Source organism: Protopterus annectens, chromosome 1.part2 (assembly GCF_019279795.1).
Source record: "Protopterus annectens isolate FY-2018-M chromosome 1.part2, PAN1.0, whole genome shotgun sequence".
Taxonomy (NCBI): Eukaryota; Metazoa; Chordata; order Ceratodontiformes; family Protopteridae; genus Protopterus; species Protopterus annectens.
The window spans coordinates 243430942-243503030 of record NC_056727.1 but is presented as its reverse complement, the minus strand read 5'-3'; positions in this window follow the sequence as shown (position 1 = coordinate 243503030).

The window sequence follows — 72089 nt, the reverse complement described above, 5'->3', positions numbered from 1 at the left end:
CCCCACCCCAAACAAAAGACCATAGTGAAGAACTTCTAAAGCAAACTTCACACTACTCAAGACTGGTCCTTGTGGTATCCTTCAAGCCCCTGAGTCAGAGGAAACCACAACCCAAGCTCGAAGCCCTTACAAATGCCTTCTATGAACACCTCCAGGACTGCATGGATCAGGCAATCCCAAATAAAACCAAGACTCTTTCCACAAAGGGCAGTCTGGTGGACCCCAGCCATTAACAAACTTTACAATAAGAGGAGAAAGCTATTACATGATAGAACAAAATCCATAAGAGGGAAGTCACCCCTGATCATTATTAGTAAAAAATACGAGCACTCATAAAATCAACTAAGGCCAATTTTGAGAGAGAAAAATTGCCATGGATTCAAGGACAATCATAAGGCCTTTTTCAGCTATGTTAGGAACCTGGTTGTAAACTCACAGATATGCTCAGAATTAGTCCAAAATGATACAAAATTACTGAACCCACAGACATTGCCAACATACTGGCAGACAGGTTCAGTGCAAACTTCACCCCCTCTCCCCTAAAGGAGAGATAACTATCCCAGCAGTGTAGCCTCCCGGACATCTCAAATGCGCAGGTGAAAGCTGCTCTCTCTAAAGCTAAAAACACAGCATCAATGGGACGGATGGTGTCCCGGTGTGTGCTACGAGCTAAATGAGGAATTAAACCCTACATAAGACAGCTGTTTAATCTCAGCCTTACCACAGGATACGTGCCCAAGGAGTGGCGTCACGGCAACTGTGGTCCCACTCCTAAAAGGTGGCGCCTCTAGGTAATTACCGCCCCATAAGCAACAAGTCTCTGCAAAGCTATGGAGAGGATCATAATGGAGCTCATAAACAAAGATATAGGGGACTTGCAGACATTGGACCCGACCCAGTTTGGCTTTGTCAAGGGAAGATCATGCCTTTTGAACTTGGTCGACTTCTTGAAATAGTCACCAAGGCCATTGATGAGGAAAGGCAGTCCATACAGCCTACCTTGACCTTGCAAAGGCTTCGACACAATACCCCACTCGGGTATTGTAGAAAAACTTACCAGCTTAAATGTAAACCCATATGTCACAAGATGGGTTGCAAACTGGCTTAAGGACAGAACCCACAGGGTTAGAGTTGCTGGCGCTGTGTCAGACTCCAAGCCGGTCACAAGTGGTGTCCCACAGGGCTCGGTCCTTGGCCCCTATTGTTTGGCATCTACTTCTCAGAAGTACAGGCCAACATGGGAGGACTTTGGCTGACAAAGTTTGCAGATGACTGCAAACTGGGCGCCATAGTGGAAAGTGCATCGGACACGGATATCCTTCAGAAGGGACTCACGGAAACAGATAGCTGGTGCCAGAGCCATGGCCTGAAGTTAAACGCCAAAAATGTATAGTCATACCCTTCGGGAAAAACAAGGTAACCCCAAGCTACCATATAGGTGGCAATCCACTAAGCACAGAAGAGGTTATCAGGGACCTGGGGACCCAGGTTGACAGTGGCCTTTCTTTTGACACTCACATTGCTAAAGTGGTTAGAAAGACCTTCTACATTGCCCACCTGATCATGAAGGGATTCACATCCAGATCTAGTGAGGTCATTGTTCCCCTGTACTCTTCACTTATCAGACCAATGATCGAGTACAATGCCCCATTCGGGATGTATCTCACCCGACATCTGCAGCAATTGGAGAGACCCCAAAAGTTCCTCACCAAAAGGATAAAGGGACTCCAAAATCTGTCATATGCTGCCAGATTGAAGAAACTCCAGCTCTATTCAGTCGCATACCGTCTGCTCAGAGGTGACATGTGCCTGACATACAAGGCCATGTCCAACCCGGAATTAATGGACATGCTCCACCTCAAAAATCCAAATCCACCAAAACCACTAGAGCAAGCGACTTAAACCTTAGCACGGATATAAACAGGGCGTGCTGGAGAGATAGATTTATCACTCAGAGACTCCCTATGCTGTGGAATAAAATCCCGGTCCATGTGAGGCAGAGCACCTCGCTGACTCTGTTCAAGAGAAATCTAGACCTGTGGATGGGAGATCGTAGGTTTACCCCGGGAATCATCTCTGGGTCACTGCTGGACAGAGGCACAACAAACTAATGGGCACAGTATTTTTTCATATAAGGGGTGGCGTAAGCCACAATAATTTGGGCTAGGCTTATAAATGCCTTAGGGCAGATAGCCTAGTATAAACCTATGAACCTATGAACCTATGAACCTATATATATAAAATCTATCAACATATGGGTCTATGGTTGTCTGCATATGTATAGAGTCATATTTGGGTATGTATCTGTATTCTTTCTCTGTATATATACATTTGTACTACAGCAGGGGAGAACCATATCTCTATCTCGCTATGGGTATATATACACACACATAGCTCTACTTATATACGTCTACATCTGGTTATTCCATTCCATGCCATAGAGATTACACTTTGCTTTAGTGGGTCTCGCAGTGGATGTGGCTGCTCATTGGGCGACGCCTCTGCCCAATGAACACATTCGCTTGCATCCCTAGGGCTGTCCATATTGCCCAACATCAGCCAACATCTGCACACCTAGACTCATAAGTAGCTACCCATAATTCCCCCACCCTCGCCTTCTCGACAGCACCCATCCTTACTCTGGGACCTGGTGGGTTCTGGGCACACCACTACACGCTGCCCACTCTCCACTTCATGGGATCCATTTTATGCAATTATCTCGGCCCATGGGTAATCTGGGTTACCCACCCTTTTCTTCCAAGTTTGTATACACCGCGGACAAAACGGACAATCTATCTCATTCCATGGTTTGGCCAATTTTTGGGGTGTCCTGCAAGGGATGCTCCAGTATGTGTTCCATGATTAGAATCCACAGGTTTACTGTGTCCCCCCACCCCAGGTGTATCCTGCTTGTGGTCTGGGAAGCAGTGGACACTTTACATTGCTTGCGTGTATAGTTCCCATGTCCAGCTGTAGGGGGCGGGGGGGTGGAAGGGCATGCTGTGTGTGTCATGTGTCTTGCCTGAGCTCCTCACTTCCATTGCCATAGCTTGTGAACAAATGTCATTCCTGTGTGCTTTTTCCTATCATAGCTGTATATCTCTATATATCTACACACACACACACACACACACACACACACACACACATATATATATATATATATATATATATGTATTTATATATGTACATATATGTGTGTGTGTGTGTGTATGTGTGTGTGTGTGTGTGTGTGTGTGTGTGTGTGTGTGTGTGTGTGTGTGTGTGTGTGTGTATATATATATATATATATATACGTATATGTATGCAACTATATATATATATATATATATATATATATATATATATATATATGTATATATATATATATATATATGTATATATATATATATATCTATATATATGTCTATATATATGTGTATATATATATATGTATATATATATAGATATATATATATATATATGTGTGTGTGTGTGTCTATACACACACACACACACACACACACACACACACACACATATATATATATATATATATATATATATATATATATATATATATATATATATATATATAGGTATATATGTAGGTTCATAGGTTGATACTAGGCTATCTGCCCTAGGGCATTTATAAGCCTAGCCAGAGTGTGTTTGGCTTTCACCACCCTTTTAGATTAGTTGACTGTGCCTCTGTATAGTAGGTCACAGAAGGTAGCACTTTTAAGGTTAGTTTACTGTACCTCTGTCAAGTAGGGACACAGAAGAGATCCCAGGGGTAAACTTACGATCTCCCATCCACTCGTCAAGATTTCTCTTGAAGAGGGTCAGTGAGGGGCTCTGCCTAACATGGATTGGGATTTTGTTCCAGAGTGAGGGGAGCCTCTGGGATATGAATCTGTCCCTCCAGCATGTCCTATTTATTTCTGTGCTGAGGTTCAAGTCCCTGGAGCGTGTAGCTCTAAGGGATTTGGATTTCCTGAGGTGAAGCATGTCCATTCATTCTGGGTTGGACATGGCTTTATACGTAAGACACCTGAGTAGGCGGTATGCAACTGAGTAGAGCTGGAGTTTCTTTAGCCGAACTGCATTGGGCTTCTGTACATATATGTGTGTGTGTTTGTAAACCAATACATTCCCCGCTCATACGCATTTACTCATGCGTAATGGTGCTTATATATGTTTCACCAGCATACTAGTGCCTTATTCATTATGACACCGACACTTCAATCCAGTTATCTTGTAATCGGTATTTAGCACGTTATACAGCTGACAGATGTTGCAATATGTTCATGTATGGATTATCGATGGTAATTGGAATGTGATACAGTGTGATTCGACCCATCCTTCTTATGCACAGCTGATTATTCCATCTACTGTCGATGTTTGTATCTGCACATTCATATTATTTATGTCAACAAATGGAATGCATGTGTTACAGAGAATGTACTTCAACCTATTGTTGTCTGCATGTGTGTATGCATATATACCTATTACGAACTAGCTGACCTCTATGGGGCGGTCCATTAGAACTAGGCCATCCAACCCTGGCACGGCTGGATCCATAATTGCATTCCCATAGTTCCTCCACCACACCCATGTTGAATTTACATGCGTAACATCCATTATCCACTTGTTATCGCAGCAATAACACACCTTTACACATTGCCCTCTCCAGAGCGTTTGGGGCCCAACACACATTTTGTCCCACCTTGTGTATTCACAGGGTCTCCCACCATGTATATTTGCACATACGTGTCTTTCCTGGGGTTATGGATTATGGCCATTTGTGCTTTACAATTTTTGGTGGTCCCAGCATGGACTACATTCCATCTGTGTGTAAAGTAGACTTAGCAATTCAACGATGTTACTCCCACTGGTAAAACTCTGCCTGTGGTGTGAGTAGCGGTGCTCTGCTCACTCCTGGGCAGCTTTTTATGACATACACTGACAGCACTATATAATACCATATTTGCTCTTGATTCCCTTCACATCCCTTCTTGTGTATGCTTTATTGTTACAACGTTAATTCTTTATATATATATATATATATATATATATATATATATATATATATATTTAATGTATGTAGATATATATCTATACACACATATATATATGTGTGTGTGTGTGTGTGTGTGTGTGTGTGTGTGTGTGTATCTATATATATATATATATATATATATATATATATATGCATATATATTACATCTGTACATACAGACATACATTTCCTATGCTGGGAGCTGCTTACACCCACGCAGGTGCACTCGCCTATGCTTACTGTTTGTTACATATGTTTACTGCCGCTTATTTGTGCTTACCTGTACCTTTTTCATTATGACAGTACCACTTTGATTGAAAGAATCTGGTTAATAGTCCCTTGCGATACACACGTTCACCTTTACATGTTTAAATGTCGGCTTTACAGCAGAGCGGCATTCATTCCTCAAGGAAAATGATATGTGCTATTGACGACCTTGAACCATGAATGCCTTTTCATTAGGCGGATGCTCTAACCACTGCACTATTGGTGTTCTGCTTCATTCATATGTATACCCATGGTTCATAGTTACCCGAATACATGCCTCATCACTTCACTCACACAGTAGGCATCCATTTTCTTGTTGGGAAAACTGCACTACTACACATGCGCCATTCCCTGCTGCTCTGGACCCGTGCTGCATGTTGACTCACTCCGAGTATATTCAGACCTCCAAAGCCTATAGTCCTGGCACATATGTGTATTTGATTGTCAGGGTGTTCATGTGGTCATCTGGGTTTAGGCTTGTCTGACTGGGGACTGTGACAGCCTTGTACCCGTTTGAAAGTCAGATTTAGCACGTGGACAAGGTTACTCCCACAGTTAGCATCCTACCTGTCGTTAGAGACACAGGGATTTTGGCCAGCTATATTCCTTTGCATTTGACACATACCCATAGCCAGTACAAAGGACAGGACCTCACTTTTATGCCTAATTGACAGCTTACTCTTGTAGCATTTTAGTTGCTTAATCAGTTTCTTATGACATTTAGGTGTTTCAGATACAGAATAACTGTTTTATGCAACTATTACATAAATATAGGACATATTTTTGCCATTAAATCTCAGGACATCTGCCATTTGACACTAAGTGTACAGGACACAACTGCCAAAAGAGGGACTGTCCCTCACAAATTGGGACAGGTGGTTACCCTATAAATATATATATGTATATATATATATATATATATATATATATATATATATATATATATATATATAATATATACATATATATATATATATATATATATATATATATATATATATATATGTATATATGTGTGTGTGTGTGTGTGTGTGTGTGTATACGTATGCATGCATGCACATCTATATGATTTAATTACTTTGATCATACTGTTGAATGACTGTGCTGTCTGCTATGTTTGTGATAACATCAACATTAGGTATAACTGCTGTGGCTTTGTGGTAAATCGCATTGATTGTGATGTATAGGGTCCTGGTGTCGGGCCTGGCTGACGCTGTATATTGTGTTGCTGGGCGGAACAAGGGCCATTGGACAAAGGGTGAGTACAACACTTTTCAGCTGTGGTTTTCTGTTTAACCACCGATTCATGTCACACAAAATCCGTCGACATTCTTACTGTGATACATCACCCCAGTTCACATTTAATTGGTATCATATCGTTATACAGCATAAAATTAGCAAGATATACTTGTATATGGATTACGCGTCATAAATGGTGTGTGCTGCAGTCAAACCGGCAACGTCTGCTCGATAGTCGGATGCTCTAACCACTACACTATTGGTGTTCTGCTTCATTTATATGTATACCCATGGTTCATAGTTATCCGAACACACGCCTCAACATTTCACTAACACAGCAGGCATCCATTTTCCTGTTGGGAAAACTGCAAAACTACACATGCGCCATTCCCTACTGTTCTGGATACTTGCCGCATGTTGACTCACTCAAAGTATATTCAGACCTCCAAAGCCTATAGTCCTGGCACATACGTGTATTTGATTGTCAGGGTGTTCATTTGGTCATCCAGGATTAGGCTTTTCCGACTAGGGACCGGGACTGCCCTGTACCTAGTTGAAAGTCAGACCTAGCACGGGGACATCGTAAGTTCCACTTTTAGCGTCCTACCTGTGGTTGGGAATGCAGAGGTGTGCTCACCTCTGGCCAACCTGATATAACAGCACTAAATATTATGGGGGGTTCAGCTGCTATTTCCCTTCACATTCATTATGACTGCTATATTGTGGCCATGTTCATTATTCATATCTATCTATATCTATATATATATATATATATATATATATATATATATATATATATATATATATATATATATATATATATATCAGTCTGTACATACACATGCATATACACCTACATGCTTATTTACATTTCCCATACCATTGAATCACCGCCACTTACCATTGCGCATACACGCTTACATACCCGCTTATGAGTGGATCTCAACTGAGTGCAGTGAGATCATATTCTGATTTCAGGCACTCTTACTGTGTACAAAGAGAGCATCTGGGAAACAGAGAAAAAAAAAAAATTTAAGCTTGTTTCCTGCCTTTCCTGTTAAGTGGTATAGACTATTTGTAGGCTTCTGAGCCCCCAAGCCCTTCTGTGTTGGAGGGAAGCCTTCTAGCTTAGTTTTTTCTTTCCTATAACTAGCCAGTTTTCTAGTTTCAGCACTCAAATCTGTTTCTTTGATCTCAGCACTTGTTCAGAAAAAAAAAAAAAAATTTTCATCTGCTTTTACTGTACTTGTGTTTCTACCTACTTTTTTACTTTTGCATCATCTTAAAAGTACTCAATTGTATTTATTACTGCTTGGTGTAACTCATTCTAAGCCTTCTGGTTTAAACACTTGGGCTTTGGACCAGTTGTTTTGCACTGAGAGGGTTTGTGGTCTGCACTGTAGTGAGCTTACATCCTTCTAGGTTGGGAACTGCTGATTGAGGGCTCAGTGTCTGTTATTCTAAAAGTGTATTAATTCTGGTTTAAGCACTTGGGCTTTCAGGCCAGTTATTTTACATTAAGAGGGTTCGTGGTCTGCACTCTTGTGGGAGGAGAGGCTGGACTCTGCCCTTCTGAGCTGGGAATTTCTGATTGAAGGCTTATAGTGCATGCATATCTGAACTGCTTCTTACTGAAGTTGGTGCGTCTTGTTTGCTGTGGCATAGACTGGATTCGGGCCTGCTGGATCTAGCTTTGTTTGTGTAACTTGAGCACTAATCCAGGCATTCTCTAAAGTATTCAATTGTATTTATTACTGCTTGGTAGTAACTTGATTAAAGTTTAGCTGTCATTCTAAGTCTTTTGGATTAAGCACTTGGGCTTCAGACCAGTTGTTTTACATTAGGAAGGTTTGTGGCATGCACTGTGGTGGCAGGACAGGTAGCTTTCATCCTTCTAAGTTGGAAACTGCTGATTGAGAGCCCAGTGTATGTTATTCTTAAAGTGTATTAGTTCTGGTTTAAGCACTTGGGCTTCAGGCCAGTTATTTTACATTAAGAAGGTTTGTGGTCTGCACTCTTGTGGGAGAAGAGGCTGGACTCTGCCCTTCTGAGCTGGGAATTTCTGGTTAAAGGTATATAGTGCCTGAATATTTGAACTGTATCTTACTGAAATTGGTACACCTTGTTTGCTGTAGCATAGACTAGATCCAGGCCTGCTGAATATAGCTTTGTTTATTTGCTTGTTGTTTGTTTGCTTGTTATTTCCCTGGAATGCTAATTCCACCTAATACGCGGCTTCTCAGCACTTCTGTGGATCACTAGTGATATCTACATTGCTTACTGTACTTATTTCCTTGTTTCACTTGAAAGAAAGTTACTGTTTGTCGTTTTTGCATTTAAGTTATCTGTAACACATTGCACTTAAGTTACCTGGCACTTGCTCACTAAAGCAATTATATAAGTCAGCACTAAAAATTAAAAGCACTACACCCTCACTCCCCACTGGCCCTGGTTTTCAATTATTAAGGAATTCCCAATATTATTCTAGCATGTCCAAAGGTCAGTTGTCAATCTCCTCTCTGGTCCAGCTGGTGAATCTGGGAATTTTGAGGCAATGTTGCAACTGCCTCATGTACACAGACAACCCTCTCCTCCTCCCAACAAATTCCAACACATGTGAGAGATGCAATCATATAGCCAAACTGGAGGCCAAGCTCTCTCAACTCAGTACTGGCATAACCAGTCAGGAGGAGAAGGAAACCACACTCACTACAATTCCAGTCTCACATAGACCTACCACGACAGCAAACCAAACACATAATCACACAAAAACATACTCGGAGGCTCTAAATAAAGATCTGCCGAAGCAGCAGAGACCTCCAAAGCAGACACCCAAGCAGCCGCTACCCCAAAACAAAACACGTGCAACACATATCTCACAAAGCCAGTGTGCCAAACAGTCACAGCCCTTAAGACTAAACAACACACCTGATACACTTGTAATAGGTGACTCTATCGTCAGGCACACTGGCGTCCGCTCACCAGGCTGAACAAGGAGAGGGTCACGGTGAGCAGCCTGTCGGGCGCTAGGATCCGCCACATAACACAAGCACTCAGGTCACTCCAAGGCAAGTACAAATATGACTCAGTCATTGTCCATGCTGGTGTGAATGACCTGAGACGTACCTCCCTGGACTACATGAAAAGAGACATAAAGGAGCTCTCTGAGCATGTAGCCCTGGGCCGGTATGACCCTGACCTTGAGTAGCATCTTACCCTCACCAAGAATGATGCCACAATATGAAGACAAGATGATCAATTTCAACAATTGGCTTAAGTACTGGTGTCATTCAAAGGGGATCCAATGCCTGTCAGCTTGGGATGATATGCTCGACAAGCCACGATGCTTTGCTAGGGACGGCTTGCACCTGTCACCCCTGGGCTTTTGGATATTGGCAAAGGCTCTTGCTACCCCCATAGTGCCTTTTTAGGCAAGGCTCAAAAGACAAACCCACCTCCATAGGTAACACAAGGGATAAGAAACTAAGAGTAATGCTACTCAACGCCAGAAGTCTAAACCTCAAGATGCACGCCTCGAAACTCTCCTTAGCATGGAGAACATCGATATCTGTGCAGTAACAGAAACCTGGTTCAGGGCTCCCAAGAGCACCCCAGCACTACCAGGTTATACCTCATACCATGCTTTTTGGCCCCAAAACTTGGACCGAACCACAAAGGAGGAGTATTGATATTCATCAAAGATACCCACACCTCCAGGTTGGTGGCAAAGCACGAAGCATCAGAGACTATCCATGTGCAACTAACAGTGGGTAAAACTGCCTTCCAGTTTATAGCCTGCTACAGACCACCCTCCCAAACCCAGGAACCCCACTCGGCCTTCATGAGAACACTGGAAAATATGAAGGTCTCTCCAAACATCATTATATTGGGCGACTTCAACTACCCAAACATAGACTGGGAGCATTACTCTAGCTCCAACACCCTAGCCCAAAGGTTCCTAGAATTTATAAACTCAAATGCTATGGAACAACTTGTTACCACTCCCACAAGAGGGGAAAGCATACTGGACCTGATCATCACCAACATGGGGACTCTATGCTCCAGACCAGAAGTGTATCCCTCACTGGTAAGATCAGACCATAAACTAATCTCACTGGATATTCACATCCCAACACCACCCCCTGCCCAGAAAACCACAGTGAAAAACTTCTCTAAAGCAAATTTTACACTCCTCAAAACTGAGGTGGAATCCTTCAAAGCCCCCGGGCCTGTGGAAAATACAGCCCAGACCGCAGAATCCTTTATAAATGCATTCTATGAACACCTTCAGGAATGCATGGATCATCGATCCCAAATAAAACCAAGACCCAATCCTCCAAAGGCAGACGTCCTGTCTGGTGGACCCCAGCCATAAACAAACTATACAATAGAAGGAGGAAGCTACTAAATGATAAAGCAAAATCCCAAAATGGAAGGCATCACTGATCAGTATTAGCAAAAACTACGGGCACACATAAAATTGTCTAAGGCCAGCTTGAGAGAAAAATTGCACAGGACACTAAGGATAATCACAAGGCTTTCTTTAGTTATGTTAAGAACCTGGGTGGTAATTCCCAGATATGCTCAGAATTAGTCCAAAATGACAAAAAATACACCAAACCCACAGACATTGCCAACATCCTAGCTGACAGGTTCAGCGCAAACTTCTCCCCCCTCTCCCCACCAAAAGGGCAAATATCTATCCCAGCAGAGTGCTGCCCCCCTGACATCTCAGATGCTCAGGTAAGAGCCACCCTCTCCAAAGCAAAAAACACAGCATCAATGGGACCAGATGGTGTCCCGGGCTGCGTCCTACATGAACTCAAAGAAGTGCTAAACCCAAACATAAAACTACTGTTCAATCTCAGCCTTACTACAGGATATGTGCCCAAAGAGTGGCATACAGCAACAGTGGTCCCTCTCCATAAAGGTGGTGCCTCAACGGATCCTGGAAACTATTGCCCCATAAGCCTGACTAGCTTGGTCTGCAAAGCTATGGAAAGGATCATCATGGACCTCAAAAATAAAGATATTGGGGACCTACAAACACTGGATCCTACCCAGTTCGGCTTTGTTAAGGGCAGATTCTGCCTCTTAAACCTGGTTGATTTCTTTGAAACAGTCACCAAGGCCATTGATGAGGGGAAGGTGGTCCACACAGCCTACCTGGACCTCGCAAAAGCCTTGATACAATACCCCACTCGGGCATTATAGATAAGCTCACCAGCTTAAATATAAACCCCTATGTCACTAGATGGATTGCAAATTGGCTCAAGGACAGAACCCACATGGTTAGAATTGCTGGAGCCATGTCAGACTCCAAACCAGTTACAAGTGGTGTCCCACAAGGCTCAGTCCTGGGACCTCTCTTGTTCGGTATATATTTCTCGGAGGTACAGGCCAACACGGAAGGACTGTGGCTGACCAAGTTCGCAGATGACTGCAAACTGGGCGCCATAATCGACTCTCCAGCCGACACAAGCATCCTCCAAAAGGGCCTCATAGAAACAGACAACTGGTGCCAGAGCCATGGCCTCAAGCTAAATGCCAAAAGTGTATAGTCATCCCTTTGGCAAAACAAAGTGCCCACAAATTACCACATAGGTGGAAATCCATTAAGTACAGAAGAAGTAATTAGGGACCTGGGGACCCAAGTTGATAGTAATCTCTCATTTGACAACCACGTGGCCAAAGTGGTTAGAAAAACAGTTTATATAGCCCACCTAATCATGAAGGGATTCACATCTAGATCAGGGGAGGTCATCGTGCCTCTTTACTCATCCCTCATCAGGCCCATAATTGAGTACAATGCCCTTTTGGGATGTACCTTACCAGACACCTGCAGCAACTGGAAAGACCCCAAAAGTACCTCACCAAGAGGATCAAAGGGCTCAAACGGATGCCATATGCTGCCCGGTTAAAGAAACTCCAGCTCTACTCAGTGGCATACCGCCTGTTCAGAGGCAATCTGTGCCTGACGTATAAAGCCATGTCCAACCCGGAATTAATGGACATGCTGCACCTCAGAAAATCCAAATCCCATCGAGCTACGCTCGAGACTTGAACCTCAGCACTGAAATAAATAGGACATGCTGGAGGGACAGATTCATAACCCAGAGGCTCCCTTCACTCTGGAATAAAATCCCAGTCCAGGTTAGGCAGAGTCCCTCATTGACTCTCTTCAAGAGGAATATTGATGAGTGGATGGGAGATCATAGGTTTACCCCGGGTATCACTTCTGTGTCACTGTTAGACAGAGGCACAGTATACTAACCTCGAAAAAGGGCATAGCAAAATAAATTTAAAATGGGTGGCGAAAGCCAAACACATTCTGGCTAGGCTTATAAATGCCCTAGGGCAGATAGCCTAGTATGAACCTATGAACCTATGAACCTATGAACCTATGAACCTATGTCTAGGGTTGCCACCTTTTCAAAAGGCCAAAGTGGGGCATCTTCCAGACACACATCAGATTTTACAGGCCAACACATACCCATGGTCAGTACAAAGGTTAGAACTTTACATATTTGCCTAAATGAAAGCTTATTCTTGTAGCAGTTTAGTTGCTTATTCTGTTTCTTGTAACATTTAAGTATTTTACATACAGAAATAACTGTTTTATGCAACTGTTACATGATATATGGGACATAATTATTTCCTACAATCACAGGACATTTGCCATTTTATTATTTTTGGTCAGGGCACAACTGCCCAAAAAGGGACTGTCCCTCGCAAAGTGGGACAAGTGGTAACACTACTTACGTCCGCTTTAAAGCACCTTAATCACTCTATATCTGACTGCCACTATGCGAATGTGTAACGTATATATTCCCGATAATGCACGTGGGGAGACATGCATCACGGTCAGGTGTTTAATCCCAGGACGTTGGTTCTGCAGGACCAGCTGGAGGCTAAGCAGTCTTGTGGACAACTACTGCTCATACAACTTGTGTTCAGATGTCTACAGGACTGGGCATCGTGTTGTGACACCAAGTCTAATGTTTAGAACAGATACGTATCCCATGAGGGATATCCAAAAATTGTGGGGACCAATGACCTCGATTCTTTTGGCTTTACAAAAATGAGGTAGGGTTATACATGCAAGGGATACATAGTTTGCAATCCTGAGACTGCCTAGGGTGAGACTGCCTACTAGATATGAGTAGGGGTCACTATGTGCAGATATGGCTGCGCCAAGCTAGCAGCCCGAGTATGTGTGATTTTGGTGGACGTTCAGGAAGGTGGGGGGTGTGCTGTGGAGGGGATGATGGGTATTCAATTATGTATCCAGGTGTGTTGGGGTACATGGCTCAGTTCAGGCCAGACCATTATGTGGGTATGTGCCAGTAACGTTTCTGTACATGTGTATTGCACATTTTAATGTTCATTTGTTTGTGGGATTGTGTTCTACAGTATGGCCTGTCAGGTTGTATTGCAGATGTGAATGTTTGTTCTTTGGTTTTCTTTCTGATTCACCCACTGCTCCCTCGTACACCTCCAGTTCACCTATTGTGCATCCAACCCAGTCTCCCCTTGGCAAATTATTACATTACCCGTCACCCCCCACCCCCTTATTCCACACAAACCATCCATCCCTTCTCTGGTTGATGGCCTATGGCACGGTCAACAGAACACATTGCGTACACTACATATCTCTGGTACCAATATGGTTGTGAGGACTACCCTAGCATTTTTGATCTTCCATATGCTGTACTTCATGCACATAGGTACACGCAAATACTTATCTTTCATGACATGGTAGGTAGACCCGGGTAATACCCGTTCATCTTTGGGCCGTCCTGACAAGGATGACTTGGACTGCAAATGGGCAGATATTGGACGAATGCTCTGACCACTGGTAGGGTTGCCCACCTTTTCATATGACCAAAATGGGACATTTTCGGGACACACATCAGATTTTACAGGCCAACGCATACCCACAGTCAGTACAAAGGATAGTACTTTAGTTTTATGCCTAAATGTAAGCTTATTGTTGTAGCAGTTTAGTTGCTTATTCTGTTTCGTATAGTTGCTTATTCTGTTTCTTGTGACATTTAGGTATTTTACATACGGAAATAAGTACTGTATGGGACTATTACATAAAATATGGGACATAAGTATGTCCTACAACTGCAGGACATTTGACTTTTATAATGGTTTTAGTATGGACAAAACTGCCCAGAGGGGGACTGTCCCTCACAATGTGGGACAGGTGATAACCCTAACCATTGGACTAGGCTTAGCAAATGGCGGTGGCTTGATAACACGCTGAGTTTTGCTTCCACTTGTTATAACTATCAACACTACAATGGAATATGGGCATGGGGATTTAAATGTTATTTGTTCGAGGGACGAGGACTCAATATTCAGCTACATGTCTTTGTGTTTACTTTTTATTTTGGTGCTTGCAAAACTGTCTTGTATACTTGTCATACATTTCAGTGTCCACGGACACTGACAGGAGTGATTATTATTAGGGACAGGCTGTACTAGTCAGCATTTTAGGTTGCGCGTATGCAGCCGACATGTTCACACCTTCATGCAGCGCTTAGACATGCCCCCTGCACTTGCGCACATTTCCTATGCACGTGGCCATTGCGGCAGCGCACCTTCATTAATATGCATGTGGTGCTGCTGTGCCATCTCTACGCCACACTGTCGGCGCAAGGCTAATGCCGTCCTTGCGCCGAGCTTCATGAATCCGGGGGAATAACAATAAACTACTCTAATACTCTTAAATAACATTAAAAAACTCATTCAAAAATGGAATAAATATTTTTTTACAATGGGGGCAGGCATTATATAATTAAAATTATTATTTTTCCAAAAATATTATACTTCTTACAAGCTTTTTCTATACCTCCTCCTAAATCTTACATAAAATTATTTAATAAACTAATGCTAAACTTCTTCTGGTCTCCCAATAAACCCAAAATAGCTCTGAATAATCACGTAAATGACTGAGAAGTGGGAGGACTCAGTGTTCCAGATATAGAAACATATTCACTGTCATCTTGTATAAAAACAATATCATTATGCTTATTAATGTTTGTTCTGCCAGATGGAAACATATATAAAAACTTATGGCTAAAATCAGATCTTGCATTACCATCACAATATACTGAGTTGGTTTCAAACAATCTTTGGATGATGAGAGAACATTTTATAGAAAACAAACAGAAGCACATAAGTTCTAAGTTTATAAAAAAAATCATATTAAAAGGATATAAAACCATTATGAATTGGAATCCCAACATACAGGCTTGGCCATTCTTGCTATATCCTATTGCATGCATGCAAAATAACATAAAAACTTTTGTCATAGATATAATCAGGACTCTTAGAAAGCATGAACTGATTTACTGGCATCAGTTACGAGACTCTGGAAAAGGTTTAACAATGGAACAAATAAGGAACAATTTTGGTTTAGGTAATGATCTGTGGCTAAGCATGCATGATATAAGACAGTACATTTCAAGCAGAACAAAGACAATGCAATTAACAAACAGACAAAAATTTAACTAAATTTAGTGAACACTCAGTCTTCTCAACAACACAAGCTGTTCACTCAAAAACTTACTTATTAAACATCTATAAAATAATTTAGAAAACTAAATTATATCACACAGAGGATCTGTAGGACTACTATAACAATAAATAATCAAATGACAATGACAAGAAATTAATACTTCTGTCCACAAAGCAAACATCTCTTTCATTGCAATGGAAACTGTTCACATGGAATTTCATTCATAGGTCCTTTATAACACCACACAAAATGGAAATAATGTTTAAACAAACTATAGGATGTTGGAGATGTAAAAGGAACTTGAGAACAGATTGGAGACATTTTGGGATAAAGTTATTTTTTTCTTGCAAATAGTTTTTAATGAAAATTTCCATTTGTCTCAATCTTTGATCTTGTTTAATACTCCCATACTTCAATGTGTTGCTAGAACAAAGTTTTCACTGTTATGGACACTACTGGATATAACACTCAAAACCATTACTACAAATTGGAAATGTGAGACTTCACCCACATTTAAAGAATGCGTAAACATTGTATTGATTGTATCACAAATGGAAATGAGAACCATTAGAATGAGAACAGAAAGAACCACATCTTATTAGAACTCATGGAAGAGAGTGAATGAAATCATGGAGAGAGATGACTGTAATATCTAGTGAAATTAAGTTTTAAATGTAAAAACGTGTAGCATCTTTTACACATAGACACCTTTGTAAATATTTTTTGTTTAGATTTTATAGTTTGTTGATTGTATATAGTTGTTAACCTGTATAAATTATCAATTATATTGCAAAGTTATAAAATTACATTCATTTTGTAAAATCGACAAAAACATTTAAGCAAAAAAAATGAGGCATATTAGATAAGTCATCACTCCAATTAAACCCACTTCAGTGGCAGATAGTGATAAGCACTGACTATCAGACAGCTCAGGTTTACATTGTGTCCCAGGCAGTGGAAGAGATGGGAGAAGGTTGGAGTGGCCAGCTATCATTCGCTTTCCCATCCTTGTGGTAGGAATTGGAGTTCCAGTTGGATTCTAACCACCAGCAAGCAGAAGCTTGAAGATGCTGGACATACAGCTAAGCCTGGGATATGGACTTGGTCCTTCCAAACCAATAACAGTAGTTCTGACTGTGCATATAGGTGAGAACATATATATGCAAGGGGTTAGAATTATAGGCCTTTTTTATTGGTGTGAGTATCCATGTCAGCCATCAAGGAGGGATTAGTACATAATTATTAATGTTTCCATAGATACAGGTGAGGGCACAGGCACCTCCATTGTTGCTTGAATAACAACCTCCTGTAGTCAGATCCTATCCTAAGTTAGGGGATTATCCAGTGTGAAGGAGACAGAACTCAAACAAGACTGATAGGATGCTACTTAATGCTTGACAGACGCAGAAAGAAAAAAGATATGGAAAAATACTGTTGCATTAAAGAATCATCAGCATAGTACAGCTTTTGTTTTTCTATTATGGTTATTGACCTACCAGGTTTAATTGTGAATATCTTAGTCTACTGATGCTATTTCACTGAATTCTTGCAATTATAATAGGGATTTATTGAGTGAAAAAAAATATATATATTTATTTTGTTGAATCTTTACCCAAGTAAATATGTGCATGTAGTGTCTGGGAGCAGCAACTTTGAAATGAAGAGAGGCAGACATTCTTGATCTAGATTTGGCTCATTGTATTATAACACACTTTTCTTTAACTGTTTTGTTTAGATTGTCAAAATCTGCAATGTGTTTGTTAACTGGTTTACTGTAATTTAATAACTGAGTAGGGGCTCATACAGTGACCTTTTCAGGCAAAACTCAAACTCCAGATGAGCAGTAAGCACAATAACATTAAATAACAGTGTTATGAAAATTATACAATGTACATAAAGTATTTAGTGTTGACATATAACTGAACATTATGAAGCAATCTGAAAATACATATTGACAACTAAGTATTAGTCAGTATGAGAACAAACAAGGTTAGTAAATTATTTGCAATAAATACATCATTGACTGAATATAATTTACCAGAGTGGATTTGACAAACAGAATAATAGGAAGAAGTGGGAAAAGTCAATGACTTGTTTAAAGATTATCCTGTATATCTGAAACAAATACAGGTGATGTCACTCTTTGGGTTCTCCTTCAGTTTTGCCTTCAAGCCTTGTAAAATGATTTATGATCCTGGCTCTGCTGGGAGGTGATTCCAAGTGTCAGGAGCAATTTTTTGAATGATCTTTCCCTTACAAAGGAGCTAAAATGAGGACAGCCACCAAATACTAGTAGGAACTGATAATTAATTTAACTGAGTGCTTTCATCCTGTAATGTTCGCAAAACCTCATCAGAATGATGATGAAGTTTTGTGGATGTTACAAGACAAAATCACTTAAATTATTACTATTTAGTCATACAGCTGATTGATGATTGCTTTTAGTTTACTTTTCATGTTTTTCTAGCTAAAATGAGGCCTGTAGAGCAGCAGCCCATTGGGTGGAGTGTTGTGAAGAGTATAGAAATGCTTACTTGAACTTTATGTTTCAGAGGAGGGCAGTGACTAAGTGTTTGGGTTTTGAATATGACTCAATTAAACAGTTGCATTTCCTCTTCTGTGTTGGGAGGCAGTCAAAAGGCTTAGCTATTCTCAACTATTAGTGTATTTATGGGCCAAGAGAGCAAATTGGAAAAATGTATTTACTGCTGCTTGAAGTTTCTGGGTGCTTTTACTAGAGTGGAAGATTAGAAAAAGTGGACTGTATTCAAGTTTATAGATCAGCACATTTTGAGCTATGGAGTCTCTAGCTTTTGGGGTAAAAAGGTAAGATATTCATGAACTGAGCTTTAGCTGAACTAGACTTTTGTATACAGTATAGTCTGTGTGCACTAAGAAATAGAGGGAGGAGTCTAGCAGAATACCAAGAAACGTGTGTTCGGTAACAGTTGGTAAGGTATTCTTAGAAATATCCTTTAATAGTAATAGGGAAAACAGAGGTCTTTTTTCTGCATAGTATGTAATTAAGGTCAATTTTCTGGAATTTATTATCAGTTTGTTTCTAATTATCCAATGCAGAGAGAGAGTGAAAAACAGACAGAAACAGGAATTATGTATTGTTTGCTGAAGCTGGGAATATGACTTTTTGGACTCCAAGAGGAGAAAATTGTTAACACCCATGACAAAGTCCATTTGTGGAAGGATCTGAATAAACTCATTTATGAATAGGAAAAATAGAAGGGAGCTGAATACAGAGCCTTGGGGTACACCTATATTTAGGGTCCCAGCATTAGAAAAGGTACTATAGCAGTAGAATAGGAAGCTTCTGTCCTCCAAGTAACTTCTAAACCATTATAATTAATTTGTTCAAAAATTAAGCCTTGCGTGTTTTTGAGAAGGAAGTGGTGTTTAATAGCCTAAAAAGCCTTGGTAATATTGTCAGTGTCTATGGCACAACAGGCAGCACACTCATGTTTGGACATAAAGCTGTGGGCTGTATTCCTACACAAGGTAGATTGATTGCTGTTACTGCAGTGCAGTATATGGGAAAGTGCTATACTCCTAGGTGTGCCTACCTTCAGATGAGAAGTAAAAAACAACGCCCCCATCTGCCTCAGATGGATGTAAAAGATTCCACAGCACCTATCAAAAAGAGTAAGTGTCCTTTAGTTATATACAAAAAAGAACTCTTATTTACAACATATTTAAATATTTACAAATATTTACAAATGTACAAATGTACAGATATACAAATTTATTTCCACATATTCATAATTTTCTCTGCACTCATACTAAATATTTAAACCTACTAGATACCCACTCTATCTGATTTTACTTACTAATGTTGCTAAAATCCATTTACCATTAGACATAATTGTATTTATTTTTTCATTTCATATAACCCATAAGACATAAAATAATGTTTTATCTATTCATTTAACATAATCTTTACATCTGTTCTTATAGTATCCACATTTGATCATATCCATTTTTATTTTATCCACTTCTTTTATATCTTCAAAAAATCTTCTTGATACATAGTTTTCCCCTTAACTTTATTATTCTTTTACATTTAAAAAAGAAAACAAGTTCAGCAGTTATTTTCTTCTTGACAATGTAAACACATACTCTAGCACTTTTCTTTTTATATTGCATATTTTGTGTTACTGGTACTTTATCTGTTACCAGTCACCACAAAAAATCTTAGCATTCTACTTTCTTATTATACCATTTGCTTCTTATTTTTATAACCTTCATTTTTTTCACCTGTTAGATTTTCCCATGGTTTTACATAGTAATGTTTTAGCATTGCATTCTTACACCATACTTTTCTTTCTTTTTTCTATATCATCAATTTTTATTTCACATAAAAATATTTTTTCTTGCTAACATTTTATTTCCTCATTTATACAATCTTTTTTACCATACTCCAATATTTATCATACTTATATTCATACAATTTTATTACTAATCTCTCATCTCTGTTTCACTTATCCATTTTAACACTTTGTGCAAATTTACTGAGGCAGCATATACCACTGGGCTTATTAAATCCTAAACTTCCTTCTTTTTTATTCACATACGAAGCTCCTATTTTGCTGGGTTTAATCTAGAATCCCATATAAATTAAAAAAAAACAAACCTTCAATAATTCCATTTCAAATACTGTTGGCAACATAAATACAGTTGCTAAGTATGCTATTTTTCCCATCAAAACTGAATTTGTCAAATTTCTGAATGACAATGTATATGTTCTCCAGAAAAGACAGATTTCTATTTTTTTTTCATTGAATTTACACATCTTTATTCCCAAATTTTATATCTATCAGAGAAGGTTCATTCATTGAAAATATATACCCTGATCTTTACTATTTCACCTAAATCTTTACTTTTATCTTTCCCCGGGGTTCATGAAGCTCGGCGCAAGGCCGGCGTTAGGCTTGCGCCAACCGTGTGGCATGAGGATGGCGCAGTAGCGCCAAATGCATAGTAATGAAGGTGCGCTACTGACACAGCCATGTGCACAGGAAAGGAGCGCGAGTGCATAAGGCGTGTCGAAGTGCCGCACGGAGGTGTGGAAATGGCGGCTGTCAATGTGCAACCTAAAATGCTTGCATATAATAAGTTGCAAGATAGTAACCATGATAGTGTCCCTGGATACTGAAACGTATGCAAAGCATGCAAGAAAGTACCTGCAAACACAAAGAGACGAAGCAAACAGAAATGCACGGTAGGGAATAGCGGGTCCCTATCCTGCAAACAAATGACATGGAAGACCATGTGGCCGTAGTCCAATGCAGTGTATATAGCCATACCAAGTGGAAGTGAAATGCATCATATGTTAGTGATCCGCCAGTAGGTATGTCCAGCCCAATGGTGAGGGTCACCAGCTGACCCATAATGTGAGGGAGGGTACACAGCTGGGCAGATGTGTCCATACCAAAATACATGAGAAATGTAGATATCTAGCAACCGTATGTCTGAATTATATCCCACAAGGCATGTAATAGTCACATACAAAAGGTATGTCCGTATTTCACATAGCAAATGTGATAGGAAATAGAATAAGCATGTAAACGAAACAGAAGGAGCATGCAAACAGCCACAACAATAAGGACATATGTAGGCTGAAAGGAACAGTATTATCCGTACCATCGACTAGGATTACCACCTGTCCCACTTTGCGAGCGACAGTCCCTCCTTGGGCAGTTGTGTCCTGACAAAAACCTGTAACATTGGCAAATGTTCTGAGATTATAGGACAAAATTATTCCCTATACGTTATGTAATAGTTGCATTAAACAGGTTTTCTGTATCTAAATTACATGAATGTCCAAAAACAAATTCACCTCGTAGCCAATGTCCTCCAACCAAAAAGACACAGTTTATTTCCACAATAAACAACAAAAAGTTAAGCGCTTTCATCAGTTGACTTCATCAGAACAGTAATACATGAAAAAACATTCACTTAAATATAAACCAATGCCCCCAATTAAAAATCAATTGACCAATCATCAAAGCAAGATAATTCTTGAAGAGAAAAAAAAAAAAAATTCTTAAAGAGAAAAATGATGGATAAATAGGTAATAGAAAAATAGAATATATAACTACCATATAAAATAATAATTACAACAAATATGATGTCACACTGAAATATGGTAAAATGTACTAAAACCTAAAACATAAAACGTATTGCATATCACAATTTATGAAGCTCTAAATTTAAGTTCAGATATAATGCTTTAAAATGGAATATATAACTACCATATAAAATAATAATTACAATAAATATGATGTCACACTGTAATATAATAAAATGTACTAAAACCTAAAACATAAAACATATTGCATATAGCCTTTCACAGTTTATAAGCTCTAAATTTAAGCTCAGATTTAATGCTTATGTGGTCATTTAAACCAGGTGGGACAGTGGCATTCAATTCTAATTGCCATCTAGCTTCTGCCCTTAAAAGTTGGTTGCTCCAATCCCCACCTCTTATATCCTTACCTACCACTTCAAGAATACCAAACTGAAAAAAGTGTTCAGGAAAAGCTTTAATGTGTTTAAATAATGCGTTTGTTTCATCATGTTTAGAAATGCTATATAGGTGCTCATAAATCCTCCTACAAAACTTTCTTTCCGTCTTTCCTACATAATATTGTTTACACAACTGGCATACTGCTAAATAAACAACTCCTGAAGTGTTACAGGTCCCTGTTCTGAAACTTACTTCAGTATTGTAAGGTCCCAACAGCACAGACGGGGTACTAATAATATATTTACAATAATTGCAGGCACCACATTTAATGGTCCCCCTGTTATTAATTTTCCTAGCCTGCACATGATTTTCCAATAAACTTTTTAAATTTCTGTTGACCTTATAAGTGAAAGAAGGTTTGTTGCCAACAGTAGACCATAATTCTTGATTGCACTTGAACATACTCCAATTATTCAAAATAATGTTTCTAACTTGGACAGATGTTTCACCCTCAATCAACACCATAGATTTAGTGTAGTCCAAACCATTGTTGCTATCTTGTACAGGGGTAATCTCAGTGGTACCAAGTAATGGTTTAAATCTCAAACCCCATTCTTTAACCACTTGTTCCTTAATATCATTCACAAACTTCAAAGGATAACCCCTAGCTCTAAACATATCAACCAACTTGTCTGTTTCAGAGATCACAGAATCTATATCAGAGCACATTCTCACAACACGGACCATTTGTCCCTTAACTATGTTCCATTTAACATAGTAGGGATGACAACTAGAAAAGGCTAGGTAGTCATTTGAAAATGTCGGTTTCCTATAAATACAGGACTGGAAACAGCATTTAACAAGATCTTTGTACAAAAATACATCTAAATAGTTGATGTTAGAGGACCCAAAGGAACCTGTAAATTTAAAATACTCACATCTGTCATTTAAAAACTCCATAAAAATATCCTGAGAACCATCTACCTTCCATAAAATAAATAAGTCGTCTAAAAACCTAAGATAAACCAACCACTTATCTGTAAATGTGCTCCGAAAAATAAAGTAGTGATCCAGGGTATGGCTCACAGGTGTGTCACATGCCATCATACCATTACATGTGCAAACAGTATGCTATGTTACTGTTACCTGACGGTGAAGACATAAAACCTACACAGCGGTCAGGTGTTACCGACTGTATGTCACTCGACACCTGTAACACTTACATCCTCCCGTGTGCATATAGCAGCACAATTGCCGGACATAGCATATGTACACATAATGTGGCCAATACTGCTGCATGTCTGTCAGACGTATCATCATATAGCAGGTGTATAATTCACAGTACTGCCATGTGTGTTTGCATGTGTGACCATATATGCCACTTATGGTGGGGAATACATCCCAATTGTGACACACCCCTGTACACTGTTGTAGACATCTGTACATACTGCAGTGTGGAAAGCATGACGTAGGCAGGTGTGGTGTGTGTATCACACACATCAGCTATCCGTATGTGTATGACAGTTGTGGTCTCCACAGTGTGAGTGTGTGTGTGTGTGTGTGTGTGTATGTATGTATGTCTGTCTGGTGCATGGAGTGTGGGTGTATGCAACCATACGGAAGACACAGGATCCCAACCCCTCATGGTGATGCAGTCAACTACCCTGTTGATGACATCGGTCACAGCCGTACTGGCTACCTGAACATGTCCCTTCTCTGTGTCGCGTCATTTGGGTGCACAGTACTGTGAGGGTGATGATCACATAGGCAAGTGTCCTCACCTCAACACTATGGGGTGTGCGTTATAGTGTTGTCGACCGCATGAGTGTGGGCATGTTCCTGTACTGTGACAGGGTATTACTGCTACACAGTGAGGCCTCATGCTATCAAGTGGCCTCTAATGTTACCATTGTCCAGACCACTGTGTACAACCCCTGCACCATGTCAACATACCTGTGATGTGACCTGGTATGGACGTCATGTCTCTAGCCACTGTAGCTTATTAAATTGCACACAGGCTGCTGGATCAGTATATGTGTGGACATCTGTGGCATGTTAGACTTTCCAGCTGTCCAGTTGAGGCTACGTATAGCATGCTGAGATTGCCATACATGCCTGTGAGTACTCCACAGTTACACATGGGAGACTGCAAACACTGCTACCTGTAGACACATTCATGTAGACCATAAGGAGGGAACCTGGGCATCATTACCAACATGCTGTAACTGTTGTTACCGAGACACATACTGTGAACATATAACAATGCATGCTACACCTGTACTACATGGTTGTGCACATATAACAATGCATGCTACACCTGTACTACATGGTATGTCTGGTGCGTGTCCATAGTACACAACCAATGTAATATACACGTCTCTCACCATTCTTACACAACTAACGTAATATACACTTCCCTCACTAGACGTACACAACTAATGTAATATACACATCTCACTATTCTGTTCACCCTGTGCATCAGACCATTTGAGCATGTCCCTGCACCGATGGTGTGGATGACAGGGATGCAGCACAGGCTTCATCATATGCACAGGGTGATCATGTGTGCCAGGAGCATAGGCTGCACCAATGGGTGACATCATGTGTGTGGGTAAGGGCCGGTGATATGATTGGACATGTCTGTTCAGTATGCATGTGGGTGTTGTGGTGCCCTACAGATGTGTTTGCTGTGTGCGTGCATGTGTGCAGACAGTTCTGCCTTTTATGAGGCCTACACAGGGGTATTATTGACAGCTCCAGATTGTACAGAGCAGGTTGTATAGCTCACTGTGTCCGGCCAGGGCCAAGTGATCTGTGCATGCCAGGGGTTGCACGGGCACTACCAGGCGGAGGTACAGATTGGCTACTATCTAATGACACATGTCCACTGGAACCGTGTCCCTGCTGGGAACATCCAGGGCCATGTCCACGTGGCCTGCTGTGTCCTGGTGTGGACAGCGCAGCACCAGCTGCACTGCTACTGCTACCCGCACTATGGGAGCGGGCATGTGAGGTGGCATGCTCACGTTGACCTGCACTAGGTGGTGTAGCTGGCCTACATCCACGTGGCCTATGCCTCACTCCTACCAGATGTTCCAGCACAGACAGCTCACACTCATGGATTGCCATGCCACGGTCAAGGATTCCGACCATGTCACCCAATTGCCTGTCCTGAACATCCACAATCTGCTGTTGAGCATTTGCCAATGCCTGGATGTTGTCATTTAGGGTACGGATAGCAGCCCTCTGCAGCCTCTGCCCTTCTCTGTTCTGCCATTCAGCATGTGCCTGTGCCACCATTACAGTCTGGAACATGCATCTGGTGATACCAGCAGCTGCGCTCTGTCCTGCAGGTGCATGACTGCCAGAGGTCCTCTTACGAGCAGCAACAGCCACATGCCTGTGTGGCACATCTGCAGACATTACACTGACACCATGGTGTGGAGACACACCTTCTGTAGCCACCACATGTTCCTGTTCCACGCTAACAGACGCTGACTGTCCTTTCTCTATGGCCACTGGTGATGCGGTATGTGTTGGCAGCAGAACTGTGTGCGGGGAAGACGGGGACATAGCTGGGATGGCAACCATTGGCACAGATTCAGCCCTTGACAACCCTGCCTGTACCTCGTGCATATGTTCATTACTGCTAGTATCTGTGGGGACACTAACATCAGATGGACAGCAGGAGTGTAACACACCTACATCACCTGTGAATGCAAAGAAAGACTCTAAATTACAATAGACACAGACACACACACACACACACACACACACACACACACACACACACATGCAGACACAGACAGGCAGACACACACACAGGCACACACACACACACACACACACACACACACACACACACACACACACACACACACACACACACACACACACACACACACCATGCATGTGATTTGACATACGGCATGCAGCATGCCTGTGATACAGCAGACGGCATGCAGCTCAGATATTAATAGTGTTAGTAAGCATACCCCCTGGGGTGCACAATACAGCAAGCAGGTGTCATATCAGTAGCCATGCAGTTCACACAATCATGGTAGTATGCATGCATCCCCGTGATACACCATGTGGACCAGAACAGGATAACAGTACACATGGCTGACGTGACCTTGACATGTAATCTGCTGACGTGTGCATTAATATGCATACATGTGTGACACAATGGTGTCCTGACATGTACAGCATCGTAATGGCCATCACATTGCGGTGTTGTCTGTATGCCCTACAGATAGAATGCATGTTTAGCAAATGTGCATGTGCATGGAAGGGTAATGTGAGCCGTCTACATTGCTCTACAGTGTGAAGAAAAGACACTGTGCCATTGCATGGCATCATGAGGTGTCTATATTGCTATACAGTGCATAACATGTACACATTGCATAGCCATAACTGCATGCATACCCATGACATAACTGTGGATTGTGACCCACGATGCTGAGGTGTGTACACACCAAACCATGCTGTGTCATGTGACAAGTCACTGGAAGACCTACAGATGACACCCGTGCACAACAATTACAGAGTCTTAGCTGCCTGGTAACCATGTCCACACATAGTGGACTTGTCAAGTCACCATGTCCAACATGACATTGCTGTACCACACACACGAGGTGCACAGCTAATGGTGATGTCCTACAGCAGCAAGGGAAATGTACAGTATCTGTGGCCTGAAGTGGTGTCAATGTCTGTGGAAGCTGTAGAGGTGACTACTGTCATGCTATGACATAGGCGTGATGTTCAACACATCTTATATGGCAGACATCAGTGACACCTCCACTGGCTTTGCACAGGCTTTTAGGATGTCCAGTGTACCACATCAACTGTATAATCAGTCAACTAAGGCTATAATTGGACCATGTGTGGACCATGTGAAACAGGGTGTATACACATCACATCTACTGCGTGGCTACGTATCTCTGGCCATCCCCCATGGCCATGTGTGCACATGTGTTGGACAAATGTGTGTGATGGCCGTCTATCACACATGTCTGTGTTGTCCCATATGACATACACCCATAGATGTCAGATATGTCACCATCCACAGGGCTATGCAGACAACAGGTTGTATGTGGGGTATGGGTTATGGGATAGTGTGACATTATTGCAGCCAATACACTACATGTCTGGGACATGTCAGATGGCCCATCACAATGTGTGCACCCACTGCAGGGGCATATAACACAATGGTGACTCCTGTGGGCTGCCCATATCACAGATCACTGTGTGGTACTGTTTGCGTACCACACGTGTTGTTCCAATGTATAGTACATATGCCTCCATTGTAGAACACCTCCACTGTTGTATGCACAGCTGACCACACATGTAGCGATGACAAATACTCTGGTTTCATGTCAGTGTACCATTTCGTTTGTATATATTGCACATGGGTGGCCTGTGTGAATGATGGGTGACGCGAGCTGTATATCGTGAATGGAATGAACATCAAGTGTACAAGTGTTAACTATCCACATGGCGAATAGATCTATGCTTTTACATGCCTGATACTGATGATAGTCTCACCTGCAATGGACTCATGTCTGTGCGGCACACCAGAGGTACCTGTATGGGGTGACACAGCAGTATGAACATTATCCATGACTGTATGACAGCCACAGGGTGCACTGTGCATGTTAACACATTCGCCTGTACAATAGCATATAGTATGCACATGTGTGCATACACAGGGTAGCATACTGTAGTATGCAGCATGTGTGTCCACATACCATGCATATGTTGTTACATTACATAATGTACAGTGACACATGCACATAAATGGGATATAGTAGCCATATGTGCACTACTGACTTACCAGGAAACTCCAGGCTCATTGGTAGGGAGACACCCACCTCCACGATGACAGATAGTGTTTGTGGATGCTGTTCTGAGGGTGTCGCCAAACTGGCCAGTAACTCCTCAGTGTGTGTGAGTGGGGACTGGGTTGGTAGCCCACCAGCTGTTCCACCTTGTTCCCTGGTAATTGCAGTGGCACGCTGTTTTGCATGTCGTATCAGGTTCGTGCAATGTCTGCGCACCTGCTGGAAGGTGCGGTTATGGCCACCCACATCATTCACCCTCCTGCGAAGATCCTGCCACAGGTTGTCCCGCTGCTGGGCATGCTGTGGCACATGGCTGAACAACACCTCGTAGTTCTCATGGAGGTACGGGATGAGGACATCATCCTCCTGGCGGCTGTACGCTGGAAGGCGTGCACGAGGCATTATTTGTAAGACATAATGATGGCGACAGGTCACAGTTTCAGAGATGTACAGAGATACTGCTGCACATACATTTCCATGACATCTAGTACATCTGCACAGTTATCTTTGCAAATCATCATGACACTGACATGACTGACGTGTTTGTGTCACACACATGTAACACCCGTTATGCATTGGATATCATCACCATATATGTATGTCACCTCATTACAGTGTTCATACTCCATGTGAATGCTGTCTTGATGTGGGCATGTATGTTTGCTTGCACTGGTGTTCTTACCTATCTTCACATGCCTGGATGTGTCCACGGTAATGCTGTTGACCTTGATGCTGTGCATATGTCACATATCAACACAGACACAGCCTTAATGGACTTGAGCAGTGACAATGCACACATACACATGGAAACCTGTACATGCATGTGTTTTGCCATATACATCTACACAGCACTGTACAGCTGTTCAACATCCTGCCATGGATCACCTGTGTTGCACATGTGATAGACATGGGACAATGGCTAGTCAGACGTCATTCATAGGGATGGTTATCAACCATAGCATGTACGGGCAAGGTTTCCTAGCTGGATCCGACAGCCATTATGCCACCGCGAGGTGCATCAGTGCCACATTACTGATCCAGACAGTTGATACTACATCTACCATGTGGCCATCACACCATGTATGACTGGGATGACATGTGCAGCTTTGATGGACAGGGTAGCATGGTATGGCGGGAGTATGTCACATGTATGGCACAGGGATCTGTCCAGCATGTGGTGATCCTAGTATTAGGACAGTGGCTGTCCATGACGTATGTCTTTCAGATCAGGATATGGACATGTAGCATGCCCATCATCATGGTACAGCAAATGTCTTTATGCAAGGTAGACAGCATGCTGCAAAGTGGAGGTGAGGATTGTTAAGGCTGGTATCGCCCATCCACGCATGGCTATTACCCCTTAAAGGTGATATGTGATCCAATATTGGTCACCCTAGTGCTGTATATGACTGTCCAATGATCTCCGTGCTCATGGATGGCACCCTGTCATGACATGGGTACCTCGTATGACTACCTATGGGGCCTGGAGACATCACCAAGTCAGGGAGGTGTACTGCACAGCACCATCCCTTACACAGTGTCCATAATGTTGACCACAGCCTAGGTGGTAGTTAATGGGTGCAGGGATGTTCACCTAGCGGTAACACTGCTGATATCATCCATCAGAATGTGCACATATGTCACACACCTCACCCACACAGCCCATTCTGTATGTTGTTCACAACACTGACACAGCTATTGCTCATAGGTCATGGCCATTCACATCCTTACATACACAGATGCCTAACATTTGTCTATGTGGTATGGGCTACAATGAGGGTGGAGTACAACACATTAACCCTGTTCTACTGTAGCTGGCACTGGTGTGATATGCACATGTCACTCTGGCAACTTTTGTAGTTGTGAGTCTGTCAACGGGCCACTGGTAGAACACTCCTGTGACATACAAAGGTATTTGTAATCAAACATCCGTACTGTCTTGTACATCTGTACTGCTAACATCTACAGTGATAATGGTTCATGGACATGCACACCATACTCAGCAGGGTTATAGTGTGGTGCCACCCATTATGACTGTCGTCACCACTTGTGGGTTGATATTATCCAACACCCTATCTGTAGTGTGTGTTCATGCTAGGCACTTGTTCAGAACTTGTGAGCATGTCATGAGCTACTGATTACTTTAGCATCTATTCCACACCATTTCCCACAGGTACACTGGCTGTCCTAAAATTTCCAGCTTGCTTACGGTACAACAGCTGTTGTACATATGTAACTCACATATCCTGTGAGACATGGTTGTATATACAGGCATGTCCAACTGTCACGTACCAGTGCTATTGCCTGTCTATATGATGGATATGTCGTACATGTGGCTATAGAGCAATTGTCTCATGTACACATTCAATGCTCACCTCCCAACATACGACACTACAGCCTGTGGGGGATGCACTTATGCAGCCCTGCTGGGGGTAATGCTGTCACCAACCTTGATTGCACCTAACAGTCATATTGGGATGTGTAACATTTGCAACACACCCCACACATCACATAGTCTCACATGATCTCCACCACAGGCCACACATACGAGGACAACTTGTGCAGTACCTCTCCATACTCTGTATAGGCACCAGAGGCAGCTCCCATCACGGAACACAACAACACCAACTTATAACCCATAGACTCATGTGTGCCCATCACATACAGCCAATAGGGTGTTATAACATAAACAACACACCAGTCATAGGTGACTCTGTAGGCGGTCACACTGCAGTTCCACACAGCAGGCTACACAAGGCGATAGTCGCTTACATCTTGCTGTCGGGTAACTGGCTCTGCAACATAACCTATGCACCCATGCCACACCTCACCAGATATGATGTGACTGTCATTCTCCATGTTAGTGTGACTGCCCTGAGATGCCACTTCACAGACTACGTGTGCAGGAACATGCAATAGCTCACCAGTCTTGTAGCCCTGAAGGTGTGGGCCAAGCCCTGGGGAGCATTATGCATTCATCCAGACCCGATACCACTGTACAACAACTGACTGTGTCACTTCAACAGTTGCGTATGCTTCTGCTGTCATTCCACAGGCATCTTGTATCTGTCCACTTTGACTGACCTGGTCAAACACAATGCTTTGGCACAGATGACCTGCACCTGTCAGCCCTGGGAGTACAGATCACATGTAAGGCTCTTGATGCTTCTATACTGCCTGTCTTGTACAGTTTCCAATAACAGTCACCAGCAGAACAGGAACTGGCAAGCAAGACATGGGGTCATGTGACACAATGCTTGCATCTTCCTCTGTGACACATGCAGGCAAGGCACACCTTATAATGCACCACTCCAATACCTTTGCAGTGACTGGGACCTGCCTCTAGGCTCGGCAGAGCACACCTGCAATGACAGGTTATAGACAGACCATACCTTTCAGGCACATACCTGGACTGGCTCACCCACAGCTGAGGTGTTCCCATATCCCACTATGTTGTACACACATCCTGGCTAGTTACTTAGCACAATGCATCAGAGGTGCTCCACGTGCAACTAACTGTGTGCGGAACCACTATACACATTGTAACAAGCTACAGATTCAACAACATACCCCATGGTTACCAGACCGCATTTGTTGGTGTACTGGACAGTAGGGCTCAGACAGCTACTACTGATGTGTGATTGACACTACCCCACACTTAACTGGGATAGCCATTCATGTACTGACACATCCGTGAGTCATAACCTCCACTTGGCTGGATCAACCCATACACACCTCCTCCAAGACCAACATTATCCTTGACATGAACACTACCAACATGTGACTGGTGTTCCACACCTGGGGTTATCCCCTCATTGGTGGATTCCGAACATATGCTAATCACCCTTGTTAGCCACATCCCAGCACCACACCCTTCACGGCATGCACAGTACATGAGTACTACAATACCTACTACAGACGTCTTATGACAGCAGTTGTTGACTTCATGACACCCGTGCAGATGGACAATGCACATAAAAACACTGAAACATACCCCAGTGCACTTCTTTAGCATATACACGACTGCATGGATCATGCTATTCCACACAGAGCCATGATGGTACACACCAGATAACAGAAGCCACTCTGGTGGTCAAGTTCCATGGACATAATGTACAACAACATGTGGAGGTTGTTGCACAGTGGTGTACAATCCCATGGGTGGGGTAGCTCACTGGTCAGCCTCGGTAGGGCCACAGGATCCCTCATCACATACTCCAAGACTAGCTATGTAAACATTACTGCGACACATTCCGGGGTGTACCACAAGGCATTATGGTGGTATGTCAGTAGTCAATGGCAATACCCACATCTGCTCTCACATACAACAGTCACTCAGGAACATTACAGACCCAGGTGATGTTGGCAACATGCTGGCGGATGGATTCAATGCTAACATTACACCCTCTCACTCACTACAGGGCCACAATCCATGCAGGAACATTGCAGTGTCCCTGTGGTCACACCTACACAGTACTAACCTTCACTCTATATGTCCTGGGACACTGGCCCCATGTCACCTTCCAAAGTCCCAGGCTGTGATGTCTACAAACCTCTGAATGGCATGTCTCCCCACTAGGCCACCATATTCAGTAATAGCCTTGTATCAGACATTGTGGCCCCGGAATGGGACACAGCAACAGCTATCACACTCCACACAGGTGGCGCCACAATGCACGAGTGGGACTATAGTCCTACACACCTGACTGGACTGTTCTGCATGGCTATGGGGCACATCATCATGGACGTCATTGACAGAGAAATTGTTGGGCTCCAGTCCTTTGATGCCACCTGGGTTGGACTTGTTAGGGCCAGAGCATGGCCCCTACACCTGGTGGACTCCTTTCATACAGTTACCAAGGTAGTTGATGATGGTACGGGGGTCCACACATCCTACATTGTCCTCTCATTGCCTTTCAGCACCGTTCTCCATTCTGGTATTGACAACATACACATCCATCTGCACATCGTACCCTATGTTTCAGGATGTTATGCAACATGACTCATGGACAGGACACACACAATGAGGGTAGCATACCATAGTACCTACTGCATTTCAGTTACACTTGGCATACCGCAGTCCTCAGTCATAGGGCCCCTCATGTTCGGTATATGCTTCTCTGAGGTACAGGCTAGCACAGAGGGACTTTCCCTGCCTAGCTTTACAACCCCCTGCATACAAAGCACCATGATTAATCCACCAGCTGATACTGACTCCATCCATACGGGTGTCACTGTGACAGATACCTGATATGAATATCATGGCTTCAAGCTGCATGACACAAGGTACATGAACATTGCCTTTGCATTACACCATTCACCCACTGACTATCACATAGGTGGTAGTCCCCTACATACATGTCACATTGTACATGTTCGTAGTACACACGTATGTCGCACCCACTCCTGTGGTTACCATATTGCCACTGTGGCGTGGATATCCTTCTACATGACCACTCTTATCTGTACTGGGTATGTAGCTGGTACATAGGCACCCATTGTACCTCTGAACTCAAGACTTCTACACACATTCAAGGGTACACCACCCCATTTAGGGTGTACCTTACACAACAGCTACAGCTTTACATACCACAACATTAACGCGCCATGACGTTTATTCAGCTCCGACAGTTAAAGTATGCAGCTGAACTACGGACACCACGTCTGTACACATTTGCATACTACATACTCAGGGGTGACCTCTGCTGAACAGACAGGGCCCATGTCCACAACAATATTAATGGATATACTCCACATACGTGACATAAGCAAAAGCCACTGTGAGCAACATGCTCATGGTTATGTGCACACACACAATGATGAGTGGGATGTGCTTGAGGGTTACATTCCCAAACTGGACACTCACCATGCTTTGGAACATGAGTCCTATGTACATCACGCAGGGACACTCAGTAGCACTGTTCATGTGATACCTCCCTTGGTGGTTGGGAGACACATGTATGCCAGGGATCACTGCAGTGGCCGCACTGTGCAGAGGTGCAGGTAACACATGGCTCTGCTGTTCACAGGACACTACCCTAGAGAGGTGCCACTGGTGTGAACACTGTAGTTGTGCTTACACATACACTTGCCAGACTGCATAGTACCCCACTATGAACCTGTGAAGCTATTACATGTCCTTTATGCATGGTTACTTGGTAGCTCTTCCATTTAGATTAGCTATCATGCTATTACAATGTCCCGTGCCTACAAGCCATATGTATCCTGTTATTGTACATGCAAATAGACAATACCTTTGGTATGCATAATATGCCTGTTATGCTGTGTAGAATATCTGACATATCTACCTACAATACTATACATTACACATATTTTACATAGTATCCCATAATGCAAAGCATACTTGCACAGCGGGACCACCTTAGACATGTCATTGTCATTATATGCCCATACACATGACTACTGTGACAGTATATCAACATATACTATCCCCTGCTATGGCACGTACTTGTTGGACATACCCTACCACTGATGGCGAGTTGTATGGAATTGTTCTGTTTAAAGCCCTCATGTAGCATCCCTTGTGGTGTCTGTGATGTGTACCTTGTGGCCCACTGCTGGACGCACAGTTTCTACAAGCGTTAGTATGCTCAGCAAGACATCACTACATAAATACCTTTTCCCACTTTATGCATTGCGGACACTTTTAATTAATGCAAACCAGGCTATACATACAGTAAATAATTAATACAAAACATGCCATACATAAACTTACATACCGAGTGTTCTACATACCTTGTTATTGTTCTGGACTTTCGTCTCTATCTCTCTCACACTGCTTAAACAGGTATATGGTATGAGCATACGGTTTGAATGTCTGGCAAGTCATCCTTATATACATTGATATCTGTAACATGTGGTTTCCTGCCGCTAATTGGTGTTCCTGAGTGACAAATTACTTGCACATCAGCTGTGCAGCTATTCCATTCGCCAATTACGCGGCAACAGTGGGGTATAATTGAATTCTCCACTTGGGCGTTGCCCATTTGCCCTACCTTCAGGGAGACGGCCTGTATTGTGTTTGTTGTGTGTAATTGCAACTGCTATGTGTAGAGACAAGTATACTTTGGATTCATGTCCCCCGTGGATTGTGTGTAACAGCTACAGTATGTGGTTCAACATGTGGGTGTACCTGTCATCCCAACCGTCTGATGACGGACTATTGCAAACAAAACCTGTAACATCGCTGTTTGTTCCATTATACAACGGCTACAATTTTGCATGGCTCCTTTAATTGTGTCTCTCACAAGGTATGTTGACGGTTCTGCAGATGTAATTGACTGACTGGATGTTTGTGCTGTTACTACAGTCCGTATTGCTATAGTTTCTAGTGTGGGGGATGTCGGTGGGTGTACGTAGCATATACAGGTTTGTGGGGCTTGCATTTCTACATATTCCATATATATGTGTGTGGGTTCCGTCCCTAATTAAAGAGCTATCAGTTAGTAGACTTATGTTATGGGATTTTACATTGGGCCGTTGTTAATTGGTTTCTATATAGTATGCAGGTGTGGTTGATACTTCCATACCTCTGGAACTGCAGCGATATGTAAAGGGATATGTCTAAATGACAGCTATCCCGTGTATTTCTGTCCCAGATATTTGCAGTCATTGCGGTTGTGTTGGTAACAGAACCTCTTTGCCATGGGTTGCCACCTTTTCATATGGCCATTATTGGACACTTGCGGGACACACAGCGGTGTTTACAGGCCGACACATAGCCACGGTCAGTACACAGGATAGCACATACTTTTATCCTCAATACATACCTATTGTTGTGGGACTTTGGCTACTTATCATATTGCATGTAACATTTACGTTTCTTACATACAGGCATAACTATTTAATACAACTATTACATAATATATGGGACATATTAATGTCCTACAATCTCAGACATTTGCCCTTTGTAATGTTTTATGTCAGGACACACCTGCCCGGGGAGGGGCTGTCCCTCCTAATGTGGGACAGGTGGTAACCGTATGCCTATGGCTAGCTATACCCACACCTACCGTAATGATCTACCTTTGAGTTGGCACTAACAGACACACAATGCGGACACACACACACACACACACATTACAGTCACACAGAGATGCACATGGCACCCTCAACACACACATACACAGACTACAGCACTCACAAACACAGTTGAACATAGTACCTACGTGGACCGCAACACAGGGAGCAGTAACTACATGTCCCTTCATATCGTCATACTATTACTTGCGGTTCTACTGTTCCGGTACTGTGTTCTTTTGGTCTTTCAGCCTCATGGTTACGCGTGTCGGTATGTTACACATTCCATAGTTGGTGGTATCCTATTTATTTGTACCTCCAAGGTGTTATGAATGTCGTTGACCTATCTATATATATTTGCAGATATCGTTGAATCAGTATATATCAACATATATCACTCTATCACCCTTTCTATCTGTATTATATATATGTATATATGTGTATATATATATATATATATATATATATATATATATATATATATATATATATATATATATATATATATATATATATATCTGATAGGGAAAGTGACAGGCAAGCTACACCTTTTATTGTGTACTTGTCGGTGTATACTGTTTCCTGGACTCCGCACGTTTGTGTCTGTACCTGTCACATTACACACCTGCCGTAGGTTAGGGTTACCAGCTGTCCCACTTTGTGAGGGACAGTCCCTCTTTGGGCAGTTGTGTCCTGCAAACTATTTGTAAACATAGCAAATGTCCTGAGATTTTAGGACATACTTATTTCCTATAGTTTATGTAATAGTTGCATAAAACAGTTATTCTGTATCTGAACCACCTATATGTTATAGAAACAGAATAAGTAAGTAAACATTACAAGAATAATCTTTTATCTAGGCAAAACAGTGAAGTTCTGATTTTCGTACTGGCTGGGTGTATGTGTCGGCCTGCAGACATCTGACGTATGTCCCACATTGGTCATTTGAAGAGGTGGCAACCCTACCATAGGTACATCTTGGCTAGCAATAGTGTTAGGTGATTCTATACATGATTGTGTGTTCTACCCCTGGCAGTGGTCGTTTTACCCATCAGAGCAGGCGCTATTAGTACAATGGTGAATAATGCTGGTTTCACCTGTTCTGGACATCATTGACTGTGATCTGCGCGATATTCGGAGAAGCTTATCCCTGTTTCGTGCATATCCATATAGTCATATTTAAACATCGCTTACCAGCAGTGGGCAAGCATATTCCCGCTAACGTGTGCTGAACATGATATGATGACCTGCATCCGACATGCATTACTCGTGCCTTCGGGATTACATCACATCCCTTGCAGGACGTGGGACCGGGAACATGCACGATGGTCACTGCATTTAACACATGGACATCTGTGATTTGCACATGTGTTATGTCGTTTTGTATGTGGAGTATACTACAGCTGTTACTCCATACTGCACTCACATGGGTAACTCAGTTAGTTTACATATTGATGAGTCCAGTTAATGGTATGTCCATGTGATGTTTACTGGATGTGCTCCGGCATTGGGTATGTATATCACAGTGAGCCACACATGATACTGTGCTACACTTTCAAACGACCGTAGGTGGGGCATGCTGGGGGTGACGAATACCTGTCATGGGTACAACCCATGCCTTGACACAACATCCATGATTATATTATGTGAAGCCCCTCATTAATGCAGCAGGGACTCCGTGCTGAGTGTGTGCAGAACAGTGCTTACACACATGTGCTCCCGCGATTGCCTCTGCTCCACTAAGCGACAGTTGGTTACTCGATGTTGTGGCGACAGCAGACACTGTTTGCCCCGTTTGGTGTATGGCCTCTGACAATCGGCCGTGTACCTGCCGATGTACCTGGGAACCTATACACACAGCACCACCATATGCTGATAGGGGCATGTACTGTTCAGGTGTTGACATTCCATGTTCCAATAGCTGTTGTGTGTACAATGTTTGAGGGCTGCCTATGTAGGATTCACACAGTGGGCCACCTATACATTACAATTTACAGGTGGTAGTGTTTGTGTGCCATCCATTTTACTGTGTGTGCAGGTGGAGAGGTGTGTCAGTCCATAGGGGCCTACACTGTCTAAGCATGTGCTATACATTCCCTCTTTGCCAAGGCGTAGGCATATTGGGCATGCCTCCGTCTGCCTACTGGGGCTGGCACAGTGTGTCCATGGTCTGAATCCCTCTGTGCCTGTGATGGCCTTGGCAATTGCGGTGGGCTATGAGGGCTTTCATCATTTTGTCCCTGCTGCAGCTGTTTCCACAGGATCATATTATGTAGTGTGGCACATACTATGATGATGTGGGCACACATGCCTGGAGAGTACTGCAAGACTCCACCAGATGTGTCCAAGCACCGGAACCGTGATTTTAGTATCCCGAACACACGCTCTATGATGATTCTGGTTTGTGCGTGTGCCTCATTATGGCATTCTTGCATGGGTGTGTGTGCATTTCCGATGGATAGCCAGCATCCCCCACAAGGTGGCCATGTGGGATGTCCCCCCTGACAAATACCTGATACAGCTGTGAGGCATGCCAGATATGGGAGTCATGGTAGCTTCCAGGGCTGCCAGCACACACATCCATGATAATGTCCTGGGCATTGCACATGACCTGGCAGTTGATGGAGTGGAACCCTTTGCGGTTTATGTAGCGCCTACCATGCTCACTGAGTGGTGACTTGATTTTTATGTGCGTGCAGTCTATCGCACCCATTACCTCTGGGTAGTGTGCCACACGGTGGAAGTGACGCATATTGCTGGCCAACTCCTCCTGAGTTCGGGGGAAGTATATATGCTCATTGGCATGTGGTAACATGGCATCCAGGAACTAGTGTAGTACCCTGGATACTGATGCCTGTGAGATCCCCATTATATCTCCAGTTAGCCTTTGAAAGGTACCTATGGCTAGTATTCGCAAGCTTATACATACCTTCGTGTCCACTGGGATGGGTTCCCCTCTGTTGTTTCTTGTTCTGAGGCGTGGCCAGCACAGCTCCACTATTATCTGTAAGATGTCCCTGTCCACCCTGTAATGCTCTACTATCTCCAGATCATGTAGCCCCTGGTAGGTTACCCTTGGTCTGAACATTCTTCCCCTCCTCCAGGGCCTGTGGTGGTTGTCGGCATCATCCTCCACAACACCGTCAGTCTCTAACACCTGCTGATGAATCACAGTTATGGCAGCTCCCAACATGTACATTTTAAAAGTTCCCTGTGTGTTTACACCTATGATGTAGTGTTTGGGAATACACAGGTGTGTGTAGAGTGCTTTCACACTTTATATTATTGTGCTGTGAGCACAGATGATGTCATAGCATGTGTATGTACGATCGTAGCTACAGGGTGTCTTATGTGTTTTACTACCAGAACTACTATTGTGGTGCCTTTGGTGTTGAATTACATTTGGCTGCCGTGGATTATCTCTTGACCTTCCCTTTACATTTCTGCATGTTCAACCTACCATTTTCTGGCATGCATCCAGCAGCCTGCTTTCATTTGTACTTTCCTAGACCTGGCTTATCTTGCGTAATGTGTGCTATTGCCAGGCTACTGTTGGTTTGCTTTGCTCTGCTATGACAGATCTCCTGTCTTTGCAATCCAATGCCCCCCTCCTTTCTTTGCATTCCAATGCCTCCCCTTTCCTGTTTTGAAGGTTTCTGCGAGCAGACTTGTCAGCTGCCGTCGATTGGTTGCCGTGAGGTGATTGGTGTTAATTGCTCATTAGTACTCCAATTACCCTACTTCGGCATTTCCTTCTTTTCTTCCCCTGACCTTCCTGTTTGTGCTATTGTTCGCGGCGTGTGCATCCGCTTACCGGGTTTCGGGCACGTTTTCATCCCCGTACACATGCACTTTCGGGAACCATGTGTGCTCTCAGCTAAACAATTCTATACCTTCCTCCCCACCCCTGTCCTGCAGCTTTGCTTAGCAACGGCCAGGCCAGATTTGCATTGCTCCAATGTGCTTACTGCTACGGTTGCACACCCCTCTGCTGATGTCACGTATCACCTCTGAGCCACTCCTCGGTGTTATAGCGCTGCACCGTATGGTACAACCTTCATCCGGCAGGACGTTTGCAATTCAGTATTACCTGCCTCATTTGCATGGCATTGACTACTAATTCATAGTTAACATGCTGAACACTGTCACAGGCCGTTAGCAACCCTTGCACCTTGGTTGTGGTGTTCCATGCCTACCATTGCGTATTATGGTGTAAACCTAATTTGTATTACATTGCGATTTTATGACATTTTTATATAATTTCTTTATGTTCCTGTTTGCACACACATGCCCTGCGGTTGTACTGTGCATTACTGTGGACATGACATTAAATGTTGTTTTTTAGGTGTTGTGCATCTTTTCTTATGCCATTGGCTGTGTATTTAGCCATTGGCATATGTTCACTTTGTAATACATGAGTCTGGTCTGCATCCATAGCTCCGATCTTCTGTTTGGGAAAATGTAAACCGTGTTTTTTGGTTTACATTTCCGTGGGCTTACGCTACGCCTGCACCACTTCATGAATCACTATCTGCCTTCATTTGCATGGTGCGACACTGCGCATGGGATGATTAGCATACCTATGCCGAGGGCTGCGCAGTTCTGGCGTACACCGGTAGTGCACGTGGAATTGGATCATACCTGAATCGCTCGACGGCCATATCTGGCATTATTCCACCTATGCTATGCCTGCGCCTGGCACAAGCTTCATGAATCCTGGGGTTTATCTAAAGCCATCCCCATCACATCTAGACACTCATTTGTGCAAAGTATTGCTTCTTTTATCCAAATTTTATTTTTTGCAATTATTATAATGTAATCATCATATGTGAACAGGATAGGAATTCTTTATCCTTCAGGTGTTATATACCCTGACTCCTTTATTTTGTAATTTACTTTATATACTATCACAGTCATAACTAATCCAAAATGTATACAGCTCATTGGGCATTCCTCTCTTACACAACTCTTCACATGCAGCTCTTTGCTTACCCCACCATTTACAGGTACTTTTTCTTTGTTATTACTATATGCTGACAAGCATAATTTCCTAACTTCCTCACTTATATTATATACTTTATTATTGCCCATAAGATTTCGTGTTGAATTGTATCAAATGCCTTATTAAGGTCTCCTATCATGATTTTCATGTCTTCTATTCATAATATTATCTATAATTTCTCTATCTTTAATAATTCTTGACAACCCTTCCCCTTTATACTATATATACTATCTTCCATAATATTTCTCATTTTAGTTTCAAATCTCTTTTGTATTATTTCCATAAAGATCTTATAATTATTATTATTCAATACTATCGATCTCCAGTTTTTTAAATTGTTTTCTGTTTTCCTTCTTCCATATGAATGTAAGTATTCCACTACATAATTCTTTATACATAAAACCTTCATTTAACCATTCATTCAAAATCTTATTTATTTATTTTTTTTTGCCAATCCCTTAAATTTTTATAAATATCATACAGTATTCCATCTGGTCATGCAGTCAAAACTATATTTACTTGTCCTAATACTTTATCTAGCTTTTATAAAGAAATCACCTTTTCCAAATCCTTATCCAATTTTTCTGTTAATGTTTTTACTTTCTGGACAGAGTCAATAAACCCCACATGGTTCACTAATAATTTGTGTGCAATGACCAGTGATGCCCACATGGTAACACACTGTTTTGTATTCAGTAAGTGGCTCAACATGGTGTGTAGAGCTGCACAACCATGGTAAACACTGTGGCAAGATAATTACAGCATAAGCAGCTGAATTGTATGCTAATCAGCCAATTCAACATGGAGGAGCTTTTCAGCAAGTTATAAAGCAACCAAGTAGACAGTGCCATAAATAAGCAAACGTTCTACCCTGTAGTACACTACCCTGAAGTACTGGGTGCCATAGATTGTGCACATATAGAAATTAGGGCACCACCCGGGAAACAGGGGAGGGTCCACATAAATAGAAAGGACTTCCACTCTACCTGTCACATCATGTGCAATGCTAAAGAAATCATCTTGAATGTGTGCGCTGGCAACCCAGGCAGTTACTATAATTCACCTATCTGGCACAACTCACAACTGTATCAGATGTTCACTAGAGGTGATATCCCACAAGATCATTTACTGGGGGATGCAGGTTATATAGTGAAACCGTGCCTGATTATACCCATCAGAAATGCACAAACACCCACAGAAGAACACCATAATGAGGCACAAGCTCAAATCAGAAATATCATAGAGCCTGTGTTTGGGCTGCTGAAGACACAGTTCAAGTGCCTGGATAGATCTGGGGGAGCCCTGCAGGACACCCCATGTACATGTACTGAAATCTTCATCATCTGTGCCATGCTTCACAACATCATCCTGATAAAGTAGCTTCAGCAGGATCGACAGGGGGAAGGAGCATACATCCCACTACCAATGGCAAGGTCACCACTACCAGACGCAGGTGAAGAGTCAAAGGGAGAACCAGCAGCTGCTGCAGGTGTAGGCAGATGGAGGCATGTTCAATATGCCCTAACTTTGGCTAAGAGGCAATGCATAGCACACTTATTCACCACCTAAGGGGCTAAAACTGTCATCCTGCACACATACATTTAGTAGTATTGATACCAGGGAATGCTCACAACCTTTACCTACCCATGTATTGGCTGTGTACTCCTAGCATCAGACAGATTCAGCCTTGAACTAAAACTGTAGCAACTGCTGGAACCTGGATTGATAAAACAGAATGGTGTTATAAAATAAATCAGCATCATATCCTTGCATGCTGTTACTTGATAATGTACGTAAGTAAGCAAAAGGTGGGTGATTTGTACAGAAATGACTTTAAATACTTATGTGTCTGCATGTGTCCTCTATCAAGTAATAGGCCTTAGGCATCAAAGATTCCCACATTCATACCTCTCAAAAGTACTGATTGTCACTGAATGACCTCAATTTGGCCTCATACTTTCGTACCTGAAATCATTAAAGAGAGAAGTTAGAAAGTAATGTGACACATTTCAGTTACAGACTTCACAACCCTCACAAGATTATTAAAAATACTAATGCAAAAAATTATTTTGATTCTATCAGTTGTCTAATTTCCTAAGACCAAAACATGTCAAAAGTACAAATAGTAACAGCATCACTGATGCAGATATACTAAGCAATAAGTCAGCTATGCACCTTGAGTATCAGACACTAATCTAATGTATCCTGAATCCAGGAGGTGGGAGGTTGGTCTACTGGTCAAAGTGTTTAGCTTATAAACACAAGGTGCATGGCTTGAATCTGACATGGGGTAATTGGCTAGGCTTATAATAGCCCAAATGGGCAGTTAGCCTAGTACTAATCTATGAGCCTATGGAAAGATAGAAAACAAGGAAATGGCAGAGTAATCATCACTTGCAGGGGGTGTTTTGTGTGCATGGAGGGGGGACAGGAAGCCTAGGCTGACGCAAAAGGTAAGTGAGTACATGTGAGTAAGAAAAAGAAGCAGGCAGACATTTGGATAAGGTAACAAATGGCCACTGAGACAGAATGAGCTTTACGCTTCACAGCTGAACCATGTAACTGTTGTATGTGTGCTTATATGGGCCCTCCAGCTGAAATTGGTGTCTGAGTATCTGCAAGAACACAACCAGGCTGTGCTAGCTCTACATCTTGGTATGTTGGGCACATGTTAGTCATGCAAAGTAGAGGTGGAAGTTCATTGTTATCGTACCCAACCATGAGCACTTTCTCTGCCAGGAGTTGCATTGGTACATCCATGTTCACAGTCCAATGCACTGCTGCTACCAGAACATTTACATTTCATGGAAATAAGATGGGAATAATGTACAGAGAAAAACAGTTGTACCATATCACTTGTGATGACAGTTAATAAGGCTGTGCATCTGAAAAAGTAAAATGCCCTGACAAACATGCCTATGCCATCAGTGCACTTCTAAGAAATGCATGCAGATAAAAGTAGCATTTGCTAAAGTATATATATATATATATATATATATATATATATATATATATATATATATAGATATATAAACTGATTTTTCTCACTGACATTTCAAAATATGCAATATATAGCTGAAAAATTCAAGCATACCTTATCAAGATCAGTAGTCTTCTGTGGAGATAAAACCAAAGTAATATCTTATTCTGTGTTATTCACATTAACAAGTCTTCTTGCCTTTAAGTTCCCTAGCTTAAGGGTTCCCTTTTTATAGTGTAGATTCAGGGCTGTGAGCACAGTGAAGATGCAAATGAGGTGTGAACTAATTGGAATTGCTGAATGACAAATAGTTGGCCCCTTGTAGCAGGTATAAACATAGTGCAGGCACTCCCTCAGTGTTTGTTGCTAATGGATTGCAACTGTGAATGATTACTGAATTACTGATAGGGAGGAGGAAAACACAGCAGCAATTCATGCTGTCCTACCTCCAGTGGGTATGTCAGTCAGGTTAGAATTATTAAGTGTTAAAGTAATTGTCTCAAGGTTTTAAATGTAAGTAAGCAGCACACATTTGACAGCTTTTGCTCAGTTGCATCCAACCTCTCCTTCATTTCTTGACAACGGTATATTATTGCCATTTAAAATCCTCATACATTTTAAGGACAATAATATAGAATACCTTAAAGACTGCATGTCTAAGATTACTGGTCAGATAAGACAAGAATGAGCAACAAACACAGAGAGATAGAACAGAGCTACAATAGTCAGAAATGGTTCTGGGATCACTCAGTGCACTACTGAAATTAATAAATGTACAAACAACTGTCATAGCTTTTGTTAGTACTGTGGATGATGTTGCAGTTTGCATGCACAATGATTTTTAGTTCTCTGCTAAAAAGCTGTTTGTGTGGGAAAGATGGATAAGACACCCTTATTGTGTTTTGAAGGTCCATTGGAGTGAGAGTTCAAATCTAGACCTGTGCAAAAATATTTCATTTGTACCAACATAAATTTTGTAGTGTTGTTTAATAGATTTCTTTTCTTCTTCATTTCAGCTAATTTTCCCTTTTATGTGTTTTTTTCTTTTTTTTTTAAATACCAGTGCTTGCAAGGTGCACAGCTTAGTTCAAACAAGGGAAATGGAGGAACACAAGGAATGACATGTTTAGCTGCGCTTATCTCATTTGTGTGATGCTCAGCAGTGTGCAAACTTGGACTAGTGGCCCTCACAGGAAGCAGGTAGAACACATACAGACAAGGTCTAGACAGTGTAAAGGTCAAAAAGGATACATTGTATTTTTTGCTTTCCATCATGCAACACCTCTAAGCATTGTTGCATGGCAACTAGCAAGCTTACCTAATACCTGCAGCCATTGAACACCTGTAAACAGGACACAGTCAACAATTTAAAAATGGATACATTCTATTCATTCTATTGGGCACTGTGCAAGCATGCTAAGAGGTATTGCACGGTGGTTAACACAGAGAACGTAAGAATGAACAGGGAATTATGAAACTGTCATTTAACTATTCCTGTGGCAGTAGGTATAAGTGTAGGGCTGTAATACAGATTGTCATGGGTTCAAATACAGGAAGTGCAACATATTTCTACTGTTGTGACATTTTAGTTTATGAACAGAAAAATATGAAAATGTTATTTCAATATTCCTGTGGCAACATTTGTAAGTGGAGGGCTGCCATGCACATGGTCCTGAGGTGTAATACAGGAAATTCCAGACAGTTTTACTGTTATTCCATTTCACATTATATTCAATCTTACTTCTAACACTTTAAACATTACTATAAATAGTGGAGCTGATATGAATTATATGTATGCGGGATAAAGCACCCTTACTATGTTTTGAAGGTTTAGATGTATGACTGAGGGTATATTGTCTACTATGTTTCTGTAAGTATAATTCTTCTGTATGGACTTGGATGGCATTCCCACTTAAGTAGGACACAAACACAAATCAATCTATATATAAGGGCTTTGTCAGGTCACACACATACATGGTTAACACCTCAAACTGTCATCTGTATTTATGAATGATTCATGACTATGTCCACAGAAGCACTTTTGTGGTAAAGATCGAAATTCACCACTGAGAAAGAAAAAATGTTGTCATTTATGCATAGGTTTGAATCCCCACTGTAAAAATCAATTTTAACAGTTGATAAAGCCAAACAAATGTGTCATGTAAGGACATACATAACTCCAGTGGCTATCAGCAAAGTTAAATCTCCTAATACTTATAGCAGCAGGCTTCCCTTCCATTTTCAAAACTTGCTTTCCTCCTTGCGTGGCACTGTTGATCTCTGCTAAACATTGCACAAATGTGGTTGGCATCATTGCTTGGGTTGGAGCACTACCAGTAAATGCAAAAACAAAAATTAAAAGGGATACTTATTTGCCATTGCTTTACTTTTGGGATTAGACATGTCTGGTTTTAGAGGGGAAGGTGCCCAATGTAGGGTATACAGATGGGTGTTCAGGAGTCCAAAATATTTACTGGACTCCTGGTAAAGCATCACAGTCACAGGCTTCTGCAGTGGAACCTTTCTGGCTCCCAGTACAAGTCTGAGGCTTAGAATAGTCTGGCCAAGGCAGTATCCAGTGTGACTGGCATCCCATGCACTGGAGAAAAGTGTAGGCACCACTTCAATTACCAAAGAAAGTGGAAGAGGGATACACTCAACCAGTGGTTGGATGAGTTTCAAACTAGTGACATCGCACAGCTGTGTAAGTATGCTAATAATGAGAATTAATAATACATAGAAAGCTAAATATAGGCAAGTCTGGTATGCAAAATATTCTTCTGTTATTTTCTATTCCCAGATAATCCTGAAATTGAGATGAATAGGCAGGCTTATGCTGATCATCTGGAGAGACTGAGGGAAGCAAGTGGTATGTATGCAGCACAAGGGAAGTATTACGTTAGCTAAAGATAGATGTCTTAATTTTCTATACAGTGGTAGCAAAGAAAGCATTTATATCCTAACTGTAAAAGCAAGTATGCATGCATATGTCGGTAGCACAAGCCAACTTTAGAAGTCAAGTGTAAGACTGTAGTAAGAGGTTGTGTGTTCAAATGCCATGATTAATAGCTCTACAACAGTGCAATTCATTAAAAATATTACATAAATTAAAATTTATAAAAGTGGCATAAATTCCCTGCTTTTAAGTATAATCTGTAAAATTAGACCAAGCATATGTGCAATACATACACATTGCAATGATTACTTTGAGCAATCTGTAATTATAGTTTGTACTTTTTAGGACACACACCTAAAAGTAATAATTCAGATAAAATAGTTCTATAATTGTGTTAATGCATTGAATGTGAAATATAATGGTACTAATTTTATTTATTTTTTCTCTAATGCCAACCCTTATCTATTTTTTTATTTTCTATTATGTGTTGTGAAAATGTCTTCATATCATCCATCTGTAAAAAAATCATTAAATGCTTCACAACACAGAGAGGTAGGCCAAACCCAGTGCATCACGCTGCACCTGCTCCACTGGCTCCAGCACTAATGCCCAGCACATCTAGGACCCAACCTGGCAGTACCACCTCTGCTGCCCCTAGACTACCTGCTTTCTCGGGTAGCACTACCTTAACAGCCGGTGCTGTGGTACCCTCCGGGAGTGCTGGTTGAGGTGGGTAGGGTAATGCACAGGACCATTGGTGTACACCTATGCTGAATGGAGAGACTGCTCTTCCTCATGGTCCGTAGCAGGAGAAGACATCAAGCACTCCAGCAGCCAGTGGAATAAAGGGATAGTGATGACAGTTCTGCAGGTGAGGACTAGATTCTCACTGTCTCCATGTTTGATTGGCATGAGCTTGTATTGTCCCTTCCTTCAGCCCAATAATGGTGTCCCCTTTTCTTTTGTGCCCCTCACTGTCCTTGTGTCTTGTCTTGTTTGCTTGCATTTGCTTCCTCACCTACCCAACTTACCTAACAAAGAAACACCAACATTCCTTACACAGCATTCCTCTCTTACTGAAGTAAAATAACAAAAATAAATATCATCCCATATATAGCTCTCCATTTCACACGTCTTCTTGACACACTTGATTTGGCCCAATTGGCTATACAACATGATTGCATTGTTGTTGTCATTTCTCTTTGTGAAGGTGACAGTCCAAATTCAGCTAATATTCTGTACGTGTTCAGTTTACACTGTTAAAGAAATGGATAGTTATGGTTCTGTCCTACATCCCTCCTGCACATTCCTACATTGCATACTCTTTGTTCTTCCCCCTGCTAGCCCGATTTCACCATTTTCCTATCTTCCCCATTTTTAATACCTATAATCTGGTCAAAAAATAGAGTCACAGACAACACACATAAATACCAAAAAAGCAATGGAGCCCTTCACGTTTTGGCATCTATGTTTGAACGGAGCAAGTGACAATGAATGACCGTTTCTTGATGCAGTTACAGCCACCTAATGCTGCTTGTACATTCTGTGCTATGTCAACACACAATAACACATAATGAAGGTAGTGTAAAGTATGATTTCATTGCATTATCACTATTTATTAAAAGTTATTATATACATCTAGATTTGAACCCTATATCATCTGAGTTCAAAAATAAAAGTGTCACTGTATTTACATCTGCTGCCGCAGTCATCTAAGCAGCAGGTGTGTTTCATACACTCAGTAGACATTGCTAATAACTTCAACAGCTTCTTCACAGAGACTATCCAGTCTCTAGCCAGCCAACTCTCTCCCAAAGGCTCTAATTCTAATGTAGCCGCACCCAGTACCCAAACATACTTTACCTTCCAACTTGTAACTTATTCATGCCCTACTTAGGAAACTAAGACCCACCACCCTGGCTGCCGACCTCCTCCCAGCAGACGATCTGCAAAAGGCTGCTAACACCATAGCATAACCCATCTCAATCTTGATCAACAGAACTATATCTGAAGCTATTGTACACACAATATTGAAAATCTCCAATGTCATACCTCTCCATAAAGGATGCAGTTCCACTGAACTGTCAAACTTTACACCCATAGCTATTCTGTCACCTCTAGCTAAAATTATGAAGACGTGTGTACACATACAGCTCATGTACTACCTCACTCAGAATAAGCTGTTGTCCAACTTTCAGCATGGCTTTAAGCCACACCACAGTACTACTTCTGCCCTCCTCTTTTTCTCTAATGTCATTAACCACAACCACAGTAATAACAAACTATCCTCAGCACTCTTTATAGATCTATCCAAGGCTTTTGACATGATTGACCACAAAATGCTTATAAATACCTTGAAGGCCTTCTCCTTAAACAACCATGGACTCCAGTGGTTTCAATCCTACCTGCAGGGCAGGCAACAGGCAGTCCTATGGCAGGAAAAGTAATCATCTCACCTATCCATCACATTAGGAGTCCCCCAGGGCTCGATACTAGGACCCTTTTTTTTCTCCATCTTTATCAACAACCTTCATTCAGTCATTCCAGATGATACCTGCATTCAATATGTGGATGCCTCCACCCTGATTTGTTCTGACACCCCACCAGCTACTTTATTCACATTAACCCAAAATACCTTCAATACAGTGGAAAAATGGCTGTCCAATCAGCATCTAATCCTAAACCCCAACAAAACTAAGCTGCTCATCTTCTCCCCCACACGCAGGACCCCCCTGCCATCCTTCAACATAACCACTAACAGTGGCACTATCATCTCCCCAGAAGCCCAAACTAAACTACTGGGTGTCATAGTTGATAACAACCTGATGTTTTATGTGCATATCAATCAAACTATCAAAACCATTAATAAAAAACTTGGCTCTCTTTACAGAATCAAACCTTTCCTTACCCCACTTGCTAGAACTGCAATTGCCCATTCCCATCTACTATCAACTCTTCTCTACACCTCACCTCTATTCTCCAACTTAAACAAAACAGATCTTAATAAACTATCAACCTGCTATAACCACATTGCCAGATTTACTATTGGCACAGCCTACCGGACACACCACTGTCACAACCTAAATCGCCTAGGATGGCGTGAACTGCCTAGCCAACTGCAGTTCAACCAGCTAATAGTGGCACATAAAGTCCTTTAACAACCAGAAAATACACCTGCACTAAAAAATATTATCAGCCCTTACACCAGCACCCAGCCACTGCGATCATCCATTAGACTCCTAGTTCAGACATACAAATCCAACTACTCAGCTGGGGACTCTGTTTGCCAACTCTGCTGGAAAAACATGGAACAGACTCTGAGCTGACTTGACCCTAGAAATCTCACTAACTTGATTCAAAAACAAACTCAAGAAATGCTTCAAAACCCATTGGTTATGTCCTTGCAGTATCCCCGACTAGTGATCTCTCTATTACTTAGGTGCCTTGCCTTCAACTACCTCTCACTTTTTTCTACCATACCATTTCGGGCAGAGACAGTTGTATAACTGCTGCTCAATGTGTCTTAAACCTGAATGTACTGTTATGTATATATAACTTTGAAAAGAATGTTATGTCTTGTAAAGTGTTTTATAATACGTTAGTACTATATGTACTAAATGTTGGTATTGCTTATGACTGTAATCTTCATGAAACTAGCATTTACTAAATGTTCAATGTGTATTATTATCCTGGAGCTTTTCTCCCCTGGCCGCCACTGAAAATGGACATATAGCCAGTCAGACTATCCCAGTCAACAAATGCAAAATAAATAAATAAATAAATAATACATTCAATACTAACTCTCATAACTTTAGCAATGAGCCTCACATTTGTGCAACTGCTTATCTATACACAAACAGGGAAAGCAGTAGAAATCTGTATCTCACATGCACACTTTGCCAACCATCATGCAAATCTGCTGCTTGCCTTTGTGCTATGCAAAGTAAATAATAGCATGTATTACTTTTGTTTACTATCCAGTTAGACTTAATGCCATGAAAAGTACAGTTTTGTACCGAAGGGCTGCCTGAGGCAGGACAACCCATATGTTATGACTGCAGATGCATCCTTGAAGGACATCTATGTGTGGAATCATAAAAACTGAAGGCCCTAAGAAAATGTCACATATTTACAATGCAGCCATCTGCTACCTCCGCCATGCACTGCAACCCTAGTCTCTCAGTACTTGTTCACAAATATAACTACACTACATAAATTAATAACAAATGTTGTGTTATATACAAGCACATATTTAGAATGACAATACACATCAGATTTCCAGTACTTGTAGTAATGTGGACACATGTTTGCATATAGTTTGTAAAGCTGTCTCATAACGTATACATGCACATTGGAAAATAACCACCAAATACTACACATTGCACACTCACCAATCTGGTAACATGCAGACAGTACAGTTGTGTGCCTACCATAAATGTAGATGTTTGAGTGTATTCACTGTTGCAGTCATTACACTTGGGTTATCCTGCTGGCAGGCTACCCGCAGTCGGCCCGAGTTCCAAAGTCTAGGTCTGGCGTCGGTTGCTGTCACCTCTTCCCTGACGTCAGTGCGCCAGGGGTATAAAAGATACAACCAACACCATTTTCTTCAGTTTTTCTTGCCCCAGATGTCAGGTTCACCCAAATAGGAAAGGCTAGAAAAGATTATGTCAAAAAACATGCATGTACCAAAATAACATTTCCTTCACCTACAAGCAAATACATCACATAGGTTGTAGAGAGTTGAGAAGTACAAAAAAGGACCCAGCAATGAGAAAGGGGGATGGTGGGTGGGTAACCTGGACTGCAACAGTGAATACACTTGAACATCTACATTTATGGTAAGTGTACACAACTGTACTATGTTCATCATGTTTCATTGTTGCAGTCATTACACTTGGGTTGAATCCCAAAGCTGAGTTTGGGTGGCTGGGCCTAAATAAGATTAGGAGAGGCTACCAGGCCCTGCAGAACTGCAGTGGCAAAGCCTGCTCTGGATTTAGAGTAGAGAGGTAAATGGTAGTGCTTAGTGAAAGTGTGCACTGAACTCCAGGTTGCAGCTTCTAAAATGTCTTTGGTTGGTACTCCTCTGAGAAAGGCTGCTGAAGTGGCTGCTGCTCTGGTAGAATGTGGCCTTATGCCCTTAGGCACTGATTTGCCATGTTGTGCATAGCATAAGCGAATGCAATGTCCTATCCATTTTGAAATTGTCTGCTTTGAGATGGGCTTTCCTTGTGATCCTACAGCATAAGCTACAAACAGTTGCTCAGTTTTTCCTGAAAGCTTTTGTTTTGTCCAAGTAGAATCATAGCTGTCTGTGTATATCCAAAGTGTGCAGAAGTCTCTCCCCTTTATTCTGGGGATTTGGATAGAAAGTTGGCAAATGAATGGTTTGGTTAAGAGCCACACTGGAAATCACCTTTGGCATAAATGTTGGGTTTATCCTTAGAGAGACCCTGTCCTGATGAAAAATTATGAAAGGTTCCACTGCCATTAATGCCTGTAACTCTGAGACTCTTCTTCCTGAAGTTATTGCTAGGAAAAGAACAGTGTTCCATGATATGAGTTTTATATCAGCTGTGTTGGCTGGCTCAAAAGGAGGCAGTGTGAGCTTTTCTAATACAAAATTGAGGTCCCAAGTAGGTATTGGTGCTCTCCTTGGGGGTCTTATGTTTCTTGCCCCTCTGAGGTACTGCCTTAGCAGTGGATGTGAAAAAATAGGAGGTTCTGTATTGTAATGAGCTGAAATGGCAGAGGCATGAATTTTAATAGATGAAAAGGATAGGCCTTTGTCCAGCATCTCAGTTAGGTATTGTAAAATCTGAGGTATATTTGGAACAAGTAGTTCGAGTCCTTGTTCCAAGCACAGAATCTCTTCAATTTTTCTGCATAAGATTTCCTAGTGCTGGGTCTCCTGGCTTCTAAAATGACATCAATAACAGCTTTAGAGAGAGGTGTGGTCTGAATGGCTATATTATCTGCCATGCAGCCAGATTTAAGGTTCTGAGCTGACTGTATAGAATCTGATTGTTTTGTTGAGTCAGAAGATGAGGAATTTAAGGTAAAGGCTAGGCTGGGCCTCGAGACAAGCTCTTTAGGATTGGGTACCAGTGCTGGCGTGGCCAGTCTGGAGCAATCAGGATAATTTTTGGCTTCTCTTGTCTGAGTTTTAGGAGTACCTTGGGAAGAAGAGGCAGTGGAGGGAAGGTATGAACTGTCAGGGTTTTCCAGCTGAATGAAAGGGCATCCACTTTCCATGCTTGTGAATAATGTTATTGTGCAGAATTTCTGTAGATGGCAGTTGTGAGTGGAGGCAAAAAGATCTATGTCCGGGCGTCCCCATTTCCTTGTTATCATGCTGAAGACATGTGGATTTAGTTTCCATTTGTGCAGATCCATGAGATTTCTGCTTAGTTCGTCTGCCAGTGTATTTTTCTTTCCTGGCAGGAATTGTGCCTGCAGATGTACTTGATAGGTCAGTGCTGTGCTCCACAAAGTCATGGCTTGCCTGCAGAAGAGGTAGGAATGTGTGCCCCCTTGCTTGTTTATGTAGCACATAACTGTGGTGTTGTCCGTCTTTAGTAATAGTTGTCCTGGGTGTAGTAGATCCTTGAAGGCTGTCAGGGCATTCTGTACAGCTAGCATCTCTTTTTGATTGATGTGAAGATGCATTTGTTCCTTGGGCGACGTGCCCTGAATACATTTTCCTGCCATGTGTGCCCCCCAGGCATAATCCGATGCATCCATTGTTATTGTCTGCCTGGCTGTGGATAAGGTGAAGGGCTGTCCCTTGTTGTGGTGACAGGCCCTGGACCACCATCGATACTCCTGTTGTAGACAGGGAATTATAGTTACTACTGTCTCCAGGCTGTGGCAATGCTGAGTCCAAACACTTTTTAGATACCATTGTAGTTTCCTCATATGCAGTCTTGCATATGGAATTAGCAGAATGCAGGAAGCCATGAAGCCCAGGGCCTGCAGAATTTTTCTTGCAGGGAGCTGGGTCTTTGTTGCCATCATTTGAAAGTAATTAGTCAGTTGCCTTTGCTTGTCTGGCATGAGATAGGCCATCTGGGCAGTTGTGTTTAAGCTTGCACCCAGGAATATTATCTCTTGAGAGGGCACTAGTTTTGATTTCTTTTCATTTACTGTGTACCCTAGGCAAATTAATAATCTTTTTACAAATGCCAGATGCTTTAGTAGAATGTCCTTGCTCTCTGCTTGAATAAGGCAGTCGTCCAAGTAGGGATATATCTGAATTCCTCTTTGTCTGCAAAATGCAATTACTGGTGCCAGTCATTTTGTGAAGACCCTGGGCGCAGTAGATAAGCCAAAGGGCAGTGCAGAGAATTGGTAATGCATTGAGCCAGCTATGAATCTGAGGTATCTTCTGCAAGATTGTCTGATTGGGACATGCAGGTATGCCTCCTTGAGGTCCAAAGTAACTAGCCAAGCCTTCTTGCCCAGCATGGGTAGAAGTTGCTGCAGTGTTAACATTTTGAATTTTGGAACATCCAAGAAAGTATTTAAGAATGACAAGTCCAGTATTGGTCTCCAGGCTTTGTCCTTTCTGGGAACCAGGAAGAGTCTTGAGTAAAATCCTTGCCCCTGTTCTTGCTGTGGTACTCTTTGAATAGCTCCCATGTCCATGAGAGCAGCAATTTCCTTTTGTGCCTCTGCCCATTGGTTTTGTGGCAGGTCCTGCATACCTTTTGATTTTGGAAGAGTGTGAAAGTGGAACCTGTAACCCTGAGAAACTATATTCAGTACCCATTTGTCCTGGGTTATTATGTGCCAATTTTGCGCAAAAAGTGCTAGTTTTCCCCCTAGGGGTGCTGCCAAAAGGTAAGTGCTTGGCCTTTGTAGAGGAAAGTCATTGGGACTGTTTTCTATAAGGTTGTGATTTGTATCCTCCTCCTTTGGGGGCAGAAGCACCCCATTGTTTAGATCTGTAGGAGCCTTGGCGCTGAGATCTGCCTCTTGGGTGTCTGTATCTGCCTCTTTGTGGCCTGTCTGACACCTGAAAGGACCAATGTTTAGAAGACCAGTTCCTACTAAACCTAGGTGGTTGAACCTGTAAGAAATCCTTTACTGTCTGCATTGATTTTACTTTATCCTCCATTTTCTTTAACACCTCTTGTGCCTTAACACCAACCAAAGTATCATGCTGTAATGGAGCATCCAATAATTTTACTTTAACATGTTCAGGTAAACTTTGTTCTTTCAACCACGCATGCCTTCGAATGACAGAGCCTGTAACTGCGGCTCTGCAAGAAGCCTCTAATGAATCAAAAACACATTGCAGAGTATGCTTTCCCACTTGTTCAGCTGCATGCAATAATTCCTGCATTTCCTTATTGTCAGGATTCTCTGAATTTGTAAGCATTTTCTGTTTTAACAAGGACATGAGGTACTGTTGATAGTTAAGCATGTGAAACTGGCAGTTTAAAGTCCTTCCAGCTAAAGTAGCAGAGGTGTAAACTTTATCCCCCATCTATCCAGGGCTCTAGAATCCCTATCAGAGGGAACAGGGTTTTTAGCAGTGGAAGCCTTAACCCCTTTGGGACCCTGAGAAATTGTTTCAGGGTCAGCAGCAGGGTTTTTATAAAGAAATTTATGAGAGTCAGGGACCCTGTAATACCTGTCTGGCTTGACTGGTGCAGGAGGTAAAGAATCAGGAGACAGACTGGATTCAGAGAAAACATTATCAACTATATCAAGCACAGGTGGGGGGATAACCAAGGGCCTGTGTTGAGGCAGTAAAAGAAAATCTCTGAGCCTTTTCTTGGATTTTAAATAATCCAGGCTCTCCCAGTGGAAGTGTTCCCTCATGGTGTGCAGAGTTTCCCCAAAACAGTAATCCTCAGGTGGAGAGGCTGAAGGTATAGATTCTTCAGCATCAGAGTCCTCATAGGGAGGAAGAGAATAGCCCTGATCTGAACAGGAATCAGAGGAAATAGAAACCTGGTCAGAGGAATCATAGTCAGTGTCTTGCCTAGGCCTTTTATCAGGAGGGGGATGGGAACCCCTGATCAAAGTAATTAAGTCTTCAGCCATTTTAAGCATCTGTTTCTTTGGCATGGTTGACTGTCCAGGAGAATGCTGTACTTGTTTCTTTGTCTTTAGTGGTGTCTTTGACTGTACTTTGGCTGCTGCAGAGGATTTAATAGTAAGCTGTGAAGGTCTGAAAACACCCTCAGAAGCCGATGCCTGCTCAGCGGCTCCTGACCCATCTGAGGGAATATTTTCCATAGGCCCAATACCTTGAGTATCCAGAGGCCTAGTTGTCTCCACGTGGGAGTCGGATATGGCCTGTGGCTCTGAGGTAGCGGGTGTCAAGGGCTGTGAAAGCACCTCACTGAGAACCGGCGAACCGACGACTGGCCTAGAAGAGGCTTCGTCATTGGTTTTGGACCTCGGATGCCTGTCCTTTTCCTTGTCTTTGCGTTTTTTATGAATTCCGGTTGACGGTTGTTCTGACGGCATTATATAGTTAAACCTTCGGCCAAAGTAATGTAATGCAAAATCAAACCGACGTTTAATAGTGCGTTTGTTGAATCTAGCACAAAACTGACTAGTAACGTCGTGGTCAGGGCCTAGGCAAGGAATACAGTAAGAGTGAATGTCCTTATGAGGTATTTTCTTCCCACAAGAAATACAATTGTTAACTTTTATTGACATCGGTCTGGAGCAAGAAAAAGTTTCCCCAACGGGGTACTTAACTTTATTGAAGACTTCGGTTCTGAAACTCTATTTCAAAAATCTTCAGGAGTCGGCCGACTGGCACTTGTGAACTGCTTCAGCTTCGGGCACGCGCGGCAAGAAAGACTGAAGAAAATGGCGCCAGTTGCATCTTTTATACCCCTGGCACACTGACGTCAAGGAAGAGGCGACAGCAACCCACGCCGGACCTAGACTTTGGAACTCGGGCCGACTGCGGGTAGCCTGCCAGCAGGATAACCAAAGTGTAATGACTGCAACAGTGAAACACGATGACCATCTTTAAATATCGTCACAGTTGAACATGCCTATGCATCCATTTCATGTAGGCATCCCTGCACCTTCTCTCCAACATCCAGTGCTGATGTCATCCATCATAAGTTGTCCTGCAGCCTTATAAAAGTCAGACTTATGCCATGGCACTTATGTAAAGTACTGAGTTCTCTAGTCTGTGTACTTAGGTAGGGGTTCTGTTCTCACTGCAGTCATCTAGGGTGTGTATATGTTTGGGCACTTGCTTGACATTACAGAGAGCATTTTATACTAGCATGTGGGACACTACTATTACCATCTTCCTCTCACCAGACTAACAATGTTATCAGCTACAGCTAATTTGCAGATGTGCAGTATTACCATCAGGGCAGGGTCATAAACTGGCCTGTAGGCCGAACACAAGTCCTCATCCCCTCATCCTATACAATAGAGATTACAGTGACAGAACTTTCAGTCTATTCACATTTGTCATGACATGATTTGTAGATCCCGTGTTTTCTTGCTGAGAAAACCTGTGGTCTCTCCAGCTACTGCTGTGTCTGGTGAAGTACATGCAAAAGGGAGCGTTATACTATATTAGTGTTCTGAAAAGATTCAAGTACAGTGCTGTCATATCATCCTCAGATCTGGATATGATGGCCTGACTTATGAAGACCAAGAAATAGCCTTTCCATACCACTGTGGACACTTGGTGGTCAAAGATCAGATAGCTATCTAGATCTGTTCCCTGGTCTTGCACCACTGGGTTACAGCATAGGGGGATTGTTGTCAATGCTGTAATTAGTGGGGAATTTTTGCATTTATTTGTAGGCCATGTGGCTTTGGCACCAATCATTTGTTTGTATTATCCCCCTGTAGCATGTTACCATCATTAATGGACTCAATGATTACAACCAATATGCAAGAATCAGCAAACATGGTAAGCAAATGGCTGTATATTTTAGCCTGGACTTTCAAGAAATAGATTCCAAACAGTAAAGGGTTAAGCAGAGATCCTTGGGGAATGCCAGTAATGACAGCTCTACTGGTAGAGGTTGATTCACCAGCTTTCACAGTGTTTGTTCTGTTGATGAGCCATTTGGTTAGCCATCTAGTGACATAAGGGGTAATCCCCACCTGGGAGAGATTATGAATGATAACTGAGTGGGGGATTGTGTCCAAACCCTAGGCCAGATCAAGATAGGCAGTATCACTGTCTTACCTATATCCAGGCCTACCACATAGAAGCAATGGGTTGTGACAACATCACAGATTTCCTATAGTGTGACTCAGCACATGCACCTACCTGACACTGTTGGATACACACTTCAACACCCTTCACACAGATTATCTTCCCATAGAAGGGTGTACATTAACAGACATCCATCTGAGTTGGGGAGACAGCACTTGATACATGCATGTATAGACCCATCCTGACTCTCCTCATCTGTGATGTAGACCAACATATCATTACAAACCTTTTCTAAATGGACACTATTAATATTTTGGCTGTGTATTGTTAATGCTGCATCCATGTCTGTTGCATCTGTTAGATGTCCTCAAAAAGGTCAGTGAGGCACTGCATAATGACAGTACTGTCATCCTGTGGAACTTGACCAGGCCAAGGTATTTGACACAAATCCACACTGAGGTATTCATTCAACACTATCAGATGTGGCCTTAAACACCTATATCACCAAGTGGGTAGACCACTGGATCACATACACAGCATCTAAATTTGAAGAAATGTGTGCAATGACCTATATCTGTAGTCCAGTGATCAGGTCCATACATCAGAGCTGTCTGCTAGGCCCTTTTCTGTCCATTATTTAAGCCAGATATGTCAAGAATGACATGCACATACTGTGTCCAAACAGCTGTCTTTAAGACTACAGATTATAGGCAATCATTGACTCCAACTGTGATACTAGTATGACAGAGACAGCAACAACACACATCAAAGATTGCTGCCACAGCCATGACAGCACATGAGATGAAACAAAAATGTGGGGGGATTTGTTACATTATGAACGGAAATGCAAAACTCAAGGATAATGTAGACATCACACCCTATAAACAGACCAATTGGTATGTGGCCTGTGTCCTGGGGTAGATGATATGCGGAACATCTACCAGCATGTGGCTACTCCCTTGTATGTAACACAACTCCTACGTATATGCAGGACATCCACACCAAAGGCCATAATACCTGCATAGGTCACAATCTTCATCACACCAATAACTGAATACAATGCACCCTTCTTCATGTACCTTCCTACACATTTGCCAGTGATGTGTAACTGAAGTGTACCATCTTTGCCACAGTGAGCTCTCACACATCTTATTGGCCATACCTAAGTATTCATTTTGCTGCATTAACATTACTGTCTGATGATGAGGAACCCCCATCAAGATGTTATACCAGATGCATGTACAATACCTGTTCCAGTGATGCACACAGTACATACATAGCTGTTTGACAACACTGATGGCATGGGTTACATTTGTGGTAGTATGGATTGTACCATAAATATATATATATATATATATATATATATATATATATATATATATATATATATATATATATATATATATGGATCTACTTCATTTAAACGGAAGTACAATTAAATGAATTTGACTTACCCAAGCTGATTCCACCAAAACAACATTAGAACGAATGCACAGACTGCCAAATTCCTTTCCCTGTGAAAGGAACCACTTGGCCACCATGGTAATGAACTGAAATGGAGCAAAAGTAAGCCCACCAAAGTAGGGGACTGCACCTCCCCACACTCCACTACTTAAATATACTAACTCCGAGATCACATTAAATGGAAGAGAGGGCACAGTTTATCATGGTGGCCAAGTGGTTCCTTCCACGGGGAAAGGAATTTGGCACGCCATGCATTGGTTGTAATGTTTCGGTGCAATCATCTTGGGTAATTCAGATTTGTTTAAATGTACTTCCATTTAAACGAAGTAGACCCATATATATCTATATATATATATATATATATATATATATATATATATATATATATATATATATATATATATATATATATATATATACATACATACACACACATATACATATCTATATGTATATGTACATACATACAGATTGCTGACATGTCATAATAGTTGTACAAGTGCGTTTGTGCAGAACCATCCATGATCACTTAGAATAACATATGTTGTGTCAGAGACATGGGATTAATGGTGGCATTATTCTGATATTGTCTATTATTGTGTGTGCTTCTTTTACTGTTGTCCATGACCCTGTAACTGTTTTCCACTTGTTGGAGACCTGTGTTGACATTATGCTCATATTCAGGCAAATCAGTTTGCACAGCTCACAACATTCACCCAACTCCAGTGTCTGACAATCACATTGTATGCATTTTCACTGTGCAGTCTGTACTGTACCATGTTGATATGTGATTAGTGTTCCTGCTACAACTATCTTCTATTTACATGCCCTCATCTGCTATACATTACAATGCTTCACCTGTCCTCTTTCCCTGTGTTCATTCCTACAATTTATCTGTGTGTCCCTATTCAATACAGACTCTTCCCCTGTCTGTTTATTTTAAATGGCAATCCGTGTACCATTACAGATCATTACACAACTTTTGTACAGAATATCTGGAATGGAATCCAAAAGAAGGAGGCAGAGGTGAAACCAAGATTCTTTTATTCCACAACAACGAGCAGTTTTGTCTGAATTACATGGACATCAGAAAAAATTGCCATTGTGTACATAACTCTTTAAATACAAGTAACAAATCACATGTCAAGTTAACAAAGAAGCTAGTTGATTAGTGTGTCCTGTCTGCAATTTATAGAGCCCTTTACATTTTTTTGAAAAAAACATAAACATTGTTAACTTAACTCATAAAAATGCAATCAATTTTTGTGTAGCCCAAATACTCTGCACTGTATACACTGTCCTGTACTATGCTTGGACCATATACATTGCTATATAATAAACCTTGGTAATCATTGTGGCATTCCCTCCATCCTACTGACCTAGTTTACCCATAGGTAAACAGGTCTGCTATCCATGTGATGTCTGAGGGTATTAAAATGTGGCATTGCAATGCTTTGTTAGCTGTCTGAGGTTATAATTACACTAGAAAGCACCTTACTGCTTATTTATATTAGGCTGGGCATGGTACAATGCAGGTGCTTATATGAGATATAAGTAAAGTTGCTATGCTTTTTATTCTGTTAGTGTTTTGGGGATGACTAAACTGATGTATAATATGACTGCTGTGTTGTGCAATGAGGTAGTTTGCTGGGCTGTATTTTTTGGTGGGGGAGGTTAACTGCAATTCATTCTTTTATTTCAGATTGCATTTGCTGTTATTGAGCAAGATTCCAGGCTTCTAATTGTTTATGGTTTTTGTGGAGTGCATTTTATATGTTTTTTTTACTTGTACAGTTTATGTTGTTTTTGTAACTTAAAGAACTGTAAGTGGAACTGTCACAAGAAGTGTTGAGGTTTTGAAAATGTGGCCTGATGCTGGTGATGCCTGACTTTAGTTGGTATCAACAGTCAGCTTGCACAGTACACAGCATGCACACAGCAGACGTGTAGTGGCCTCCAACACATGAGTTGCAATACATAATACTTTCTACTGCTGTTCAGCAGACAGGAAAACATTGTGGGAATGCATGTATGCAAATAGAGCATATAATGACATGCAAATGAAAATACAAAGTCTAATGAGTGTATAAGGAGAAGTAAATGAATGCAGAAACCACAGGACCTTTATAGAGTCCACTGGTGAGGTATCTTGTCCTTGAAGTGTGGAAAGGGCCTTTCTGCTCGCATTGTGGGGAGGTAGAGTGGCATATTCACATGCATGCAAGAGCAGACTGTGTCCCATGCAATGCCTCCCATTGCATTCATCCTTTATACATACACTTCCCTGATCAAAGGCAGAACTGCTGGACAAGGCAGTGATGCAGACATTTGCTGCCTTTTGCAAGAAGGTGGATATGGCTGCAACATATGCCGCAGTAGCCTTCAAGAAGCCTAACATGGCATTGTGCCTGAATTCTATCTTTTCCTTAAGAGACTCACAGTGTTGGGTAATTCCTCATGGAGCTCACACACAAAAACAATCAGTGCCATTCAGGCATGTTAGCATGGGTAGCAGAAGGCAGTATCCAGATGGTAGCTCTGTACATCTACTGATTGAACACTAGTGCTGCCACATATTAGGGGACAGGGGACACACACTCCATTTCTGCAATAGACTGCCAATACCTATCAAACAGAATACTTCATTAGTAACCTTCAAAACCAGTCTGGATAACTGGATGGGTGATTGCAAATGTTCACCAGGGAATATGTAGATACATTTTACTTACTAGGGTGGCCTTCCTTGTTTCCAACAAGTACTGATTGATGTGGCTGACCTTCATGAGGGTCTGTATTGGTTAGAAGTCTAGAAACAATCTATGAAACAATGAGAGTTGTGACATGTGACACTACCATAATCCTCTGCTAGTCGCTGTGTGGTGAGTACTCTGACACTGAATATTGATCACTCCACTCTTGCTGCCACCCGGGGGAGGGGGGCAGTTCCAGTTATCACAGTCATGGCAGAGGCCCTAGAAGTGGTAAGTGCTCATGCTATACAGCCTGTAGCTTTGCCCCGACAATTGGGTGGAGAATCACCCAAGAGTGAGGCAGACTGAGTATGTGTGCCATCTGACTGCGACTCAGTCTGTATCATGACATCATCATCATCAGGCTCAGTAGAGGTGCAGACATCAACCTGTACTTCTGAAACAGTTCCTTCAGGAGCCACCAGCTGGTGAATGTACCATACAAGGCAGAATACCCATGCTATATGGAAGGCTTTGTGTTGTACTTACAAACATACAGTGGTATGGATTCAGATATACCACAGACAGATACCTCCACTGCCATTCCTGTGTGCCTGCATACCTGATGTATCTATGAAAATGTATGTATTGATAAACATGGCCTGCCTACACCACATATATGCACTACTGCTGTATAGAGTGTGCATACTAACCTGGCATATATACCCCTGACACAAATGATGGTTAGCCACTCTGGGAATCTGTATCTGCACCACCAGATATAATACATGTACCTTCATCACTTTCACTTTCATGCAGGGACACTGGGAACTCTTCTTCATAAGTTCGGCCTGCAACAGGAGTTGGCTGCCTTGCTGTGGCCAAACTCTATGCAATTACACTGTTTTTTATTACAGGCTTGCCTGATTGTGTCAGTGACACACCTCTGACATTACTTGATTATACGATTCTACCAACCAATAGCACTGATGTTGTAAACCAGTAAATCCCAGACATTGTCTAAGAGCAGCTGGTGAGTCCATATTCTCTCCTGAATAAGAGGTGCCTACGGTTCTGAGTACCTGTAGCAGGATATACTTCATAGCTCAGCCAAAGTTGTGCAGCCTTTGCTATCCACTCCCCCTATACACATTATTAGACTATAGGAACACTAGATATAGCCGCAGGCTAGTGACCACTGGGGACAATAGGTTATCAATTACAAACAGTCAGCTGCCATAGGTGTATTCAACATTACAGGTTCAGACAGGGACAGAATGTCATTAGGTGCAACTATTATTCTCTGCTATGGCCACTGGGGTACTCCAATGATTCCTCAGACCCACAATAGGAACAGATAAAAACATGTTTACAGCTGGAGTGGATACCACACAGGTGTCAACTGAGATAAACAGTGGGAGGGTGGTTTTCACAGACTGTATTAGTAGGGGGTACATAGGTGGTAGGATATGATGTTGGGTTTACAAATTGGGAGACTCACTAGAGGTGTCTCCATAGCATATGCACACAACATGTCTTGATTAGAAGATACAAAATAATGTAGGGATGCTGTCTTCCTATAGCTAAAGTGAAGATATACAGTTACATATATTAAGCATGCACTATATGTAGGTACAAGTTGCAGGAAGCCATAGTAGAGATTCCTCTGTGTAACAGTACACCTGATAAATATACCTGGCCATCATATTGCAGAAAACTGTGTACCTCTTCAAGGATGTGTCCTCCTTACAGCCTGCTTCTTTTGAGAAACTCATTTTAAACTGCTACAGTGGTGTAGCTGATGCTCCTTTTTCTTCTAGGGCACAATTTGAAATAATTTGGAAATTAAAGTAGTGTTAAATTCACGTTGGTCACAAGTATATAGTTGCTTGTGTGGTATGTATTCAAATGAGGCTGTGGTCTATGGATGGCATGCATCAAGGTACCCCCACACACACCACAGATATGGTCATGCTCGATGGTATATAACTTCCATGTGTATGTGCATTGAAGAGTAAGCCATTACAGTACATTGCATTATACCATTGATTTAAGGTTAATTTGATCAAAATGAATCAAATTTGAATGTGTAAGGGGAAAGAAAAGATGAAATATAAAGTTTTATTTTTTTAACCAGGAAAGTCTGACATGGAACAAGCCAATTTTCAGCAAAGGCCCAGGAAGAAATGCTCCTGACACATGTCTTTGTAACGTGGGAGGAAACCCACACAAACACAGGGAGGACATGCAGACTCCACACAGAAGGCACCCCAACCAATAATCGAACTGGAGAGCCTCTTGCTGTGAGATGACAATGCTACCGCTGCACCACTGCACCATACTAAATTAATAGGTGAGGACAAAAAAGCATAAAATATACATGATGTTGATATTTAGATAAAATAAACAAAACAATGGAAACTGGGAGAAAAGTAAATTATATGAAAATGAATATGACATGCAACTGTAATTACTTCAAGCACTGGTTGAAGAAAAATCATTTTATCCATCTAGCAAATAGTTGAAACCATTAACCATAAGGTTGTTGTTTAACTGTTGTAAATTTTAAGACTGGTGTTTAATCATTATTCCATTTCCATTCATTCTGATAAATAATAGAGATGTTTTTGCTTTTAAAAGTATCCCACTTCTGATTGCTCATTCCACCCCTTTTTGGTAGCCACTGATTCTATGTATCTTTTCCTTTTCTGCTCTCTTTCCCCCAAGTTCACATTAAAATGCAAATGTAAGCCAGATTTTATATATATATATATATATATATATATATATATATATATATATATATATATATATATATATATATATGCATACATTTTCCCTTCTAACCCATAAATTAAATATTTACAAAACATTTTCTTGATTTGTTAATGAAGAGATAAAACTATCAAATTTTCCTTCCTGCAAAATTTTCCCCCAAGTACAACCCACCCCAAAAGGAAAACCCTGTAACTATCAGCTCTTCCTTTTGGTTAAGAATTAAATTGAGTTTCTGTTTGTCTTGTCAGCATACAACAAAGTAAAATTTCATAGCATCTTAAATTTATATATGCAAACTAGTACATGACCAAAACAGCCAAACTTTGATAAGTGCCTAGATTCTTTATTTGTGAATTCAATGAAAATGGTATATTTGTTAAAGTGTCATTTTAGATTTCCATTTTTTTTTGTTTCAAGAACGTGCTTACCACAACACATCAGCAAGGATATGGGATGCAACTATTCCTAGTGAAAAGGGATGCAAACTGTTGATAAGCCCACAGGAAATACGGGGGTATTCTTTCAGGAGATAGCACTGTGAGGACAATATGAAATGTTAAATGCCATTGCAAGACAGGAAGATCATGGAATGTGAAAATATCTACTGAGATAAGGATGGGGGGGGGCTACCTGAGTGTGTGAATCAGAATGAGTGGACATCAGATACTTCTAAGAAAGAACTATAATATGTGACATTTTATTTTTCTTGAGAATGTATTCTTTCCAGGCACTGCTAGTAAGACTGATTAATGTAAATTAGCACAGAAAAAAGCAATAATACTCATTAGCAAAGGAAACATTCTGAAAAGTAATAAAGCTGTGTTTTGATATACACTGTGCATTCCACATAGTGATATTTTATATTTCTGAATAGTAAGCCAGACCTCTTCTTACATTTTGCAAAATGTATGTTGTTGTAACTGTTTCTGATATCTACCAAAGAGGGTATTTTTAAAGAACTCATGACTATTTGTGCTTGGTTTTGGAAGAATAACATTAGTATTGAAGACCTTGCACATGGGAAGAAGGTAGAGAGATATAACCTGGGTGAGTTATAAAATAAATTTTTGACAATGTGAAGGAGAAAATCATACATATCTGGAATAGACTTCAGCTCAAAGTGTAGTGCCATTGTGATACTGGATGACAAACAGGGGTAAACATTATAAAATACAATAGATCATTCCTGTGGTAATCCGAGACACTCACCAATGTCTGCACCTTGTTTTCTGATTCTACCAGTATCAATGTAAGACATTCTATGAGAAAGTCTAACTGATCTATCCATCCATCCATCCATCTATCCATCCTCTACCCCTTTTCCCTATTTTTACACATGGGGTTCGGGTGTCACCTCAACAGTGGCAATCACCTTGAGTCAAGCTTTACACCACTGGGAGGCTAGCCCTGCACAGCTATACCACTGGGTGGCTAGCCCTGCAGCAGTTACATCAGTCTAACTGATGTGCCCCATTAAATATTATCAGTATTCACCAGTTCATTAAGTACTAACTCTCCTGTCTTCCCATTAATCAGGATGGATTTCTAACAACGAAGTAACATGTTAGTAAGAGGAGTCTCAGTAGAATATGAATATTATATCATTACATATAGCCTATTACAGAAGAAACTGCTAATTTTCCATTTCCCTGTATCCTATTAATTTTCTCATCACTCATCTGAATTAATTTCATAGCCACTATTATAATATCCCCCCGGCCTTATTGACAATGGCCTTCTGTGCATAGCTTGTGATGCTATTTTGCTGATCAAGCAAATGAATCTCCAAAGTGCCCCAGCAGTTAACATATTTTATGACCAAATTGTGTATAGCACTTTTATGTTGTTTCAGTTGCATGTGCTTCAGGAGCATGAGAGATGTTTTTGATGGTTTGAAAGGCTTTGATAGTATTAGCTGTGGTATTCCAAGGTCTGGAACTATAAACAAAGAACACTTTGGTTCCACTATCGGGGTAATTTTGTGCATATGTAAATTATATTTTCCTGATCCCTTTCAATAATACACATCACACCAAATGATATTTGATGACCTTTATTAAATTTCCATAACATAGCTTTGATCACCAACTTTATTAATTCAACTATTCATGATATGATTCTAAATACAGCATAACATCCTTGTAATGTTAATCAGGGCAGCGTAACTACTCACCCTACCCCAGTAAGCAGCGTCTATATCTCTACTCACTTACTTTACTTATGAAGCAGCATCCCATCTCACATCATGCACCATTCATTGTAATGTTACTCAGGGCAGCGTACCTACTCACCCTGCCCAACAAGCAGGGTCCATACCTCTGCTCGCTTACTTTACTTAGGAAGCAGCGTCCCAACTCACTTCATACACCATTCATTGAATTACCTTCCACCAAATAAGCACCATCCTTACCTCAGCCTGCTTATCTATTCAGCAAGCTTCCTCCAACTACTCATTTCCTTTTCCCAGATCCTTGAATTGAACATCCAAACATCAGAGGGGGAACAGAAGAGGGCAAGCCTATCCCTCTTCTCCGCCAACCAGCCTGACCAGGCTGTCCCCCCCCCCCCTACCCAAAATTGTTCAATCCACTTCCTATAAAGGGAAGAGTCAAGCCAATCCACTTCCCATAAAGGGAAGGGTGAAGCCAAACATCATTTGGTGTACCCATCATCTGTAAAGCACCTTAGAATCCTGTCATAAACCCCTTTGCCATGCCATCACTGAAACACACCCTAATGAAACTAAATAAAGTAGGGTTACTGTGACCCCGTTGTAACACCGGAACAACCATACCAAGAGAACACATACCCTTTTAGCCTGCTGCCTTCAAAGCTGAAATCATGGCTCAAACTGAATGTATTGACAGCCTATAACCACAACAAAACCACAAACTATAACCCCTTGAATTCAAGCCAGCACCCAGTCAAACAACTATTAGCAAGTCTCACACCCAAGACCCTGTTAACAGTAGCATATCCTATATGTGCATCAACTCCATTACTGTAGGGAACAGTCTAACTCCAAATTTAATGTCCTACCTTAGCTGCAGAAGATCAGCACCCCTTGTCCTACAGCTGCCTTATCCTGCAACCAAGCTTCCTTTAAACCTTCTAACTCCCCTGTAACCATGCACCCAGTTTCTAAAATCGCCCCAATACAGCCACCTACCTACCATGCTTCCTAAACCCTATCTACAAAAGTCACCCAAACCCCCAAGTGAAATGATCCTTGTGCTATTCTGTAACACCTTAACCTGGTATGCAACATTAACACTACTTAATCAAGAGACAAATTTGTCCCTCCCAAAGCTACCATCCATTAGGAACAAATGCCAGCATCTTGTCAAACACCTCCTAGTCCCTTCCCCCATGTAAAGTTCAAACTGGATGAGTGAATGCAACCACCCAAGGTTCAAGAAAGCAAGAATTGAACTTCACTGGCTTGCAAGAGCCATACGGCTGCAGCCTAATAAGTTCCCATGCTCCTATGAATGTTGTGACTTTACTCATCCTGTGGGATCCCACACTCTTCAGCACCCCTACCTACCTTTCCCTTACTTGCCCCAAATCCCTGCCCAATAATCAGCTCCCACTAATTAGATGCAAAGGTCTAACATTCCTTACTAAGGTAATACTTAGACCCACCTTGAGCCCCATTCAAATGGCAAGAACATCCATCCCATCAAAACATCACCTTTCAAATCCTCTTGTCAAGTCAATGCATGATGCCCTCTGCACTTCAGCAATTTCCGTCAGGAACTGTTGCCCACTTGTGCTCCCCATGTGTAACCTCCTTGCTCACCACTGCTTCCATCATTGGCAAATTCACTGTGTATCACCCCAGCTGGCACTCGGCACACCACCATAGGCACAGCATTCCAAGACCCCATCTGCAAGAAAGAAAAGACATGCAAATCATCCAAAATACATAACAGACATTCCAAGACATCTTCAAGGACAACCTATCCTGCCAACCCAGGAAGGAATGTACCACCGCCACTCACATCTATGACAAAGGAGCCGTAACTGAAGCTATACTTCCAATGACCCTATCAAATACCCAAGAGAAGTTTAACTACCAGTCGTATGTTAAAACTACACCCCACACATTAAGGACCTATCAATATCCACAACCCAGGTAACCTTGAGACTCCAGACCACATCAATTAACACCCTGTATAAGCTAAGCTACCTTATATTGTAAAACCATCCACCTAGCTCTTAACCTTCCATCTCCAAATGAGGCACACAACCAACATAATATGAAACAAAATGGACACAATGCTGCAAATCTAATAATAGCTGACTAACAGCTTATAAATACCATCAGGTAGTATTTTAAATATTCCTCTTGCCAACTGAAAAGGTTGTTAGTACAGGTTGCAGCAGCATGTATATTCATAATAAAACTCAGTTTCTGTCTGCTATCTAGATTTAACATTTAACTAATTTCTTAACTGTCTTCTCCTACTTAATCTATATTCCCCACGTCCTATCATTACTTACTAACTTCAGCCCTAGTGTCAGCCTGTATCGTACCTTGTGTCTGTATTTTCTAGCTTCAGCCTTTAATGATTTACCACTAATTTGTCAGAAAACCACAGTTTTATGACAACGGACCAAATATATAAGGCAAAATTCTGTACAGATTAGAGGTATGATGCACCACATGGCTGTATGGCCAACAGCCAATATCCGCAGCCCTCTAACCATTCGCAAACATACAGTTAGCATCCAAGAAACTCCCAGTCATGTGAAATACCCGCCAGTGAAGAGTACCCTCTGAGCATCCACTCCATTTGTCAGCTGTCTACAAATTTTTACAAGGAACAACACCTCCCTGAGCAACGCGGCAAACCCAGGATTGCACTGATATTTAATAATGTCACCTACCAAATAACACAGAATCTGTGTTTGCTTTCTATGAGTGCAATAATCAGTTTTCTATTAAGAATTTCTTGCAAACAAAATAAAGTCTGTATTTTCGCTTTGACCTTGATATAAAATAATGGACAAAAGGAAAAGAGAAATTAGAACATTTTATTCTAGACTCCTAGTGCTAGGAAAAAAAGGTTGTATTTCAAAACAGTGCTGGGATCCTAACAAGTGAAATACAACAAACATGGTTAGAAAAGTGCTGACACTGACTCATTAACTTAAAGTATACCAAAATAAATCTGTTCCGTACACGACAGTCATTAGCCAGGAAAGGCAGAGATTTATCAATAGTACCTGTAGGAGGGAGGTTGTTTATTTTATAAGGGACTCTTTTCTATCTTATTTACTAATTTCTTGTGTTGTTTCTTTAAACCAGTAGATTTTATGTAACAATATTATTTCTTGTAAAATCATGTTTTCATCACAGCATAGCCTAAATGCTGTATAATATATTGTCCTTACTTTCTACCGTACACTAACATTGAATCTTATACACATCTCAGCATAAATGAGAGCTGGCAGACAGGAAAACTCTTTAATCTCTTTAATCTGTCACCTAAACACCAGTACTTTAGATGTGCAGCACACTCCGTATGCTGTACTGCTATGTCAGTACTGGAAAATGTAACTAAAACACCTAGTGTATTGATGACTCGCCGAACAAGATGATACTGACATGCCAGTTAAATTTTTTTTTTTTTGCAGTTTGTACAATCAACCTCATCCCTATCAGCATAACTGATTGAAAGGAGCCTCGTGCATGCATGGTGATGACTGGTGCTGTACCTTGCTCAAATGTAAGTGAAAAACCTCATGTAGTTTTGTAGAGATGTTCAGCAACAGCATTCTTCTGCACTGCAATGGACCACAGCACACAGCAAGAGTCACCTGTCTCCCCCTAATCAAAACACATACATTGTCAAAGAATTTGATCATCAATTGATTAGCCAAACTCCAGACATGTCCACAACAGTGAACAAAGACTGCCCTCAGCAATGGCACCCCATCTCTGCAGTGACCAGAAACCGCTGGGTGTACCTTGCTTCCCCTGCGGCACCGTGCACTCTCATGCTGGCACAGCAGAACAGACCCCGCCTGCACAAATCCAGCTCCACATCTCCCCCACCACAGAAACACTGCACAACCAAATCTTGGCAACAGGACCACCTGCCCCCATCAACACAATCCAGGAACCAAACTGTTAATTATACTTATTAGATCAACTTGTGCACTTTACCTAACCTAAACACTCCAGAACCCATGCAACATCCAACATCATGGAATGCCAAACATGGCAAGCCTCAGTTGCCGATCACCCGGCACCTCAATTGCATATCAACTGGCACCACATCACACCAACTCCAACAGCATTCATCACACTCAAGCAGTGACAACACTCCCCCATTGAAACAACTAGGCGCTGCCTCCGCACGCACTCACAGGCATTCCCATTCCAAACAGCACAAGCAAATCCTGGTAAAAAACAGTCAAGGAAACAGGAGCCATGAGGCAGACCAGAAAGGTAGAACTGCCCTGCAGCAATGGCCCCCACCCGTGAACCTCCAATGCCATCAAATGCACAGGTGAGATGGCCACCTCCTTCCCATAGAACCCACCAAGCCCAAACCACCACCAAAAGAAACCAAGCCTTTTTTTTTCTCTTTTTTTTTCTTTTTTTTTTCACTGATCCAAACTCAGCAACACAACCGCTGGCATGCCGATGCACTCACCCCTCCACCTAGA